The following is a 72089-nucleotide window of genomic DNA, read 5'->3' as shown; positions in this document are numbered from 1 at the left end:
TTCTTAAAACAACGCTTACAATCACATAGATCCAGAACCATTTTTCAAAAACAAAGGTTAATACGCACATACTTGTATATATTAGTGTTTGGAGCTCAAAATGTTTACGGTTTATCGTCACGTTCAGTCCCGTACAGTAAGTTTATGAACATAGTCAACTCACGTAATATGCAACAAATAATTACGGTAGACCTTTTATCAGTTTATCAGCATAACAAGTTCAATGAACTGTATTAGTCTCTAAATCTACCATCCATGTCACGGCCCTTTATAGTCTCCAGCTTGGATTTCTGTCTTCAGACTACATGGTGTTACATAAAACTATGAGGTACGTTTTTTTACTAAATCGGCGAGCAAGAAGCGAAGTACAAGTAGCTAAGAAAGCCTACGGTTATACTTAGTGTTTACTTTTTCTTACAGCTTTATTTTTTACGCGCTGTCAAAATCTGTGGCATCGACCCATAACCTTATGCTTCAAATGACTTCCGGAAACTACAGCCTGTCTCAAAAAAAATTGTGCAAGTGAAAAGCGCCCTCTTTGGCCATTAGAAAATACCGTTATGACATAATGCTTACATCAACGTCAAGGGCGTAGTCTTAGCTGTCAAATGCCGTTTGTTCTGTTCAATTTGCTTGTTTTAATCTCGAGATATGTTTAGTTAAAGACGAAAGGGTAAAATCGCAATTGTGCCACTTTTACTGGGGAAGAGGGCTTTACATGTAAGTCAGTGAGAGAATCAAGTTTATCAAGAGTTCCTTCGTGAAATCAAAAGAATGCATCAATTACACACTGTTTTACTGTTTTATCATGATGCAGGAATGATGATTCCCTTTTTTCACTTAAAAGAGATTAAAAGATAAATAAATATTTCACATTCTGCTGTAAAAATTAAATACATGTGCATGTCAGTGATTTTATCATGGTAAATGCTGTTCTCTTAGTCACTTAAGACATGTTAAAAGACATACAAATATTGCGCACTTATACATGTTATATGTTAATGAACGCGTATTACTTGTTGGGAGAGATATTAGACAAAATATCACGCGTGTTGATGTTGATGCGTCTAATGCATGCGCCCCGAAAGGAGGAGTGCATTAGACGCATCAGCATCAGCAATAATTGATTTACATGTACAGCTCTCTTCCCTAGTAAAAGTGGCACAATTGTGATTTTACCCTTACGTTGTTAACTAAACATATCTCGAAATTGGAACAAGCAAATTGAACAGAACAAACGGCATTTGAGAGCTCAGACTGCGCCTGTGACGTTGATGTAAGCATTATGTCACAACGGTATTCTCTAATTGCCATAGAGGGCGCTTTTTACTTGCACAATTTTTTTTGAGACAGGCTGTATGTTGCACATCTTGTTCATGGACGATGCTGCTAAGTACAAAAAGTTTTAAAGCAAAAGGAAAAACAGCATAATATAATTCGTACATTTGTAAATATATGTAAATCGCTAGATGAATTTCCGGATGTTGTGAAAATCGTTTCCCCATGAATTTGAAATGTTTTCCCCACATGTTAAAATGTTAACAAAATTGCATAACTTTACTGTGGTTAAGTCAATAAGGAAAGAGTTTACAACGTACAATCGTTCCCACGATTTAAAGCCACATTATAACATTTTCAAACAAAATAGATTAGCATTTCTTTGCCATAAAATGTTAGCTTTTACTGTCAGATATATCCCTTTTATTTTTGAGCCGAACAACTACGGCAAAGCAAAGAAAATTGGAATTTACTACCAGCGCACATGTCGCCAATACGTACCACTCCTTCGGCCGTGTTGTGGTACGACCCTTTATATCACTGCCCCGCATGCCGTGCACCGGTACGTACTGTGTGTTATGAACATCGTGTATGCGTTCGATTAATAATTCCATCGTAATAATAAAGCCCCGGTTCCGGCGTTTTATTCAAAATCTCGGATGTTGACAAACAACAGCACCTACAGTCTTGATTTTTGCAGGGTATATTGGTTTAATAAAGTACAATTTGATCGTGTAAAAAAAGGAATTTTAAAAATTCAGTGAGGGCGTCTTCCTCAGCAAATGTTATAATATGGCTTTAAAAAACAAGTTCAGTGACTCCCGTGTGGTTTTTAATGAACGGTACGGATGGAATGTTGTCCAGGTGCAACAGGTGCAGTGGTTGTTTTAAAAATCGGTGGCGAAGCGTCCTAAAACAAAAGCGGGTCAAAATGCAATAATAAAGAAATTCCGTATCCGTATCACCTTTTGACTTTAAAAAAACCCGCATATGGCTTTTTAGCCAAATTAATAATATATAATTAAATAACTAAATAAATGGAATGTTCATATCACGTGACAGTCACCTGTTCATAATAGCAGGTATGCTTGGTATGTTGTCCAGGTGCAGCAGGTGTAATGATTGAGTATCATCACATACCGTAAAGAAACAGGCAGGTGACTTCTCAGTGACACATATCTACGTCAATATTGTTTGCTTTACGTCCAGTATATATTTCGTTCATGTAACTACAATAATAATTTACACGATTAAAGCTATAGACATTCCATCTAACTAAAAAGTGAGTTTTTCTGGTTGACCAGATTTAATTATTAACTAATTTATTGTAAAATATATGTTTGCAAATATTTTTTGCCAAATATTTTGTCAACACTTAAGTAACATTATGTTAGAATATTTGCAGTAAGTTATCAAAAAACGCTTTTGAATGTTTTGAAAACATTTTATACCCTTTATATAACCAGACATATAAACGTTTTCTGGCAACTTTTTCTAATCTTTTGCGAAAATGTTTGCTGGGAGGCCAACGCAGCACGCGCTGAACTTCAAAGCTGGTGCAGCTGACTGGAGGTAGATACATAGACTATACTTGTACGCGATATTGCATTTTTTGCGTATTGTAGTTAACCATTAAAATTGGAAAAAGCTTGGGGAAGTAGCTTGTGAGAAAATTCAACACTGCCAACACGTCAGCTATCATGGTTATTATACAGGTCTTCAGAATCTGGACTTTGTTTCTTTACTTAACGACTTCTTGTAATAATCATTTAAATTTCGTTATTTTAAGTGAAACCTGCCCGTGGAAAATCAACGCTACTAGATAAGTGAGTTATAATATTCAGGTTTTTTTGATAAAGCTATACTTCCATGTAGCTATTGTAAAATCACCCTTTGGAGCAGAAACTTGACTTTTTTGGTAAGATGTGACGTGGTATATCGAAAGGAGACACTTTTGGGCAGGATCGTAATGGAAAAATAGCAAATAATATGCCCGTGGTGTTTTTTTCACAATAAGGTTTGTTGCCAATTTGTGATGTTAATCATGTTAAAAATATTGCCTGATATTACTGGCATCTTGTATTTTGAGACATTTTTCACGGTAATTCCGTGGGAGAAAACGGTGTTAATTATTTAAGATATGTAAAACACTCAAAATTGATAACCTCTTTTTGATACCACGTCACATATATTTGTATAGACTGCTTTGGACTGCATATTTACAGCTAGTGCAGACTGCTCTGCACATAGAAAATGGGACTCCTTGCTTAAGAACTAGCAGGATCATCCCTGGGTGTCTAGAGTGATAATGGGTTTTGCTTTAAAAGTTATGAATGCTTTTGAAGATTACTTTTAATATGTGAACCAGGATGTGGAAAGTCAACATCAGTAGCATTATTATCTTTTTATCCATTAATGCTTTAGGTTTGCTTTAACCAAAACGCTCTGAGGGATGTTTGGTTGAATGTGTCCTGTGTATTGCCCTTTCGTGTTACAAAGTCATTCGGGTATTTTGATATTTTTTTAAGGAGTAGCACAGTGTGTGACCAGGAAGTTAATAATCGTGTTTAAAAGTGTATGAGTCTTTCCGGTATTATTTTGCGATGTTTCAGTGTAATGCAATTGTCTGTATTTTACCTGTAAAAGGGTACATTTAATGCTGGTAATCACCATTCACTCGCAATTATAATCAGGCTTAGTCACGGGTTCATAAGTTTGCACTACTTTTTTACATTTCTTTTTATTGCAGGTTTTCAGAGTGATATACTTCGTGTTCCAAGAACATCTAATGAATAATTTTGTGAACGAAGTTAATGTATAAAGTCAGTATGACACGAAAGGTACATCAATCTTCGGGAATCCAGATAACATAGATTTGAAGGAAAAAAGCACGTTCTACCTGTTCTTACCATAATAAAGCGGTTTTTTTTTAAAGCTGCAGCATAATGTCGACAGTCAATATTCCCAGTAAAATTGTCTGGACATATTTTTCATTCGTATACCTGTGTGCAGGATTATTAAAACAATTAGACAATATTATTAGCCAATTGTGTAAGTTGAGGGAATGGGACGTTATCTATTATTATCGGGTGATAAAAACGAGTATCATTAGTGTTACGATATTTAATCCGTTATTGGCATTGTCCCAGGGATGAAAGCGATAAATGCTGCACAGGAGGGGTTGCCCTTTTTGAAAATCGTGTCAACTATTAAGTTGGTTAAACGGTCAAAAGAAACCTTTCGTTGTGAGTACAAATTGCAAAAGTACATTTGGTTCTCCCATCACATTAAATATACAATTACCAGACGCCTAAGACAGACGGCAAGATGAATTCTGAATTCTGAAGTCTACTTATGTAAGATTGAATAACAGATGTATGGTGTTGCTGCACTCTACACTATACATGTGTATTATGCGAAATTGTATATAGTCTAAACCACATAATGCGAAGTTTTAACGGGAGTGAGATGTAATTCGATTAGTAGCGCCGTACTATAAAATGATAATATTGTAAACTAATAGGCTGTTTTAGAGAGGAGTAATGCACAAAACATTTCAAAACCACGTGAAAGGCCTGGTCCAGAATGCATGGGTTGACCAACAACATGAACAAGGTCATTGTACCAGAGGGTAGATTTATTCCGAACTCATCGACCACTACTGACAATTCACGCTGCACTGCGAATGAATGAAATATGCGCGTGTTTAAGACAGCCGTTGTCTGTGATAATTATATATTTATGTTTTTTTTTTCATTTTTATTCACCTGTACTTGGGCCTGGTGGAAGGGAAAAAAGAACATACAGATATGGTTCACCAGACCCCATCTTAATTACGGTAACCAAGATATATGCAAAGATACAATCAGATTATGACAATGAGATTTAAACAATACTGACCCACCATGACCACAGGACCCAACCAATACCTCTGTTAAAAAAAATAAAAAAGAGCAAATGCTACGCACTACCAAGAGTGATGAAAAAGGCAAGCAGAAAAAGAAGTGGTAGCCCAGCAAAAGCATGAAAACACAAGGTGTTGGGTCCCCCTGCCATGGGTGGGAAGAATCAGCACCATACAACATGCATAATAAGATCAAACAAATAATGTTGGTTATGATTATTATTAATGATTGGTTATTTGGTTGATTTTCTACACAAAAACACAAATCCCACCCAAACACCCCCTCAACAGTCAACGCACCCACCCACACATCCCCCAAACACACAAACATGCAGGACAAGAGACAAAACACAGAAAACTTTCCCATATCACAGTGCAAATAACATGATCCCCCATGGCAAGAAAAAAAAACAATTGAAAAAAGGGGTAACATATATATATAAAACACACAATGATAAATGAAAATTGCATCCCATTAAAAACCAAGATCAAAGGAAAATTTCTTAAAATGATTACCCAGTTTTCCCTTGCTTTCTGCAATTTTATATTCTGTGCCAAATTTAACTTTCACCATGTTCTTGTAAGCTTGAAAACTAGGTTTGACATCCTGACATTTCCATCTATGAATATAATATTTCAAACATAAAACAAGAAAGTTAATGATATTTTTGTGCTCAGATTCGTCAACATCCAAACCAAACATTTTCTGAAAATTTGAGAATCCAAAACACTCGCCGGTTTTACTTTCAATCAAGGCACTCAAGCTATCCCACAAACAAGTAATTTTTTTCACATTCACAAAACAAATGTACCAGGGTGTCATTTACAAAAACAACAAAATGTAGAATCAGTTCTACCAATCTTATGAAGAAATTTATTAGTACAAACAGCTCTATGAAAAACCTTAAAGTAAAATGCTCTCATCTGAGTTTCAATACTGCAAGTAAAGTTGTTATCATGAATTTTATTCCACTTAATATCGACTTCAAGATTCACGGCATCAATCCAAAATAGTTCGGTGTTTACAGGACTGTACTTTGCTTTCAAAATATTGTAAGAGTACTTGGTAATTTTGCCATTTTCAAACAAAGTAGCAACTATTTTATCAACAAAATTCCCCTGAACCGTTTTGGGACTGTAGAACCAATCAATTAAAATACCATTCATAAGAGAGTTGTCTTTTCTTCTGTCCCTAATAGGAGATATCAAATTCCAAACCAATTTCAAACCAATCCTTATATAAAAAGAACTTCTTAGTTTTAAGACGCACCTTTGGGTTCCACCAAATGGAATTTTGAAGATGATAGGTTCTCTTTCACATTATCTCTGAACAAATACCAAACCCTGAGGGATTCAGCTAACTGTGATTTTTTTCGCAAAGCAAGAACACAATTTGGCGCATTTCCATAAAACTGTAGTATCGTTATAAAATACCTGAAGAACCTGTGTCTCTAAAAGTTTCCAAAAGCTATCATAATTGGGGTCTAATAAGTGTTTTGACCAGACTAATTTCTGAGCTTGTGAAAAAGCCTCAACGTCAATCATACGCAACCCTCCATCACTGTAATCATTGAATAAATAATTTATTTTAACCCTGCCATTCCCACCATTCCAAATAAATTAAAAAAACAAAGTGTTCAATCTCTTAAAAAAATGTTTTAGGAATTGTAATACCCAAAACCAAAAATAAGTATAATTATATATTTATATAACAAAATATGATGAAGGTCATTCCAAGATTATCGGAGGTCAAATAGAGGTCAAATTTTATTGTTTAGTAGTTTAGTTTAGTTTAAATCTTTATTAACGTCACACTCTCACATAGAGACCAGCCAATTCTGGCTTATGAGTGACAAAACAATAATATACAATATAAAAATATAGCACATAAATAATACATATAAATAGCACATAATAATACATGTAAATATAGTCAAGGTTTTTAAAAACAATAACATGCATATACATTGTTAAAAAATAAACACAAGGCAATGTTAGCTGAAACCTCATCAAACGCCCATCATGCTTTTAGGCCTAGATCAAAAGAACAAAATAAATGCAAGAAGCCGCAAATGCGCAACATGGCAGAAGCAAGCATGATGTTGACGTGTACATGAGGAGACAGCTAAATAATAATTACACTTTATTTATCCCTTAGTGTACACAATAGATTGACGAAGTGTGAGAATTTCATTTGCAAATTTTGCTACCCTGCAACAATGGTTGCCATCTGACATTACAAAAATAATTTATTGTAATCTGAAAGATTTGAGAAACTTGGGTTAAATTTAACCATGTCATTAAAGAAATTGGATCTGATATCATTATACGTTGAACAAATTATAAAACAATGGAACTCATCTTCAATACAATTCATATTACAAATATTACAAATTCGGTTCTGTACTTGAGTGTTATTATAACGACCCGTTTCAATGGCAATTGGAGCGCATCCACACCTGAAGAGGGCTAAAGCCCGTCTATTACACTTCTTCATAATGGTGTTTACATACTCAGCAGTGCCATAAGTGGCTTTAAAGGTGCGATACGTACGAAGTTTATTGCGAGCATTTGGGTTCTTTCTTCGGTCATTAAAGATTGCCTCTTTCCAACGATTTTCTACAAACAATTTAGCAGCATCGGATATATGATTAACTAAGTTTCGAGTACCGATCTGTTCAGAAATACTCAGAATTAGATCACAATTCAACTTAGAACATAACGATCTTACTTTGTAACACCAGTTCTTAATACCTTCACCTGCTAAATGTTGGGACCATTGAAAAACTTTACTTGGGTAACGATTGCTGTCTAGTTTTGAAAGACGAAACTTTGATCATTCATCATGTTCATACTTATACTATAGGTTATGCTTAGATGTTGACTGATACCTAAAGTTGATATTGCCTATATGGTGATAATTAATCAAATGGTAATTTCAAGGTCATTTAAAGCAAAAATAAAAGTATTGTTAGACTAGAAGAGATTTTAAAAAGGTAGTCTTCATAGGGCAAGTTGTTGCTCAACGTGGATATCCTAGCTATCTTATAGATGTATTTTGAGTCTATAAGTTTGTTTGTTGTACCGTAGTAATTGAATACATGAATACAAAAGCCACCTAAGTCCATGCGAAGTTATTTTGAAAGAAAAACCTGTGTATCATTTTAATTCCTTCAGTTAGATTTACCTGGTCAATATGGTAAGTTTTACGTGCAAATGAGTGGATTAACCTGTATTAGGTATGACGATTAGCATTTCAGGGACTTCGTGGGGTTCATTTTAAATTTTGGACTTAGGTGGTTTTTTGAATCATATACATGCAAAGACAACAATGTTAGAATGAGATTACCACTAGTAAGATAATACAAAATAAAGCACACAGGTATGTATAATGTTGATAAGCATTCTGCCATGTAATATAAACCACACACTTTCCTTTATTAAACCCATTTTTTGTTCAAAAGTCATTCTCCAGCAATGAATGTGTTACAAGTGGACTTTTATACATACTGGATTTCAATCAATGTGTTACAAGACTCAAATCATGGAATTGGGTGATTCTTTCAAACATGCTATTTTTCACATGCCCAATAGACACAGAGGATGAATTTGAGTTGTTCTTTCATGCATATAACAGGCCTATGTATAGCAACAATTTCCCATGCTTAACTCAATTTGGCCAAAGTATGGACTTAGGTGGCTTTTGTATTCATATATTCAATTATAATATTATCACAACAAAGTGGAAACTATCCTTTTTCTGAACCCTGGCAAACAGTTTGAATCAAGGTTAACAAGGATCGGAGCAAATTTAATTTTTGACTTGAAAATTGACCTTCGACACTTTATCATATCTTACTTTTTTAGTGTTGGCCCAAGATTAATTGATTTATTGAGAGGGTTGGTTTTAAAAATTACAAATTCCAAAGAATGTCTCTATTTGTAACAATCTAACTTATAGTGTAAGTTAACTTTTTAAATCAACTTAAAGCAAGCACATGAACATATTATGAGCTGTTTGGTACCTCTAAAGATCATTGATTTATTCAAAGGGCTGATTTCCTGATTGAACATGCCTAAAAGTAGTTTGCCGTAGAGGTTCTCAATTTTATTTCATATAAGATATAACAGGATAGCAAGCCCGTGCACATGGAGTTGTTATCTTTAAAAGTCATTGCCAAGTGTATGGGCAACAGTTTGGGACAATATCCTTACCTGGAAGTCACACGTAAGTATACATGTACTTCTTTTATTTCCGTTGAATAAGTACTGTCAGTGCTCAAATCAATAAACTCTTGAGATTGATTCGATTTAGGGGTTCAAGTACACAGAGTGTATCAATTTAAACCGGGGTGAACTTGCCGAGAGGAAGGTGTACGTTAAAACATTACACTTATTCGCTAAATGCGCTACGCTTAAACGCGAATAAAACATTTTCATACGCGCTGCCGCTGTTTCCCTAAACATAATAAATACACACAAAAACAACATTCACATGGGATATGACGCCTTGTCGCAGCAGCTCTGGACTTGGTGTTGTGCTGAATTACGTGATACCTGCTAAAAGCCTATCCTTAGGCCTGCGTACGGTACCGGACCAAAGATAAAATTATGCTAGCTTAACCGACGAACACGACATTCAGAAACGCGTTCTTAAACATGTTAAAAAACAAAACCGAACCTCGTTCTGTTGGGATCTGGAAAATCTACCGGTATGTCCTGGCTGTACTAATTCCAGGAAAAAAACCTACTCTTAAGCCTACTTACCAGACTAAGAGAAAAATTAGATCAATTTACCAACAAACTCCAAATTAGGAAAAAGCATTCTTAAAAAACAAAATCAAACCTTTTTCTCTTGAAATCTTGACAATTTACAGGTCTGTCCAGGGCGACCGCCAAGAGCGTAAAGTGAATCAAAAGTGATCACTTTCATTCTTCAATGAAACGCCTGAATAACCAATCGATCAATGCGATATTGTTATACAATCGCTGAACAACTTTTGTTCAACAGCTGATAGCTCCGTAAGAAAATACATTTGGAATGCACGACTATGCATTTTATTCCATAGAAAATCTGGTAAAGCGTTCATAAATGTTACATTTTTGTTGTGATACAGGGTCGTTACTTATGCGGTGGATTGATTTCACTATTGCAAGTTGATGAGATTTGTATTTACGTAGAATAAAAAAGGCGGTGGATGTTATAATTGCAAATTATTTTTCTCAATGTCTGATAATACGAAGTCTAAGTTTTAAACTGATAAAATTTCATCATTAAAATTATAATATATACTGAATCATGCTGTAATGAGCACCTTGATGGAATAAGCGAATGTTACCTGTATCTTTAAACAATCCCTGTATTTTGATGTAACAAATTCGCCTTGGCCATAAGCTGTCATAAATCATTCGCATAAAATTATGTGTAAAGTAGGTGAGTTTGGAAATTTAAGGCAACCAACAGAGAGTCTTGTCTGCATGTATGATGTTATGTGGATTACTCAGATCATGTTCTAAATAAGTGAATCATGATGTGAAAAGTCAACATTGGCAGCACCGTGTCTGAATTTATGTCTGTTTTAGAAGCTGTTGTAGGTTAACCATAAAGGAGTATTCTGTATTTCAAGGTCATTCAGGAAATGAAATTATTCTTCAAGGAGCAGTATTATGTGGAACCAGGATATCGATGCTTCAAGAACAATCGTGTTTATACATGTCATGTATTAGGTCTTCCCGGTATTATGTTGCGATATTTGAGTGGTGAAAGTTTGCAACTGTCTGCCTTACCTATAAAGGATGCATTTCATGTTGGTAGTCTACATTTACATTTATATTTGGCATCAAAGCTTTAAACACTTTCTACATGTTCTTAACGCTATGGAAATGTATGTATTGCTGACAAATGTTTTTATTAAGCATCATGATTTCGACAGTCAACATTTCCAGCAGAATTGTCCGGAAATGACTATTTTGCCTTCGCTGTTATGCTGTGTGCAGCATTAATAAATAAATTAAGATTGCCGCTAAAATTAAACTTGTAATTTTGCGTTTGTCAGTGAAAGGATGGTGCGTCTTACTTTTCTATCGGTTCAAATGTTATAAATGAGAATGATATGGTTATAAAAGGTCCAGACATGAGTGAAGTTATACTTTTAAAATCGTGCAGGCATCCGTTTATACGCACTATCCCATTGGAATAAATCTAAAAATCATATCAAATCTGAATTTTTTTAGTTCACATTGGTTAAAATGTACGAATCTTATCTCTGTGAGTACAAATTACAATTTTAAGGACCTATTCCGCAATCACTTCAATTTAGTCGCCTAGTGCATAATGTGAGCTCCGTTAGGCTAACACCTGAACAATGTGTAGTCTGAGCAAGATGAAATATGCATTTTTAAGTAGACTTATATGAGATTGAATGACTAATGCATGATATCACTACATATTTCAGTACAATGTCATGAATAGTTTGTTATAATATGCTAAAATTCATATGGTTTAGACTACATAATGTGAGTAGTAGTTTTATGCTATAGAATGATTATATTGTAAACGTATAGCCGTTTTTAGAGGAATAATGGGTTACGAATTTCAAAACCACGTGTAACATTTATAGGGTACGGAGAATACGATATGAGAGGGTTGACTAAATAAGTTCACTGCTTAAAAGACTGCTACATCATGATGCAGTCATGTCTACAGTAGAATTCATCTCGACCTTTGCAGGACTTAAGAGAGATTTTCTGAGAAATACTGATGCCATGGGAAAAAGGTGGAAGATGGGGGTCAGCAAATTTCAACCATATTTTGGCAATTTAATAAGTTTGGATAAGTGTTCATAATAATCAGTATAAAAAAATCTGCTATGCCCCTCCTGGGAAATATGGGCCCCTAAAATATGCCCCCTAACACGTATTTCCCTGACTTGTAGAATGCCGTTTTATGCCATTTTTGAACAAATTTTTGGCACCTAAGACAAGCATCTATGAAAGTAAATTTTTCTACACATCTTCTTTCATCCTTTGTCTTTATCAAAAATATAAAACAACAAATGTTTATATTGGGATGTTCCATTTATGAACAGGGTGGGGCCCATATTTCACATTTTACAACTTTTGAAAAAAAGTGAAATATCCCTCTACTTTGTGACGTCATTGTAGGAGTTCCTCAATCTTTCTCAAATTGTTCATTACAGGTGAGAACCTCTGTACATAGGTCATTTATATAATGCAATAAAAATCATGGAGACTTTTTTACTTTTCATAGAACACAAACATGGATTTTCCCAATATGTGACACTGGTATAATGATGCTGTATATAACGTCAACATCAAATATAAGATCTTTTTACTGTAGCAGTCCCTTTTCTTGAGCCAATAGTCAGTTATTCCATTGAGGAGTTAAGAACCACATTTAAGAATGCGAATCAAGTACAGGGGTAGGTGTTTCTCTTTTACAGCATATTGGTAAAATCGCCAGTAGATAATGCTCCTTGAATATGAGTCCCTCTCATGTCACAAGCTCGTATTCATACATGTTAGTGGTATTATGATTATTATGAAAATCACAAGCTCCTATTCTGATTCTTAATCATTTCACATGCATCAGTACTTAAGCTATAGGAACTAGGCCTAGTAGGGCCCCATACCCCAAAGTACTAAATCCTAATAACCTGGGGGTGGAACTTAATGCTAGGAGTGGGCTATAAATGGGACTTGTTTTGTTTTGCTTCGGGATAAGGTTTTTTGTATGTTCTATTTAAACTAGGCCTATCTCAACATGAAATTACAAAATGTTAAGCCTGGGTTTCAAAAAAGAATGTGCACAGCAAAAATCCAAAATGGCCACATTTCCCCCCTGAAAATCACATTTTTAGCCATAACTTTGTCATTTTTGGGTCTTTTTACCAGGTTCTGGTGTCTTGTGTATGTTTTTTTTGGTCAATCAATCTATTTATGCAGTTAGAAGTAGTCTCAAATCTTCATGTGTTGAGTTACGACCATTTCTGACCCAATGCACCTTTTTTACCCAAATTTTGAACCAGGCCCATAGACCTCATATTTAAATTACAGAAAAAGCTAGACAACAGGTACAAACTAACATAACACTATAAATTGGAAAAACGAAATAGACACACAACATACGTTACATCAAGTAAAAAATGTAGATTTTTGCACTGCAGACTTTTATACAATTTTGATAGTTTAATGGATTTTATTGTATTTATATTTTTAGCAATTTCTTGCATTACAAAAGTTTGTATTACACTTTATATTACTGATTATATGAGGCTTCTTTAATTGTGAGCTAGGATAATTAAAAGAGAAGGCAGTTTCTATGGCAACGGCCATATATAGGCCTACTAATTTTAAAGCAAATTTCCCCAGTAACATTTGACAAATTCCCTCATTTGAACATGACCTAAACATTTTACCCAGAATAGCCAGTATCAGGGATAATAAATTCTCTTTTCCTGATCTCTTTTTTACACTGTCAGTATGGGAGAGCTCCAACTAAGCCATGTGTATTGACCCTTGACCTTCTACGGTGACAGTGGTATGTTAAAATAAGATGAGGGAAAGAAAATTTGTTATCCCCAATACTAACTATTTGGGAGTAAAATTTTAAGGACATCTCCACAATATGAGGTAAAATTTACAAAAAAAACCATAATATAAATGGCTACTTGTTATGTTGCTACGGAAACTGATATGTGTCACAGGCACAATCTCAAACTGCTGCATGATAGTGTCCTAGATATCATCATCAGTGCCATGTGGTCGCTGCTAACTTTCATCTCCGGTATCAGTACCAACGCGCATCAGGTGATCCACTCGAAGGTTTTGTCCCCCGCGTTTCATCCCCATTATCATCAAGGTAAAACCCAATATACCAACTTTTGTTGCCTCCCTCATCCCAGATGACAGCAACAACATTTTTCTGTGACCGATGACCTTTGAATTTTGGGCAGTTTGACCCCAAATTTTGAGAAATTTGTTGCATTAAAAAAGTTTGTATTACACTTAATGAGTATATTATTGATATATGGATTCTTTAATTTTAAGTTACATGTATTAGGAGATTTCAAAGGGAAGGCAATTGCCATGGCAATGGCCATTTATACTAATATTTAAGCGAATTTCCCCAGTAATCTATGATCTTTGAATTTTGGGCAGTTTTACCCCAAATTGACCCATTTTCTTCATTTTGAGGAATTTGTTGCATTAAAAAAGTTTATATTACACTTTATAAGTATACTATTGATATACATGGATTCTTTAATTTTAAGCTACATGTATTGGAGATTTCAAAGAGAAGGCAGTTGTCATGGCAATGGCCATTTATACTAATATTTAAGCGAATTTCCCCAGTAACATTAAGCAAATTCGATTTCACAAGAAAAGTATAGGCCCTCTCCGAATAACTGCTAACAGAGCCCGTTTTAGTACTAATTTCGATGTTGAAATAGCAGCATCACTTTCTAACATTTGTTAATAAAAGCTGAACCTTACCTGTAAAGATAGACAAAATTGGAGCTTAAGTGAAAATTTAGGCTTTATTTAATACAGCTAAAAATAAAGAAAACTATTGTCATGCGTGGTAGAATTGCCGCTTAAAAATGTTGATTTTTACATGCTTTTCACTATGATGGAGAGGTTATTTGGTGGTCTGCGCCCCCTTAATAGACAGAGGTCACTCAGATGAAAGAGAGCAGTTTACTAGTATATTGACCATCAAAGGATCCTCAATACAAACCCCAAAATCCATATAATGTGTCAGCATTTTTGGTATTTCAAAAATCGAGAATCATAGATACATAAGCGTTTTTATGTTTAACACAATAACACCCCTACTTGATAAATGTAGTGTTCCAATATATTATTGTCTTTGTTGTTAACTACATAGTGATAGAAAATAATTATTGTAGGCCCTACCTGCGTTCCTTGGAAGAAAAAGGTAATATTCATTTGAGGGTGCATAAAGCATGATGCAAAAGGTTATTTTTAAATCAGCACAGACAGAATTTTAGTACTGACCCGGGTACTGAACCCCTTTATAGAATAGTCCTGTTCTATAAGCATTTATCCAACACAATTTAGGCCCCAATTTATTATGTAATAGTTTTGTTGATGTTGTTTACTTCTGATAGGCTCCGTTTTCATCAAATTTCATTTTTAAACTTAGAAAAATCACCGTACCTGAGTTTAGCATGAAAATATCGCAATTTTGCACTTTTCTGAAAAAGAGCATAAAGTAAGATGTGCTCATTTTAAAACGGAAAAAGTCTCCACGTTTTTTATTTGCTCAATTGTTCAACCTATATCTACTTTATCCAACAAGTAAATAACTTTGACAAAAATATTGAGGAACTCTCACAATCATCTTGCAAACTTCGCTTCAAAATCAGTATTTTGCACTTTTCTGAAAAAGAGCATAAAGTAAGATGTGCTCATTTTAAAACGGAAAAAGTCTCCACGATTTTTATTTGCTCAATTGATCAACCTATATCTACTTTATCCAACAAGTAAATAACTTTGACAAAAATATTGAGGAACTCTCACAATCATCTTGCAAACTTTGCTTCAAAATTAGGATTTTTCACATTTACACAATTGCTGAAAAGGCCATTACACCCCTCTCTGAAAATGGAACAACCCAAATGTTGTACAAAGAATTTTTAATTGTTATGTCGAGACAAAATGTGTATTATTACTGTGAAGTATAAATAAAATGTCTGCAGATGCGCGTTATTACGTGGCTCTAATCAAAAGTTAGTGCACATTTAAAAGTTTTTGTGTCTGAGAAGACAATTATGGGGGTCAATTTGAGGGGGGGTCCAGTATCTCCCAGTGGGGGGTCCTCAAAAATTTTAATACCTCCACTGTAAATACTCATGGACACATGTTTGATTGACAAAATATGAACAAAATTTGCTGACCCCCATCTTCCACCTACCATCTGAGTCTATCGGATAAACCCTCTTAACCCCATTAAAAGCTATTAAACCAAGATAACACTCATTGAAACAGCTCAACTGATTAAATCGGATCTTCTCTGGTTGTGCACAAGTGACTGTTTTCATGTGCGATATCGCAATAAAGCTGGTATTCATAGCTTCAGTTGGGTAACCGATTATAAAGGAAACGAAAGGAAACAATGTTATGTGTGGCTTTGTTCACGAAATCAGACAATGGCGTGCTTTTTGTAAACCAGCATTCTTGAAAATGAGCAACATAATGATTTTTGACTTAACACGGTTTGGAAATAATTTCTTCATATTTTTGGTGTTATCTGTCGTTTACATGTCCTTCCTAAAACACAAAAGTACGACCCTCTCCAAACACCTAAATTAGCTAAAAATTTAGGACATGTTACAAAACTATATTGTCTAGAATTTTAGAAGAGTACTTTTAATATTGGCCCGTTATTTTTCACACAGCGACGTTAACTAGGCAATGTACTATTACCTATAACATTAACTAAAACACCAAAGTACGAATATTTCCAAACATCTAAATTAGCTAAAAATTTAGGACATGTTAAAAACTATATTTTCTAGAACTTTAGAAGAGTACTTTTAATATTGGCCGGTTATTTTTCACACAGCGACGTTAACTAGTCATATCCCCATACTGTTAACGTAGGGCTATTTGTAAAGGTCACGCGTCAATGGGAAAGAGCACTGTGTATTGTGTATAGGAAAACGGACAGTAACTGCAGTATGTTAGGAAATATTTACTATAAAGCAATAGGAGGAATACACGTTAATGATGCAATGCACAGCATACTAAAGTATCACGTCAAATACGGAAATTTATTGCTACCGTCTTTAAAAATTACATTTTTGCCGTCAGTGTTATTTTAAATCAATCATGAATATTCAGTGAGACATTATGTATATCAAGAGAATATTTCTAATTTCGTTTACTCGTCTCGATGATAACACATCTAAAGCTGAAAACTCAATCGCTAAGCGACGAGCGATTGGTATTTGACCAATGAAATATAGCGCGCTTTTACCAAAACAACAAAAAGCGCTTATTGGATTAAAACCAATCGCTATCGCTTAGCGATGTATTATACATTTAGCGTTACATTGTTAAGAATAAGCCGTTTGTAGATAATTACTCTTGTCTCCCGAGACCCTATCGAATCATTTTCTTGCAGACGTTGATTTAAACAAAATTGAATGACAGATATAGATGTTTTTAAAAAAAGGTAACGATCGAAATCAAAATGAGCGGCAGAATTATATCCCGTTTCCCTCCTTTTTATCATTGTCAATCTGATAGAAACGTCACTGAAATGAAGTAATAGCAAATTCAATTGATAATGACCTACCTAAGCTTCTTTATGACGAAGATTAATTTTCAAAACGTGCCAATGAATATGAATTTTGAGCGAGACCGTCATATTTTCAAGTAGTGTGTCTTACATGAACAGCACATTTAGTGAAATCCAATTTACACTGATATGTAATACTAACACTTGCCAATTACTGATTCAACGGTATCGACGTAATGTAATAGCAAATTTAGATACAGTTTTAACACTTGGGTTAATTTACTTGTGTGGAAAAGTAAATTAATTTTGGTTACATTCTGATGTAAGTACTCGTACATCTTGGTTGTATTACGTAAAATAACACGTAAATATTTAAAAAATATTATACCGGGAAAGAAATCAATTCTGTTGTTCACCAATGAATTAACTTGCAGTATTTAGTCGTATAATTACTTCCAGCAATGGTAAAATCAATATTTAGAAATGGTTTTTTTGTGCAATCCACTATAACAACTAATGCAATATTGTCTTAAGGTTATATATCACATAAGTAAATGAAGGGCGTCTTCCTAGCTTATGTGCAGCAATAACTTGCAAATTAAGATTGGTATCAATATGTAATATAATATCGATTTATTGAAAGATTTGAATACCAATTAATAAAGAAATAGCAAGTATTAATATGGAATTTGGAGGTAAAAATTACAAAAATCCTTAAATAGAGTGACCGTTGGCATGGAAATGGAAATGAAAAACTGAAAACGCGCGTGTTACAAATTTGCCAAAATGGCAGACAAGATTCTCCAGACCGAAGTCGGTTACGAAACCATGACACAGAGCATTTTTAGACACACTACAGATTATAGACTGCAACCGATGATTTGCAAGTCAATCATGCTTTCTACTAGAGAAACTTTATAATAATAAGGAAGAACGTGTGGCCAGGGTATCAATATTTAATCATACGACTTTAGTTACCGTGTTTACTGACAAATGTAAAACTATACTTACAAAATCGTAAAGGGTAAAGGAAAATGATAAGAACACCCCATCACGACTCAAGTGTTAATAAACCAATACGAATGTCTGCTGCGCAAATGAATACCTATAATTTATTGGACTATGTCCGATAATATTAGTCCTTGCCCTTATTCTTATTTAACTGTAATAGAGGCAATGGAACCATGTTTGTTGTTGATTACGAGAAGTCGCTCATCCAAAGGTCTGATATTTCTTCGTTTGAAAACGGTAGGATCCACAACTTATAACTTCCCCTAGCACTTTTTCAAATAAATAGCCAAAAATATTTTACGACATATATAAAAAGTAAATAAATATAAAATGCCTTTTGTGTATTACACATCTGGACCAATTTATAGCGTCATGCGTCATTACGTTCGGTCAAAAATGGTTACATTAAACCTCTACATTTTTACATAAAAAAATTGTGCAAGTCACATGATGCTTACATCAACGTAAAGGGGATCAGTCTTGGCTTTCAAATACAGTTTGTTTCATTTATTTTAGTCTTGCCAATCCAAAGATCTGCTTCACTAAACACAAATGTATTAAACCCTATTTGTGCCATTTTTTTAATCAAATTAAATAGAATGTTATATCCAAATACCTGTATATTACAGTATAGTTAATAAAAGAACATTCATTTGTAGGATTAGAAATAATTATGTATACGTATACGATATGCAATACGTATTTTGTTGACATGACTTTAATAATTTTACAACAGAGTTTGCAATATTTGTTTGTCTTTTAACATGTCTTGAGTGAAAAAGAGAACAGTTTTTACCACGGATAAAGTCATTGACATGTACATGTATTTAATTTTACAGCAGAATGTGAAATGTTTATATATCTTTTAATCTGTTTCAAGTGGGAAAAGAGAATCATTATACGTGTATCATGATCAAACAGTAAAAACATTTGATTTTACCCCTTCGTTGTTAACTAAACATATCTCGAGATTAAAACAATCAAATTGAGAAGAACAAACGGCATTTGAGAGCTAAGACTGCGCCCTTTTGACATTGATGTAAGCATCATGTCACAACAGTATTTTCTAATTGCCAAAGAGGGCGCTTTGCACTTGCACAATTTCTTGACAGGCTGTATATTTGCTATAATTATTTTCCATTACCTTCTAGCAACAGGTACTATCATCAACTAAACTGAGCTACATGTAAAAGTCTTGGGCCTTATTTTAACCATTAAGAAACATAACCTTAACATTGTTTACTTTTCATAGTTAATCTTTAGATTGTTTACCTTTCATAAATAGGTAATGCCAAGAGATTTGATACAATGAAGTCCAATAGGATGCTTCAATAACCAGAGATGTAAATGGTTTGTTTCTTGTTTTGGTGGTTGAATGAATCGGGAGTATTTGAATACAATTTAAGCCATATTATAACATTTGCTGAGGAGGACGCCCTCAATATTTTTCTAAATTCTGTTGTTTAACACGATTATATTGTACGTTATTAAAACAATATACCCTGCAAAAATCAAGGGTGCCGTAGTTTTGTCAAAATCAAGGATTTTGAATAAAACGTAGGAACTATTATTACGATGGAAATATTAGTCAATGCACACGCGATGTTCATAACACAGACCGTACATTACGTGCGGGACCGAGATCCACATACCGAAGAATCGTACCGTTACAAGACCAAAGGAGTGATACGTATTGGCGACATCGGCGCTGGTAGTGAATTCCGATTTTCTTTGCTTTGCCTTAGTGGTTCGATTCAGAATTAAATGGGGATATATTTGACAGTAAAAGCTAACATTTTATGGCAAAGAAATACTAATCTATTTTGTATGAAAATGTTATAATATGGCTTTAAGGGAATTACAATTTATGAGACTTAACTGATCTTATCCGGGGTATATCATTACTCACCAGTCACATTATTGAATATCAAATTGATTGTGATTATCAAATTCCTCTTTGTCATACGCTGTCATATACCATACACAGAAATATGCAACCAACAGAAATGGGATACATTTTGTGATTTCTGTATACTTAATTGTATATTCAGCCATATATTATTTAATATTGCAACTTTGGGAGAACGAATGAAATTTAAAAACAACCGCTGAAGCGCCAACCGAATACAATAATATTTCATTTATAGTAAATATCAATTTAACTATTAAGCCATTTGATGACGTTCTTAAAACAACGCTTACAATCACATAGATCCAGAACCATTTTTCAAAAACAAAGGTTAATACCCACATACTTGTATATTAGTGTTTGGAGCTCAAAATGTTTACGGTTTATCGTCACGTTCAGTCCCGTACAGTAAGTTTATGAACATAGTCAACTCACGTAATATGCAACAAATAATTACGGTAGACCTTTTATCAGTTTATCAGCATAACAAGTTCAATGAACTGTATTAGTCTCTAAATCTACCATCCATGTCACGGCCCTTTATAGTCTCCAGCTTGGATTTCTGTCTTCAGACTACATGGTGTTACATAAAACTATGAGGTACGTTTTTTTACTAAATCGGCGAGCAAGAAGCGAAGTACAAGTAGCTAAGAAAGCCTACGGTTATACTTAGTGTTTACTTTTTCTTACAGCTTTATTTTTTACGCGCTGTCAAAATCTGTGGCATCGACCCATAACCTTATGCTTCAAATGACTTCCGGAAACTATGTTGCGCATCTTGTTCATGGACGATGCTGCTAAGTACAAAAAGTTTTAAAGCAAAAGGAAAAACAGCATAATATAATTCGTACATTTGTAAATATATGTAAATCGCTAGATGAATTTCCGGATGTTGTGAAAATTGTTTCCCCATGAATTTGAAATGTTTTCCCCACATGTTAAAATGTTAACAAAATTGCATAACTTTACTGTGGTTAAGTCAATAAGGAAAGAGTTTACAACGTACAATCGTTCCCACGATTTAAAGCCATATTATAACATTTTCAAACAAAATAGATTAGCATTTCTTTGCCATAAAATGTTAGCTTTTACTGTCAGATATATCCCTTTTATTTTGAGCCGAACAACTACGGCAAAGCAAAGAAAATTGAATTTACTACCAGCGCACATGTCGCCAATACGTACCACTCCTTCGGCCGTGTTGTGGTACGACCCTTTATATCACTGCCCGCATGCCGTGCACCGGTACGTACTGTGTGTTATGAACATCGTGTATGCGTTCGATGAATAATTCCATCGTAATAATAAAGCCCCGGTTCCGGCGTTTTATTCAAAATCTCGGATGTTGACAAACAACAACACCTAGAGTCTGGATTTTTGCAGGGTATATTGGTTTAATATAGTACAATTTAATCGTGTAAAAAAGGAATTTTAAAAATTCAGTGAGGGCGTCTTCCTCAGCAAATGTTATAATATGGCTTTAAAAAACAAGTTCAGTGACTCCCGTGTGGTTTTTAATGAACGGTACGGATGGAATGTTGTCCAGGTGCAACAGGTGCAGTGGTTGTTTTAAAAATCGGTGGCGAAGCGTCCTAAAACAAAAGCGGGTCAAAATGCAATAATAAAGAAATTCCGTATCCGTATCACCTTTTTGACTTTAAAAAAAACCCGCATATGGCTTTTTAGCCAAATGAATAATATATAATTAAATACCTAAATAAATGGAATGTTCATATCACGTGACAGTCACCTGTTCATAATAGCAGGTATGCTTGGTATGTTGTCCAGGTGCACCAGGTGTAATGATTGAGTATCATCACATACCGTAAAGAACCAGGCAGGCGACTTCTCAGTGACACATATCTACGTCAATATTGTTTGCTTTACCCCCAGTATATATTTCGTTTATGTAACTACAATAATAATTTACACGATTAAAGCTATAGACATTCCATCTAACTAAAAAGTGAGTTTTTCTGGTTGACCAGATTTAATTATTAACTAATTTATTGTAAAATATATGTTTGCAAATATTTTTTGCCAAATATTTTGTCAACACTTAAGTAACATTATGTTAGAATATTTGCAATAAGTTATCAAAAAACGCTTTTGAATGTTTTGAAAACATTTTATACCCTTTATATAACCAGACATATAAACGTTTTCTGGCCTTTTTCTAATCTTTTGCGAATGATGTCGAAAATGTTTGCTGGGAGGCCAACGCAGCACGCGCTGAACTTCAAAGCTGGTGCAGCTGACTGGAGGTAGATACATAGACTATACTTGTACGCGATATTGCATTTTTTGCGTATTGTAATTAACCATTAAAATTGGAAAAAGCTTGGGGAAGTAGCTTGTGAGAAAATTCAACACTGCCAACACGTCAGCTATCACGGTTATTATACAGGTCTTCAGAATCTGGACTTTGTTTCTTTACTTAACGACTTCTTGTAATAATCATTTAAATTTTAAGTGAAACCTGCCCGTGGAAAATCAACGCTACTAGATAAGTGAGTTATAATATTCAGGTTTTTTTGATAAAGCTATACTTCCATGTAGCTATTGTAAAATCACCCTTTGGAGCAGAAACTTGACTTACGAAATCAATGCCAAAAGCACAAACTGGCTTGGCATTGATCATATGGTTTCATAACCGGATATCGGGAAACCTGACTAATAATTCCATGTGTTGTGAAATCAAAGAATATATTAAAATTTTCCTACAAGGAAACGACTTTTTTGGTAAGATGTGACGTGGTATATCAAAGGAGACACTTTTGGGCAGGATCGTAATGGAAAAATAGCAAATAATATGCCCGTGGTGTTTTTTTCACAATAAGGTTTGTTGCAAATTTGTGATGTTAATCACGTTAAAAATATTGCCTGATATTACTGGCATCTTGTATTTTTGAGACATTTTTCACGGTAATTCCGTGGGAGAAAACGGTGTTAATTATTTAAGATATGTAAAACAATCAAAATTGATAACCTCTTTTTGATACCACGTCACATATATTTGTATAGACTGCTTTGGACTGCATATTTACAGCTAGTGCAGACTGCTCTGCACATAGAAAATGGGACTCCTTGCTTAAGAACTAGCAGGATCATCCCTGGGTGTCTAGAGTGATAATGGGTTTTGCTTTAAAAGTTATGAATGCTTTTGAAGATTACTTTTAATATGTGAACCAGGATGTGGAAAGTCAACATCAGTAGCATTATTATCTTTTTATCCATTAATGCTTTAGGTTTGCTTTAACCAAAACGCTCTGAGGGATGTTTGGTTGAATGTGTCCTGTGTATTGCCCTTTCGTGTTACAAAGTCATTCGGGTATTTTGATAATTTTTCAAGGAGTAGCACTGTGTTAGACCAGAAAGTTAATAATCGTGTTTAAAAGTGTATGAGTCTTTCCGGTATTATTTTGCGATGTTTCAGTGCAATGCAATTGTCTGATTTTTACCTGTGAAAGGGTACATTTGATGCTGGTAATCACCATTCACTCGCAATTATAATCAGGCTTAGTCACAGGTTCACTAGTTTGCACTACTTTTTAACATTTCTTTTTATTGCATGTTTTCAGAGTGATATACTTCGTGTTCCAAGAACATCTAATGAATAATTTTGTGAACGAAGTTAATGTATAAAGTCAGTATGACACGAAAGAAACATTAATCTTCGCCAATCCAGGTAACATCGATTTGAAAAACACCTTCTACCTGTGTCGACAGTCATCATTGCCAGTAAAATTGTCTGGACATATTTTTCATTCGTGTAACCTGTGTGCAGGATTATTAAAACAATTTAATATTGTGTGAGTTAAGGGGATGGGATGTCATTTATTATTATCGGGTCATAAAAATGAGTATCATTAGTGTAACGATATTTTATCCGTTATAGGCATTGTCCCAGGGATGAAAGCGAAAAATGCTGTGCAGGAGGGGTTGCCCTTTTTGAAAATCATGTCAACTATTACGTTGGTTAAACGGTCAAAATAAACCTTTCGTTGTGAGTACAAATTGCAAAAGTACATTTTGTTCTCCCATCACATTAAAAATACAATTACCAGACGCCTAAGACAGACGGCAAGATGAATTATGAATTATACTTATGTAAGATTGAATAACAGATGCATGGTGTTGCTGCACTCTACACTATATTGTCATGAAACGTGCATTACACATGTATTATGCGAAATTGTATATAGTCTAAACCACATAATGCAAAGTTTTAACGAGAGCGAGATGTAATTCGATGAGTAGCTTCGTACTATAAAATGATAATATTGTAAACTAATAGGCTGTTTTTGAGAGGAATAATGCACACAAAAATTCAAAACCACGTGAAAGGCCTGGTCAGAATGCATGGGTTGACCAGCAACATGAACAAGGTCATTGTACCAGAGGACAGATTTATTCCGAACTCATCGACCACTACTGACAAATCACGCTGCACAGCAAATGAATGAAATATGCGCGTGTTTAAGACAGCCGTTGTCTGTGATAATTATATATTTATGTTACAAAATAAGATGAAGGTCATTCCAAGGTTACCGGAAGTCAAATAAAGGTCAAATTTGATTGTTTAGTACGAAACTTGGATCATTCATCATGTTCATACAAGTTTGTCCAGGATCATTTCTTCAAGGTAATCAGAGGTAAGAAAGGTTATGCTTTTAGATGTTGACTGATACCTAAAGATGATATTGCCTATGTGGTGACCATTTATCAAATGGTAATTTCAAGGTCATTTAAAGCTCAAATAAGAGTATTGTTGCATTGTTAGACTAAATAAGATTTTAAAGGGGTAGTCCTTACAGGGCAAGTTGTTGCTCAAAGTTGATATCCTAGCAATCTTATAGAAGTATTTTGAGTCAGTTGTACCGTAGTAATTATAATATTATCACAACAAAGTGGAAACTATTCTTTTTCTGACCCCTTGATCCAAGATTAACAAGAATCGGATCAACATTACTTAAAAAAGTAAAATTTCCAAAGAATGCACATGCACATATTATGAGCTGTTTGTTATCTTTAAAGATCATTGGTTTATTCATAAAGGTTGATTTCCTGATTTAACATGCCTAAAAGTAGTTTGCCGTAGAGGTTCTCAATTTTATTTCATGTAAGATAATAACAGGATAGGAAGTCCGTGCACATGCGAGTTGTGCATGGGTAACAGTTGGGAAAATACCCTTACCTGAGTCACACGTACGTATACTCGTACTTCTTTTATTTTCGTTGAATGAGTACCGTTAGTGCTCAAATCAATAAACGCTTGAGATTGATTCGATTTAGGGGTTCAAGTATACAGAGTGTATCAATTTAAAACGGGGTGAACTTGCCGAGAGGAATGTGTAAGTTTAAACATCACACTTGAAATGCACGACTATGCATTTTATCCCATAGGATATCTGTTAAAGCGTTCATAAATGTTATATTTTGATGTGATACAGGGTCGTTACTTATGCGTTGGTTTGATTTAACTATTGCAAGTTGATGAGATTTGTATTTACGTAGAATAAAAAAGGCGGTGGATGTTATAATTGCAAATTATTTTTCTCAATGTCTGATAATACGAAGTCTAAGTTTTAAACTGATAAAATTTCATCATTAAAATTATAATATATACTGAATCATGCTGTAATGAGCACCTTGATGGAATAAGCGAATACTAGATTATGTTTAAACAATCCCTGCATTTTGATGTAACGAATTCGTCTTGGCCATAAGCTGTCATAAATCATTCGCATAAAATTATGTGTAAAGTAGGTGAGTTTGGAAATTTAAGGCAACCAACAGAGAGTCTTGTCTAGATGTATGATGTTATGTGGATTACTCAGATCATGTTCTAAATTAGTGAATCATGATGTGAAAAGTCAACATTGGCAGCACCGTGTCTGCATTTATGTCTGTTTTAGAAGCTTCGATAGGTTAACCATAAAGGAGTATTCTGTATTTCAAGGTCATTCAGGAAATGAAATTATTCTTCAAGGAGCAGTATTATGTGGAACCAGGATATCGATGCTTCAAGAACAATCGTGTTTATACATGTCATGTATTAGATCTTCCCGGTATTATGTTGCGATATTTCAGTGGTGAAAGTTTGCAACTGTCTGTCTTACCTATGGTGAAAGGATACATTTCATGTTGGTAGTCTACATTTACTCGCAGTTTTTTTTTTTTGGTGACAACTCTCTAGTCCGAAGGTTCCTTAGTCCTAAGGCTCCTTAGTCCGAAGGTTCGGTAGTCCAAACACGTAATTTACCATTCGCTAGTCCGAATATCGGGTTCTCCATTCCGAATATAAAATAAGGCTCGCTAAACCCCTAAACCCTAAACCCTAACCCTAACCATAATCCTTATTCTATATTCGGACTAGAGAACCTTCGGACTAGAGAACCTTTGGACTAGCGACCCTTCGTCACGGTTTTATTTGGCATCATAGCTTTAAACACCTTCTATCTGTTCTTAACACTATATGAAAACGTATGTATCGCTGACAAATATTTTTATGAAGCAGCATGATTTCGACAGTCAACATTTCCAGCAGAATTGTCCGGGCATTACTATTATGCCTTCGCTGTTGGGGTGTGTGCACCGGGTGTGTGCAGCATTATTAAGTAAATTAAGATCACCGCTAAAATTAAACTCGCAATTTTGAGTTTGTCATCTTGTCAATGAGACAAAATATACAGCATTGCGCAGGTCAGCAAACAATCACGGCGAGCCTCAGCACTGATGTCAGGCGCAATATTCCGAGTTTATCTCTGGCGTCGACTTTAGGCAATGATTATTACGCATTTTTTTTTCAGTGAATCGGATGGTGCGTCTTACTTTTCTATCGGTTTAAAGGTTATAAATGAGAATGAAATGGTTATAAAAGGTCCAGACATCAGTGAAGTAAGACTTTACGTGCAGACATCCGTTTATACGCGCTGTCCCACTGGAATAAAGCGGCAAATAATGCGCAGAAGGTCTTTTTGAAAATCATATCAAATCTTAATCTGCTGGTTCACAATGCTTAAAAGTCAAGAATCTTATCTTTGTGAGTACAACTTACAATTTAAAGGAACTTTTCCGCAATCACTTCAATTTAGTTGCCTAGTGCACAATGTGAGCTCCGTTAGGCTAACACCTGAACACTGTGTAGTCTGAGCAAGATGAAATATGCATTTTTAAGTATACTTATATGAGATTGAATAACTAACGCATGATATCACTACATTTTTCAGTACAATGTCATGAAAAGTTTGTTATAATATGCTAATAAAATGCATATGGTTTAGACAACATAATGTGAGGTTTAACGTAGTAAGATGTAATTCGAGTAGCAGTTTTATGCTATAGAATGATTATATTGTAAACATATAGCCGTTTTAGAGGAATAATGGGTTACGAATTTCAAAACCACGTGTAACATTTATTGGGTGCGAAGAATACAATATGAGAGGGTTGACTAAATAGGTTCACTGCTTAAAAGACTGCTACATTAGGAAATATTTACTATAAAGCAATAAAGTTAATGATGCAATGCACAGCATATTTTTTAAAGTATCACGTCAAATACGGAAATTTATAGCTACCGTCTTCAAAAATTCATTTTTTGCCGTCAGTGTTATTTTAAATCAATCATGCATATTCAGTAAGACATATGTATATCAAGAGAATATTACAGATTTCGTTTACTCGTCTTGATGATAACACATCTAAAGCTGAATTTATACTCTATCGCTAAGCTGAATTTATACTCTATCGTTAAGCGACGAGCGATTGGTATTTGACCAATGAATTATAGCGCGCTTTTACCAAAACAACAAAAAGTACTCTACCTCATTGGCTTAAAACCAATCGCTATCGCTTAACAATGTATTATAAATTCACCGTTACATTGTTAAGAATAAGACGTTTGTAGATAATTACTCTTGTCTCCCGAGACCCTATCGAATCATTTTCTTGCAGACGTTGATTTAAAAAAATTTGAATGTCAGATATAGATGTTTTTACAAAAGGTAACGATTGAAATCGAAATGAGCGGCAGAATTATATCCCGTTTCCCTTCTTTTTTTATCATTGTCAATCGGATTGAAACGTCACTGAAATGAAGTAATAGCAAATTCAATTGATAATGACCTACTAAGCCTCTTTATGACAAAGATTATTTTTCAAAACCGTGCCAATGAATAAGAATTTTGAGCGAGACCGTCATATTTTCAAGTAGTGTGTCTTACATGAACAGCACATTTAGTGAAATCCAATTTACACTGATATGTAATACTAGCACTTGCCAATTACTGATTCAACGGTATCGACGTAAAGTAATAGCAAATTTAGATACATTTTTAACACTTGGGTTAATTTACTTGTGTGAAAAAGTAAATTAATTTTGGCTATATTCTGATGAAAGTACTCGTACATCATGAATGTATTACGTAGAAAATATTACGCAGATATTAAAAAATATTATACCAGGAAAGAAATCAATTCTGTTGTTCACTAATGAATTAAGGTAATACACTATTTTAAAGTGTTGCGATTTGGTAGTTCACAACATCTTGAGAATGGTAGTAAGCTTTGGCAAAAATTGCATTACTCATTTCCTTGCGAGCGTGTAGAAGAATTCAAATATCACAGAAATACTTTTGTAGGTCCTGTGTTTCTTGAGTTATGTTGTAATGAGGGCTGAAACAACAACACTTTTGTAAAATGTACAACTCATTAACAACAATAAATTAAGCAAGTTTTCAAAGTATATGATTTGTAGAATGAACTTTTACAAAACATCAAAGTGTTATGTTTCAATAATATATTGATTTAGCTGCTTCGACCAACAATACCGCATCTACCCTTAACTTGCAGTAGTTGGTCGTATAATTACTTCCAGCAATGGTAAAATTTAGTGCAATCCACTAGAACAACTAATACAATATTGTCTTAAGGTTATATATCACATAAGTAAATCCTGGCTTATGTGCAGCAATAACTTGCAAATTAAGATTGGTATCAATATGTAACATGATATCGATTTATTGAAAGATTTGAATGCCAATTAATAAAGAAATAGCAAATATAAATATGGAATTTGTAGGTAAAAATGACAAAAATCCTTAAATAGAGTGACCGTTGGCATGGAAATGGAAATGAAAGCGCGGGTTGCAAATTTGCCAACATGGCAGATAAGATTCTCCAGACCGAAGCCGTTACGAAACCATTACATAGAGCACTTTTAGACAGACTTCAGATTACAGACTGCAACCGATGATTTGCAAGTCAATCATGCTTTCCATTAGACATGTTAGAAACACTTTATAATAATAAGGAAGAAAGAAAAGAAAGTGTGACCAGGGTATCAATTTAATCATACGACTTTACCGTGTTTACTGACAAATGTAAAACTAAACTTACAAAATCGTAAAGGGTAATGATAAAAACACCGCATCACGACTCAAGTGTTAATAAACCAATACGAATGTCTGCTGTGCAAATGAATACGCGTAATTTATTCGACTATGTCGGATAATATTAGTCCTTGCCCTTATTTCTCACACCACTCTTCGCCATACATACATTCTCCCAGCCACATTTCCCTAACATAATATGAAATTTAAAAAAAAAAGAAATTTATTTTGTCAGAGGCGACGGCGAGGTTCGAACCCACGCTGCACTGAGCCGCTATAATGTACTCCTATACAGTATTGTACTTATATTTTCTTGAAAACCCTCTCACTCGGTTATTTTAAAACGGTAACCACGCTTCCCTAGAATGTACAATAAATTAGCATTAAAATGTATCTTATTCTAACAGCAAGCGTTTCTAAAAGGCAGTATGGCGAAATGTGGTGTACTTATTTCTATTGTTACTGTAATAAAGGCAATGGAACCATGTTTGTTGTTGATTACGAGAAGTCGCTCATCCAAAGGTCTGATATTTCTTCGTTTGAAAGTGACAGGATCCACAACTTATAACTTCCCCTAGCATTTTTTAAATAGATAGCCAAATAGATATATAAACGGTAAAATGTCTCTGTTGTTTTTTACATCTGAACCAATTTATAGCGTCATACGTCATTATGGCGTTCAGTCAAAAATGGCTACACATACCTCCTTACATTTCGTAAAACACTTTTTCCCTTTATATCAAAGAGTGTCAGGGGATCCTACATATATTTGCTTCCATTTTTCATTACATTCTAGCAACAGGTACTATCGTCAACTGAGCTACATGTAAAAGTATCCATGCTTGTTAGGCCTTGTGGTAACCAATAACAAACATAACATTTACATTTACATTGTTTACTTTTCATATTAATCTTTACATTGTTAACTTTTCATAGATAATTAATACCACAAGAGATTTGATACAATGAAGTTCAATAGGATGCTTCAATACCCAGATTCTAATAACCAGGTTGTTTTGGTGGTTTTTTGGCCGTCAATGCAATGTGCGAGCAGTGTGGTGTCATGTTCACTCACACAGCTGTGCTAACCGCAAGTCAACACAGTGGCGTGGTGGGAAGTGCTTAAATCATCCTCTGGTATTGAATATTGCAAATTGGGAGAACGAAGGAAATTTAAAAACAACCTCTGAAGCGCCAACCGAATACAATGTCATTTATAGTAAATATCAATTTAATTATTGAGCCATTTGATGACGTTCTTAAAACAACGCTTACAATCACATAGATCCAGAACCATTTTTTAAAAACAATGGTTAAGACGCATAGAGCTCAAAATGTTTACGGTTTATCGTCACGTTCAGTCCCGTACAGCAAGTTTATGAACATAGTCAACTCACGTATTGATATGCAACAAATAATTATTGTAGACCTTTTATCAGTTTTATCAGCATAACAAGTTCAATGAACTGTATTTAGTCTCTAAATATACCATCCATGTCATGGCCCTTTATCGTCTCCAGCTTGGATTTCAGTCTTCTGACTACATCAGTACATGGTGTTATATAAAACTACAAGGTTCATTTCTTTACTACATCGGCGAGCAAGGAGCGAAGCAGCTAAGAAAGCCTACGGTTATACTTAGTGTTTACTTTTTCTTACAGCTTTATTTCTTACGCACTGTCAAAATCTGTGGCATCGACCCATAACCTTATGCTTCAAATGACTTCCTGAAACTATGTTGCACATCTTGTTTATAGACGATGCTGATAAGAGCAAAAATAGTTTCAAAGCAAAAGGAAAAACAGCATAATATACATATAACGTACATTTGTAAATATATGTAAATCGCTAGATGAATTTCCGGATCATGTGAAAATCGTTTCCTCATGAATTTGAAATGTTTTATATATACCTATGAATCAAACATATATCAAGTATTATGTGTCTGTTGCTGTTGCTGTTGCTGTTGCTTAGTTTAATAATTACTCCCCACATGTTAAAATGTTAACAAATTTGCATATGGTAACTTTACTGTGGATAAGTCAATAAAGAAATAGTTTACAACATACAATCGGACCCACGATTTAAAGAAAAAGTTCAGTGACTCCCGTATTGTCTTTAATGATTTCAAGTGGGTTAAAATTGGCAATTGGCAGGGGCGAGAATTTGATAAGAAAGAAGCACTAAGTAGAGGTTGACATTTTGGTGTTTAATTTAATTGAAACTTAATCATTTGATATTCACTTGGTATGGATGGAATGTTGTCCAGGTGCAACAGGTGCAGTGATTGTTTTATTCAAAACACAAAGAAGCCCAACTCACATAAAAAAAAGTATACAATATCGTCAGTTTTTCAAAACTCAACAAACATCGTCAAATTTTCATTTCCCTATTACAAAGTATATTTACGATTACTTTTATATGCATGTATTATTTAAATCAAATAATGTACACCAGAGATGTGAGAAACTAAAGAGCCTAGCTTAACAAAACAGTTCAATATTTAATTCCTCCATCCATACTTTTACTCATATCATGTCCTTTTGAATCGTTTTCAGCTTGGACAGCTATCCAAAGACGACACAGTATTACATTCAAAGATTACGATCGTTTCTTTGTTTCACAGGGAGCAAGATAGTAAAGAAAGCCTAAGGTTATACTTACTGGGTTCTTTTCTTACAAATCTATTTTAGAATTTCTGTTGCATTCACCCCCTTTAACTACCCCCATGATTCAATTGGCAAATGAGACGATGTTGTATAATGAATAATATATAATAATATAATATTTTTTTACAAATGGGCCCCTAGATGACCTTTGACCTCGGTTGACATCACATCAGTATCATCACATACCGTAAAGAAACAAACAGGCAGGTGACTTCCCAGTGACACATATCTACGTCAATATTGTTCATTAATATTTATATCAGGCTTTTGAGCGATACAATAAAACTGTATATTGTACAATATTTTCAAAATACCCGGATACAATACAATATTTTTTGAATATTGTACGCGTATCGCCTACGCGTCGCGCGTTACCATGGTGACGACACCAACACGCGTCATGATACAACAGCACAACAATACACTACAGACATCGTAACGGCTCACATGAGATTTCGTACTGTATAAACAAGTGAAGTCACAAACTTACATATAGATATATAATTATTCCGAAATTGTCTTTGGAGAGTAAAGAGCAGGTCAAAAGGTAAGCTTACATTACAATACACATTGGGTAAACCCGGTGGCTAGGTAATTAAGCTTAAATTTTCATTTTACCGCATAGCAAAAGCCTGATATAAATAATAATAATAATATTGAATGGCTTATTTTCGTGTGATACAAGAATATATTGCACTCGATAGAAATATTGCACTCGTCTTCGACTCGTGCAATATTTTTCTATCTCGTGCAATGTATTCTTGTATCACACTCAAAGCCATTCAATATTATCTAATTATGGCTTTAACTGGAATTTACCTGGGCGTGCACTGAAATGACTGTTAGTAAATCGGGTTAATAAAAGATCTTCTAAACAAACGGATATTAAATATCATCAATATGTTCCACTATGTACATCATTGCTCGAAGTAAGTTAAGAGTTAAGTAATACCGTCCTATTAATGGTTCAAATTCCAAGACATACACAACCATGACAACATATTTAAACGTAGACTAGAAGAGTGAACTTACTGTTACTTGTTGAGTCTTTCTGGAGTGGGATAAATGCGTCACTTGTTAATCAAGAAATTGTACAAAATAATGCACTTGTATATTTCTGTACAATTTCACTCCCAACAAGTGATACGCATTTATTAACGTATTATTATAACAGATATCGTATTAAAAATCTGTTGGTATTGAATTACCAATTAAAGCTAGTAAATAGTTCAGGAAAATAGGTTATGAGAGATTTCAAAAATACCAACACGTCAGTTTACATGACTTGAGTCTGTTTCTTTACCTACGGACGTCTCTACACGCAAGAAACAGTATTATCTTAAGGGGAAGCTCTTATGCGGTAAATCAACACTTGCAGAAAATTGAGTTCCTATATCCACGGTTTGTCCCAAGCCTATTGATAAAGCTACACTGCCATATATTTGTTCTAAAATCATCCACTGGGGTAGAAGCTTGACTTGAGAAATCAACGCCAGTAGCATGGGCTGGCTTTGAACTTATCGGTATATCTTCGACAATAACTCCATATTTACTGTTAGCAGAGAACTCTTCTTGGTATTCGATCGTTCAAAGAAGAAATATGTGGGAAGTGTTTGATATGGACAGATAATGTATAAATCAAACTTGTCTCTGAGCGTTTGAATGAACGGTTTCTAAAGTTAAAAAGAAGAAACAAAAAGCACCTTGAACTCATTCTTACCGCAATGAAGCTCCTGCGTTGCATATGAATACTTTTAAGGAAGTAGCTTAATGTAGACAATATCTCAGTTATTGTACTGGTAAGTTTAAAACAATTGTCGGTTCAATGATTCTGGGTAAACATGGGTCCACCCGCCCAGTTGCGTAATAAAACGTCCACAATCAGTTTATGCCGTGTCAGTTGGATGGAAGCAGGGAATGCTGGGTAGGATGGATTGCCCTATTTGAAAATCATATCAAAATTAATCAAGACATCTAAAATGGTAAGAATCTTATCTCTATGAATACAAATGGCAATTTAAAGGAATATTTCAAATATGTTTTGTACCCTGCCTATTGATAAACCTACACTGCCATATAATTGAGGTAGAAGATTGACTTTAGAGACAAAAACTGGCTTGGCAGTAAACTTGTGATCAAACCTAGATATCGAGAAAAGTCCAAGTTTTATCAAATTAGAGTAAAGACATCTTTCTACCGGGAAAAAGTCGATTCTAAAAGCAAGAATAAATGCGATAAAGTAATTTTTGGATAATATTTTTGCATTGCTTTTTAAAATTTTCTTACAAAGATATCATCTATAGAGTTGCTTGATAAGAAGACATCTTTGGATCAGAATAATGTCTACATTTTTGTTATTAAAATCAGAATGATCAAAATCTATAGAATTAGCATATAATGAGTACCGTGGTGTGGAAGGCTGACTCGGAGAATCATACTACTTTTTCACTGTTATGTTGCGAATCTTCGTGGTCTAAATTACATTAGCCTTTAGCAATCCTGGAACCATGGCATTTAACATATGTGGCGGGAGCAGACGAAGAGGGGGGAATGGTGTGTACACCCCCTAAATTGTTGCAAGGGGGTCCCTACAAATTATAACAACAGAAAAACAATGCAATAATTGTCCTATACATTTGCAATTTAGTACCAAAACACGATGTATTGGGCCCAAATAGGGTATAATTGCAAAATTATCCGAGCTTCGTGCGCACTGGCCACCGAAATAGCAAAACACACCTTTGGGGTTAAAATAGTCTGAAATTGAATTAAAAAGTCCCAGTAAAACCTTGAACAAAATATGCTCGTGACCCCTTAAAATTTAATGCTTCCGCCGCCATTGGCATTTAACAACATCTTCTACCTGTTCTTACCTCTACGAGCGTTTGTGCTGCAGACAAATATTTTGAAGGAAACACCAAGATGAAGAAAGTCAACACTGCCAGCAAAATTGTCTGAACTTTAATATTTTAGGTCATAGTCTGGGTGCAGGATTATTAAAACAATTAGACAATTATTATTAGGCAGTTTTTGTGAGTGACGTGGATGCATGGGACGTCATACATTATTATTATTGGGTCAAATGTCATAAGAGCGAGAAATATTACGTAGGAGGGCTTCCTCTTTTTGAAAATTATATCACATTTTAAATATGTTATTCGACTAAAAGTATTAGATATTAAAGGTAAAAGCTTTTAAAGACGGGAATAATTTACAATGAATAACGATTAGGGCTAAAGATGATGTGACCAACAATGTTATTGTACTATATAAATTAAACATAAATGCACGCCATATAATATTAGATTATGCTTATTCTTGGACAAACATAGATGATACAAATAACGATATTCTATTGTCATGGCATAATGACATTATCATGATTATTAAAAAGACCGACGACTTTCATCTTTGAAAGTAAATATTACAAGCTCAATTTAATAGTCAATGTCTGCGCGAATATCCTTTGATTGGGTCTCATGAGACTATAATTATCTACAAATGTCTTATTCTTAGTGTTATCATTGAGATGACTAAACGAAGTCCGGACAATGTTCTCTTGATTTCTTACAAATTAGCGTGATTTCTTATCAGATATACAAAAGGTATTGATCTAAATGAATGATGGCTTCGTGTCCGTTTTGTATCGGATTAAAATGTCTTGAATTGACTTCAGCAATGCTACAATGCAATAGCCGGTATGTAATAAAAGTTGACATTTGCCCAAAATGTCAGTGATTTAGCCACAGACAGACCCCGGGCTTTATGTTTCTTAATGTCTAAAACAGACATAATTTACCATGTTTTTGTTCTCTGCCGTTTTAAACACATTCTTTCATTACAAGTTTAAAGACCTGCTTTTTGCCAGATTTTTGCACTGTCCGTAGTCTATTTCAATTTTAAACTTAATGCTTTTTTTATTTTATGCTTATGCTGTTATGTAATCAAAAACTTTGTTTCATTTATACATGTATGGTTTGATAAGTACAGCCTTTATGTGATTATAAATAAATGACACACAAAATAATATACACTATATATGGATCAAAGGTCACCTTTCATTACATACTGACTGATCCTCGTATAGCAAATTAGATTGACAAAATGAACTACCCAGTATCTTTATGCCGATGCTAAAATTTCTTAACGCGCCAATTAGTATGAATTTTGAGTGAGACCGTCATAATTTGAAGTAGTATGTGTTACATTCTAGAACTCATTTCGTGAAATCCAATTTATGCTCATTATGTAACACGAGTACTTGCCAATTACCACTTCAACGGCATCGACGTAATGTAATAGCAAATTTAGATACAGTTTTAAGGGCTGGGGTAGCGACGTTGGTCAGGGTAGCCCCTGTCGAAAAGTAAAGATGCCCTACACTCATTATCATGTGTGATAACTACCATGGGTCAGTACATGCCATGTATACTCTTTTTTTACTAACTTTTATATCTGGTCAGATTTTTGGGGCAAATTAGTGAAAAGCGGTTTTTGCACATTTTTCATTAAAGAGAAATGTCAGAAACAATCGCTGTTGGACAGTTGTTATACATACATACACACACAATTTCAGTATGGTTTTAGCACCTGCGAGTTTTCCATTTAAATATTACAGTTGAATTTGTCTTCCCATTTTAGCGTTTTCTGTCGGTTTTATGTATGTACTCGCATTAAGAATCATTTTTCACAATGGCATGCTCAAAATTTTGTTTTGACCGTCGGCATTTCGTGCAAACAATATGCACATTACAACCGAATTTTATTCAAGTCACTCTCCGTGTATATTTTGGTTGCTACCGAAGTTTGCAAGTGATAAAAACAACTGGTACAAGAGACAACTTGGACTTATTTAGTTCTCCGTAAATCTTCTTCGTAAATTATTGGGTGACAAATGTCGGTTTCTGGGGTCCATTTGGTAATTCACATTTTCTTACTCACCGTGCTGCACCTATGAAACTTGACGCACATTTCTGCTTCTTTAGCATACTGCCACAACGTCCCATTTTGGAACTAATCTTCATTGAAAATTACCAAACATTTCTTTTGAATTCCCACGATTTTGGCAAACCATCCATTTTAAATCCATTGTTGCCAAAAAATACATCGAAAAGTTGCCCAATCCTTTCTATAAATATTGGCGCGGAGAGAGTTTGGGCTGCTTTGGGCTACTAATCTAATCCTACAGCAACCCTGCACGGCAAATTAGATCAGCTGACATGTACCTGACCGGTCAGGTGCATATCAGCTGATCCAATTTGCAATTTAGTCTCGTAGTCTCATATACACTGTTTTTACCCGTACAAATCAACTGAAGAAAAAGCGCATTGTAAAATCGAATGTCTCTGTGAAATTTATATACTGTAACGAGGTGGGATCAGCTGTTGGTTTGTTTACTTCTGCTCCGATCAGATATCAGATGAGATGTTCGTTCAGTGAAAATTATAACTATGCAGTATGTCATCATGATGACTGATGTGAAGTGACATGATATTTTACGTTTTAGTATAAACCACGCCACGGCGCGGCATGCATGTTGTTATATTGTAAGCTTTCTAAAATTAGTAAACTGCAAGTTCCTGGTTTTGTTCAGACATGGCATGACTCATTTCACATGCCCTGTAGTTGGATATTACATGAGTGTCAACATTTTGCAACAAACAAGGCTTCACAGTTAAAGCCATATATAACATTTTCATACAAAATAGATTAGCATTTCTTTGCCATAAAATGTTACTTTTACTGTCAGATATATCCCTTTTATTTTTGATCCGAACAACTCACGACAAAGCAAAGAAAAAATTGAAATTTACTACCAGCGCATCTGTCGCCAATACGTACCACTCGTTCGGTCATGTTATGGTACAACCCTTTGGGTAGATCACCGTCCTGCATGCCGTGTACGTACTGTGTGTCATGAACATCGTGTATGCGTACGACTAATAATTCCATCGTAATAATAAAAAACGCCGGTTCCATCGTTTTATTCAAAATCTTGGATTTTTGACAAAACTACACAGCACCTAGAGTCTTGATTTTTGCAGAGTATATTGGTTTAAGGGGGTACACCCCTGCCAAATTTTGTGCCTATTTTTGTATTTTTCTCAAAAATTATAGCGCATTGGTGACAAGTAAGATACGTATATTATAGGGGCAAGGACTACAACTACTGCACTGGAAATTTTATTTCAGCACAGACAATAGTTGTGGAGTTACAGTCAAAAATGAGGGAAAACCAATATTTGATCAATAAATCAATAACTACTTACTTTGAGTTGCTGAATTTTCAGTACAGTAGTTGTAGTCCTTGCCCCTATAATATACATATCTTACTTGTCACCAATGTGCTATAATTTTTGAGAAAAATGCAAAAATAGGCACAAAATTGGCCAGGGTGTAGTACCCCTTAATAAAGTACAATATAATCGTGTAAAAATGAATTTTAAAAAATCAGCGAGGGCGTCATCCTCAGTAAATGTTATAATATAATATGTCTTTAAAGGAGGATTTCGTGATCCTAGCATCCTCTTTTTATGACATTTTTCAGTATATATCCACGAAAAAAGCTTATTCCCAAAATTTCAGTTGATTCCGATTTATTTGCGAGTTATGCATGATTATGTGAATTACACTGCTCCATAGGCCACTGTTGTAATTTCGTTCTGGTATACCAGATGGAAATTCAAATTTGACGATATTTTTGCTAAACGAATTAATCTGCAAGAAATTTTTGGTACATAAACATTATGTAGCCAGATGTTTCCAGTGGTATAAAAATTTCAACTTTTTGGAAACAAGTGGGGATGAGGCTGTGGATCACGAAATGCCCTTAAACAATTAGATACACCATCTGCATTGGTCATCCACCATTCATGTCCGCAATATATAGCTCAATATAGGACCCATGGATGTGGGACGGGGATCTCAGCATGTTGTCATTGGCAACTCCATGTCTGAGCCATGCGCACTTCAATTCGGCCTACCACAGCGATCGGTGTTGGGGCCGCAGTGGTTTATGATCTTTGCTCATCCAATTGCTGACATAGTCAGAAGGCACTATCTGCAATTTTATCTTTACACAGATGACACTCAAGATTTATTTTGCCTATAAACCATGTGATTCTTCTAAAAGTATTTCTCAATTTTAAGCTGGCATTGAGGAAATCAGACTGTGGATGTGTGAAAACTTTCTTAAACTTAATGACACCAAAATCAAATTTCTCATTATCAGCTCAAAGTCAAAGCATCAGAAATCTAAATTTCCATCATTAATAATAATGTCATCGGTGATTCACAAATTCCACCTTCTTGTGATGCGCAATCTGGGTGCTGGGATGAGGGTGTCATCTTTGACTCTGACATGTCTCATAAATTGCAAGTTTTGTCGTCTCTCAAAGCTGATTATTACAAGACACTGAAGCCAATGCTTGAATAGCCCATGGGATACCAGTACCACTAGCCAAGCCAGAATGAAACAAATCCTATCATAGTACTTTCGCTCCAACAAGGAAACCTCTTCACAAATGTGCTATGTACAAGTAGACATGGGATACCATTCCTGGTGCACCTGTACAAAATTGGTGGTGTGTATTTCACTAAACTTTTAACACTTTGACGAAGGCTTCATCAATCATTCACAACTTTATACGAATGCCTTTTTACTAGATGTAAAATTACAAAGGGTGAATGGTCCCTGTAGAAAATTCTTATTTATAGGCACTGCTTATTGCTTTTAGACACTCAAATATTGGGCACACTGAATTGGGCATACTAGTATTTAAATCATATACCGTATTCATTCCAATAAGCGCCCAGGGCGCTTAACAAAGTCATTTTGGGTGGGCGCTTATTTTTTACCTGGTTTACCTAATTTTTCGTAAGGGGTGTTCATTAGAGACAAATTTATGTATGTTATAAAAGGGTCCTGAGACGTTCTAGTAGCTTTTCTGATGTAGAAAATGTATTGCAAGTTTACACAGGACTTGTAGTCCTCCAGCTATTTCACCGTATCGACGTCTATCTGTCACTTCAACACTGATGGTACCCTTTAGCAAATTGGAAATTTCCTGGGTGGGCGCTTATTGGGGCACGGGCGCTTATTGGAACGAATACGGTACATGTATTCAGATACTCTCACCTCCATAGTTTTATTTTCAAGTAAGAGAGTTAATTCCAAGTGCCCAATAATAATCTCATGAATGTTCACATGCAGATTTTTAAAGGTCTGCAGCTGCTACGTGTATCTGCAAATATAATTTGGTAATTTGAAATGTTTGAGCATGAGTTTTGTTTGCCTAGTAAGAGTGGGATTAAAAGTAAAAAATTATCTAAACAAAATGTCTGAAATTATTGTATTGCTGTATGTGCTATCTTCTTTTCATATATATCCACTCCTAAGAAAACACATGCACATGCTGCAGAAATGACACTCCTTTATATTGTTTGATGGGAATTCATACTATCAAACAGTTATAATTGACAATCCAGATGAACCTAATACAACACTACTCCTTTATATTATTGGGATTGCCTTTTAACCCATACTACTCTATTTGTCTCAATATTTGAGTGCAAATTGTGAGTGCAAACACCACTCTGACCTCCTTAAATGTATTGTTTGAGTTCATTTTATCACGTCAATGAATTAACATCATTGTTATCAGACGTGTAGCTGTAGGTTATAGGAACAGTGGGGGCACAGCCTTTGCAATGCAACCGGCATTGAAAAGTGTGGGAGGGGATACCAATTTTCACCCCAAGAAATTTGCCTTTCTAACCAGGATATGAGTTACAAACATGCAGCAACATGCATTTAACACAGGCAAAAACTGGGTGTGTATTTTCAAATTTAGGTGTGTAAACAGTCTTCCTACATGGCTGGCTGCATAGTGCATACATGTAAGCCCTTGATTTGATGTAACATTTATATAGCAATAGTCCTTCACCACAATAGGTACACACAAAATTGTGATTTTTTTTTGGACTTAAAATAATTTTGACTCTGGACACTCGTGTACCGACGATCTGTGATGTACGTACTGATGGTCCATGATTACCCAGCAAACACAAAAACGTTTTAAAAACGTTTTAAATAAGTTATATTTTGGCTTTTGCAGGCCCGTACGCAGGATTTTTTTTGGGGGGTGCTGATTTTGAAAAAGTGGACTTTTTTTCCAAGGGGGGGCGATTTGGTGAAAAGTGGACTTTTTCCCAAAAATTTGGACCTTTTTTGACCAAAAAAAACATAAAAACCTCATTTTTTTACTCGCTACGCTCGCAAATTCTTACATTTTGGGACTTTTTGTATACTTTTGGAAATTTGGGGAGGTGCGGTCGCACCCCCCCCCTGCGTACGGGCCTGGGCTTTTGGTTTAGGTAAAAACGTTTGTCTAACATTAAAATGTCGGGTTATATAAAGGTCATGATAACGTTTTAAAACGCTTTGTATGAAAACACACTACAACAATATTTTTAAATGTTTTCAAAAAATGTTATAGTAAACTATTTTTGCAAACATTTTTGCCAAATATTGTGTCAATACTTAAATAACATTATGTTAAAATGTTTGAACCCAGCAAACACAGAAATGTTCTTAAAATGTTTTTTCAAAACCTTGTAATAACATTTAAATATCGGGTTATATAAAGGTCATGAAAACGTTTTTAAAACGTTATTGAAAATATTTTGGGCAAACATTTTTCGCAAAATATTTTTTCAACCACAAAATAACATTCTGTTTAGAATGTTTTGTGTCAAGTTTTCAAGAATCTTTTTGGAATGTTATTAAAACGTTTTTATACCCTTTATATAACCCGACATTTAAACGTTTTCTGTAAAACATTTTTGTTTAATGAGCAGTAGATTATCAAAAAATGTTTTTTAAGGTTATGAAAACGTTTTATACTCTTAATATACCCTCTATATAACCCGACATTTAAACGTTTTCTGACAACCTTTTATAACCTTTTGCGAATGATGTCGAAAACGTTTTGTGTTTGCTGGGTAGGGGAGGAGCACTGGAATTGTTACAATGGACCGTATGGAACAGAATAGTTACTGGTTATACAATAAATATTGATTGATCTATATTAGGAAACAGTGAATTCCATTACCCCCAAGTTTCACTGTAGAATGCAGGCATACACTTTTCCCTTGGACCTCAGTTGTGGGAAATCTACCTAGGCCCAAACTCTCCAGACCACCTTGGGGCAATAGTTTGTACAATTTCTATCATGAGCAACTAATAAATTGTATTTGTACTATAATCAGGCCTAGAAACAATGGGGAATTCAGGAATCGCATTCCTAAGGAATTTGGTAATCTAGAGGGAAATTGTGCTGTTTTTTTGATAAAAAAAATACATAAATAATGGTGGTAAATCCTGATATTTTGGAGGGAAATAATTTTTTTCCAGGCCTGTGTATAATGCCGCTAACCTCTTGGTCATTTGGGTGCATAGCATAAATGGGAATAATACAATGAAGACACTTGATCACAACCTTGTACTTATCATAATCTTTTAATATAATTCATCACCATTTGTAATAAATATACATTTGTTGAACATGATTACTGATATTATTAAAATTACTGACATTATTTCTGTACATATCATATCCTTATGAACATGGCAGAGTGCCAAATGACAGTTCATCATAATATAAATTGTCCCCTTTAACAGGTGAATTACAATTGAAACAGACTCCTGTAAGGCAAGAAAAAAATTATGGGCCCGAACGACCCAGATTTTGCATTTTGGGAGGTTATTTTTTTATTTGGGGGCCAAAATTTATTGATTTTCACTGACAATTTTTGAAAAGTATTCAGAACATTTTCAAAATATCTTTGCCAAAAAAATAGAACAAATTAATTCTTGCCAAATGTTCCAAGCTTTTGGTGATATTTGGGTCATTTTAGTCTCTTGGAAAAGCAGTGCTAGACACTGAATGTGTATTGTATAAAGAAAGCTTTAAAAAATATAATTAATTAATTAATTAACAAAAATAAAAATCCTGACCAACCCTATCATACTTGAGAAGTCCATCCACCAGTAAAACATGTGGTTTTTTTTTCATCCCTAATGGTTACATGTTTGTAATGTACATATCCCATGAGTAGGGGTTCTCAGATAATGCTTGGTACACATGCCCTTTCCAGAAACCTATTCAAGATTATAAGACAGTTTGATTCTGATAACCCTTAGGAGTCATCGCGGGACTAGCATGGATACCAAAACAAAATCCAATTCGCCAGCAAAGTGGTTACATTTTTGGTAACTGGATCACACATCTTTTGGAATTGGTGGTACATGCCATAGACTTTGTGTTTTGATAATTTCGATCGTGGTGCAGAACTCAAAAGCGTGATCCAGTTGGCATAGTGATAATCGGATTACACATCACTTCGCTTGACACCATTTTGAAGAGACTGTGTTTCCTTTAATATCAGGAAAAATATCATTTTATGTCTCAGAGCTTGCACAGATCTAGAAATCAAGTGAAGAGTGCTATTTATCCCTCCCCCAATTCAAACTAATCAGAATAAGTTACATGAATTCTTATAATGCGCAACATAGTTTCGGTAATTGAAAGTGTCATTTTAGAAGTTCACAACACATATTCCAACAAATGCTTCAAACATTTTGACCTACGTTTTTGTGAAAAGAAATGCGCACTGCAAGATGAATATGTGTGGCAGCTTTGAGACATACTTCTTTTAAGCCTTAATTTACATCACATGTAGGTAATTTACTCTACTTCAAAAGGGATATTTGAAGGCTACAAAACATAAAAGTTTGATCTTAAAAGTGGATGGTCTATGGAAACTGAACATCCCTTGGTGAACAAGACTCATATTCAATAAGGAGTCTTGTCAAGAACCACTGCAGTCCCACCCAAACCTTTTCTAGCTGACAGCCTAATGTTAATAACCCCAATAGAAACTCTCTCTGATTAATACCCAGGGGCCACTAAAGTTCCACAGTGTACACATCCATTACCAAAGATTTTCAAAACATATCCTTTAAAAACAGGATTTGTCCTTTTGAGCAAAATACACCCCTTAACAGGAATTTAACTCGGTTGCGCAACAAATTTTCTCCCTAAACCAGATAGTACCTGAAAGATACCCTTAGGAGTATTTGTTCGTAAAGATACCACCCTTACAGGTTTATGATAAAATAAACCCTAGTACATGTTTTTGTTTATAATTTTCTAATATGTATGTTAGGGTTATGTTCCTTATACAAAACATGCAGTGGAAACTCGCTTTGTGAATAGCGGGATCATTAAAATACGGGATTTGCGTTCATTATCTGAAAAGGACCCTTAATTCGCATCTTTCTGGGCACTCATGTGTATATTTGGAAACTGCAGTTGCTCCTGTGAATTAATATAAGAAGCTTAAGGGGTACTACACCCTGCCCAATTTTGTGCCTATTTTTGCATTTTTCTCAAAAATATAGCGCATTGGTGACAAGTAAGATATGTATATTATAGGGGCAAGGACTACAACTACTGCACTGGAAATGTTATTTCAGCACAAACAACAGTTGTGGAGTTACAGTCAAAAATGAGGGAGCCCCAATATTTGATCAATAAATCAATAACTACATGCCTTGAGTTGCTGAATTTTCAGTGTAGTAGTTGTAGTCCTTGCCCCTATAATATACATATCTTACTTGTCACCAATGTCCTATAATTTTTGAGAAAAATGCAAAAATAGGCACAAAATTTGCTAGGGGTGTAGTACCCCTTAAGAGCTAAAACTGTTTGTATTATTTCTTCTTTAAACTGGGACACAATTACATGTAATCAGTTAAATACCACAATAAAAATACTGTAAAATACATGTATGGGCTTAATTCTCACTGATACTAGTACCAAAATCTCCAATCTGAATGAAGAAAAAGAGGGCCTTTAAACTGATTACAGACACATTATCTCAATTATCAGTTATCGCTTGCTTGTTCATGTACGTAATATGAAAAACTATCAACATTTGGTTTAAATTGGGTTTGCAGAGGCCAAAGGCTGTGAATGTGATACATACCCATACACCTGTGACCATTGCTATATTGTTTCATACTGCATAGGAACAAACAAGGGATACTCATTTTTATAGTAGATAGCTGTACTGATCATCATTGATAAAATATGCCAACATTACAAAACAGCAAAGTTGGAATTAAACTTACTGTCAATCAAACTCAGAAACAGTTTATGATTTGTCATCATATGGTTTAGTGTTTCACTTTCACACATATAAGTTCATCTTCAAAGTTAGGTTTTAGTAACAAGAAACTTCTTTTGCTAGGGTGAAGTGTCTGTGATTCCATTTCTCCAGGCACCAGATGAATCAACCTCACTTTGGTGTGTTTTTAAACCTATCACAGGCTGTGGTGAGTTTAATGATCGTCACATGCAAAAATATTAATTTCTGACTTTTATTATAAATACATGTTTGTTGAAGCTCCTAAAATAAAATGGTTAATTCAAACCATGCAATACACACAAAATGCCCTTGTCAGCATGCTAAACGCACAGAGGAGCATGCACTGTGCTGAGTGTGTTACACTATGCAGTACGCTCTGTGCAATACAAAAATACACTCATTAATATGGCAATTACTTGACTATCAACAATAGCATTGATATAACTACTAATGATAATACAGATACTAATGCCTACAAAAGGGATATATAGAGGCCCTGCATGAAATTATCGATTGGCTCCAAACAAAGGATTTGAGCCGGTGTCCTTCACCGTAGTTATGGCGGAGTGCAGTCCATTCAGTCAAATGTTGTCATCAACCTATTTGATCGTAGTCATGGTAGTGCAGGGTGAGACGAACTGTCACGGTAGATTGCAATCATGCTTTTGTTGAATGCATTTGAGGAGTCCGCCATATTTACGGGATGATACGTCACATGCAAGCCCTCTATACAAGGTATAACAAAAAAAGTTTACCATTAACTTTTGGTTGTAAAGTTGACCAGGTGTGTAACCAGATATATGTGGCTGCTAAGGGGCTGTTATTTTCTTCGGGCAGGGAGGGGTCATGATTATGTTGGTGACCACAGTCAATTTTTATGAACCCCCTCCATCGTGGGCTGAACATTTTGTGGCACCCCCCTCCCCAATTTTTGGCAGAATATTTTTATGACCGCCCTTCTGCACGCATACCAGAAACAAATTTTCCCAAAAAAGTCAAGAAAATGTGTGCTTGATGGAAAGGTGAGCACAGTACGGAAACATTTGTCATTGTAACTAAAGATGGTGCAAAATGTGTGGTGGAGAGTGTAAATATGCATGTAGGGCAGTCCGGCACCCAAAATGTTTATAGTCACATGCCCTTACACTCGGTTTCAGAGAAGAATGGCAGCTTGCTCAGATTGATGCGAGCACCCCGTTAATGAGGGACATATAATGCAGAGCTTTGTTTGTGCCAACCAACGTTTTGATGCGTAATCGGCCAATCAGATTACCGCATCTGTTGTTATGATTGTCAGACAATTGAATCAGCCAATCAGAACCCTACTTCCCTGATTACACTGTGCACACTCTCAAAATGTAAACAAGTGCTGTTCTTCTTTCACAGAAACTGTAGTAATTTTATAACCTCTCTATTTTTGGTATCTCCCTATTTTTGGTATAAAAAAAATTTGACCCTCACTATTCTTTGGTATACAATTTTTATGACCCCAAGTATATTCATGAACCTTTCTTAAGAAAATGACAGCCCATGAATTCACAAAACAGTTGTCTTTAATGTAAAGGTCATTCAGCATGTTTAAGCCAACCTGAAGCATTCAACCTTGTTCACCTCAACTACTTATATTGTCATTATTGGAGGTCAAGCTTCACCTCAGCTTACTTTCACCCTTTGCTCACAAATGTAAAGTCATCTTTCACTTTATAAACCATGCATCAAAAAGGTTTTCCATTGTCTCACTATTCATGCGTTCAATTTGTCACCATCATCAGTTCACGATGATGCCTGATGAAAGCAAAAGCCAAGTTTAACCTTGATCATATGAATGCTTTTAATAGTTCAAGCTGCTCCTAGTAGCTCATTTGACAAATCCAAACTTAATCATTGTAAAGCAGTATCCAAGAAGAAGAAGAAGAAAGTGGTGAAGCTTGGTGTGGCTTGAGGAAAGTAGTTCAAAGTTTTGTAGGATAGCAACCCCTGTAAATTTATTCCTTATTTTTAAGATGCCGGCTTTTGTAACAGTATCCACATCCAGTTGTGAAGCAAGTGTGAAGTGTGTGTGCTGTGGACAGAACAAAAATACAATTATTATTGACATATACATATACCTGTGTGGAATTCCTAAAACACTATTTCCAAATCAATGTGTTATCTTTAAATTGTCAACAAGAAATCAAGGGCTCAGCAACACAACATCTTAACTCAAAATACTAGTTTGAGTGTACTGTGTAAATACAAACCATGATGTAGATATGATTTTGTGTCCATTAAAAGTAGGCACTGACAGCTTAATTTTCATATCAAAATCTCATTTTCACCACAAATGGAGTTAAGATACTGTGGCGCTTTAATTGGGGGGTGCGCCACCACAGCCCCACCTTTCCCTGGTTCCGGAGCAACTGATTTTGCTTCTAGTTATTTGTATTAACTGCAATCCACAAAATTACCAAGTGTTAATTATGGTATTTACCTATATAATTCCATGTTTTACCCCTGTCCGTATGTACACCATGCTTGCACTCATCGTGAACTTGGGATGTAATATTTTGCACACAAGAGAAAAAAGCCATATCCCAGTAAGGGCCAAAATTTATCTCAGTTTTGATAAGCAACTATGGCAATCAGAGACATGCACAGTGGCGTAGCTAGGGGGCAGGGGTGACACATGCCCTGGGCGCCAGGTTTTGAAATGATGATAGATTAAAAAAGATGTGGATGAAAATATAACTCAACATAAACCAAATAAAATACCGGTACCTGTTATTATGTTTGTTTTTGTAGTGTATCTATTGAGGTACAAGCTGTGAAAAGTTTGTATCCTTGCCCTGGGCACCACAACCCCATAGCTACGCCACTGGACATGCAACATAAAAAGAAATATATACTGGAATAACTGTTCTTACCTACAATGGCTTTCTGGTGTGTGCCATTCATGGTCTTGTTTGATCACATCTAAATTCTAAACCTGTTCTGCACCACTGTAAAAATCATCCATTCTACATAGTTCTGCAAACTATTTATGTCTTTTCCATATCCAGTATACTCGGAAACACATTGAACACTGCCATGCCTGGAGTAAACTCTGCCATCTGGAAGTAGTAAAACAGTAAAACAATTTGGTATAATTATAACACTTACTGGCAAAGTTCAGTGGGCTATCATTTTCTTCGGAAGGGGGGACTCAAATATACGGGGGGTCAAACATTTTAGCCTTTTTAGGGGGGTAAGGTGTATTGGTAGTGGGGGGTCATAAAATTTTGTTGCCGAGATAGAGGGGGTCGCAATTGTATTGATGCCGACTTTTTGTAAATGTGGGGCCCCCTTTCCGAAGAAAATGACAGGCCCCTAAAAGATTGAATGGAAGTTTAAAATGTTCCTCAAATTTATTTAGCTGCCAAGGTCACACAAGTAGCCCACTGTATTCACCATAATTAGTTCCCCTCCCCTAATAACCACACCTAAATAAACTTTTGAATGACAACTGTACAACTAAATCAATCAAATGTCTGAATAAAATCACCTTCTAAACAGTGGTGGCACTAGGGGGGACATGTGGCACTTTCCCCAAAAATATTTTTCCCTCCACTTTTAACTCCAATATTACAAACATTACCACTTTTTGTGGTAATTTTGTGCAAACTTTGTTGATTTTGATTTAATAGTGATTTGATTTGGATGAATTGTATATTTTAGAGCAAATTGCCTAGTTTGAATATTCTAATAGTTGAAGTGCAATTTTAACAACATTTTTATGCGATCGCCCGTCGTGATCGGTTGTGTTTACTTCTGAACGTCCATTGCTTTACACTGTGTCATGCTTCATCAATTACTAATTAGTAGATTTTGATTGCCTTGAGTAACTTGCAATGGATCACTATTATCACAATGGTAATTTTTTCCCAGGATTTCATTTGGCTGTTCCATCCCCAAGGTTCTAATTCTCTAAAGGTTCATCCCTCAGAATCTTGAATTTTTTTTAAGAGGGATCCTCCTTTTCTCAAGCACTGTTGGAAAAGACCGAAAACTACTAACAATTTTATATTTTCCTCCCCCCCCATCAGTTCATGAAAATGTTATTCTCTCAGTCGATGTTGTTCCATCCAGTGCTCTACCCCATTTCTCAGTCTGTCAAATGGGACACCTTGTGAAATCCCTGTTAGTTTGTACAGGGCCTTTCAGTTCAAGTCAATTTTCTCCATGGAAAAAGCTCCAATTTGCTTAATTCCTTTTGTAAATATTAGGAATTTATTCCCCTGATATTAGAAATCAAACTGTTTGAATTGTTTTACCAAGAGGTACTAGTTATTTTGTGACATGTTTTGTGACTCCCCCCATTTGAGTACAACATAGTTATCCATGTCCAACTTAGTTTTGTCAGCACAGACTGTTATCATACTGACATTTTTTTTATAGAATACTTAGTCTTCACTAAATCACTAGTTGGACTATAAGCAGTCATGAAACACGTAGCGGAAGAGCATTGGGGAAATTGCTGCATGCTGTACGGTAATTATTAATAATTAATTTATATTATTGTAATAATGTTATCATTATAAATAGGGGTAGGTTAAACAGCCTTTTAAAGAGGGTGATGTTTCATATTTCTTAGGGAACAGGCTTATTTGATGCAGTATGATCTCCTGAACATTTTGACACCATTTTCATCCAAATCGGCCAAAAAATGAGTTGGTGCCGGCCAAAACAAGTATTTGGACAGGGGGGTCTGTGGGGGGTCTGAAAATCAATATTTTCAACAATAATCATTATTATATGCCTAATTCTGTTAAATTTGATGCTGATTTGTATGTATTTTGCTTTCTAATCAATAGGGGAAATCACAAAACATGCCATAATTTATTAAATAAATACGGTACCTCTTGATCAAACAATTAACGTTTGATTTCTTGTAGGGGATTTCTTATCAGAGAAAGCAAATTGGTATTTTCTGTGCTGAGAAAATTGACTTGAACTCGCGGGCAAATTTTTATGACCCCCCTATCGCGGGTCAAAATTTTTTATGACCCCCCACCTTCCAAGTACACAGACTCAAGAAAAATTATTTGTTGCTGGAACTATGACACAGAGAAAGTGTGCGGAGCGTGTTAAAACTGTTATCGCAAGCGTAAAGAGGGCGCGCGGAGCGCGTAAAAATTTGCATAGATTGTACGCACATTTTGATTACGGTACAAAGTCATAGAATGCGCACACAGCGCGCAAAATTTTTGAGTCACCAGCCCTTAATAATTCTATAACCCCCCTATTTTGAGTGTTAAAAAAATTATAACCCCCCCTATAGTTTTGGTCTGAAAATTCTATGACCCCCTGTATTTTTGGGACCCCCCTACCGAAGAAAATGCCAGCCCCCTAATTTGAATGACTTACATTGTATCCTTGACTTTTAAGCAATTTATAAATAATTTTCATTTTTGTACACTTACGCTGGGATCATTGAATGGGTCTTTAACAAGATTTCCCCCCTCCTTGTTCAACAAAAAAATGTTGTGTTCCCCCCCCCATCCCCCAAAAATTTTTGGTACCCCCTCAAAATGCCCATCCCCCTGTCGTAACAAAATAACGATCGCTCTCTATAAGTAGGTATCAGAGGCAAAACTTAGTTAACACATTTGCTTGTCAGCCAAATTCGCCTAGACCGGGGCCCAAACACAATAGATATTTACTTAGAAATGTAAAAGAACAGCAAGGTCAAGGAAACCTACATAAATATGTTGTCTATACTTCACTTGACCCAAATATATGATTTTTTTATGGTGATGAGACACTCGCACATGTAATTTCCACATAGGAAAGCTGCTATCATCATGAGACTAAGATCTCGAAACACCACCGAAATGCTGTTTTGTTAGCTGAATCTTTGACAATATGTAACTTTGCTACGGAAAGTAATATGACAAAAAGGTTTCAGTTTTGGCTTTCTTTATATACTCAATCAATGGCTTTAATTTGATATATAAAATGATGCAGTTTGATGGCAAATTTGAATTCATCTTTCATACCTACTACATCATTACATGTATAATTAGTATGCTATTTATACATGTACTATAAGCGCCAGGTGAATTCAAATTTGCCATCAAAGTGCATCATTTTATATATCAAATTAAAGCCCTTTTGAGTAAAGAAAGCCAATTAACACTGAAAACCTTTTTGTCATAGCACTTTCCGTAGCAAAGTTACATCTAGTCAAAGTCAAAGATTGACTTTCATCAAAAAGATTCTGCTAGCCAAATTCCCCAAAACAGCATTACGGGGTGTTTCTAGATCTTAGTCTCATGACGATAGCAGCTTTTAATGGAACTGCTATCAAAATCCCTCTGAAATTCCATGTGCGAGTCTCTCATCACCAAAAAAAAAAATCATATATTTGGGTCAAGTGAAGTATAGACAACATATTTATGAAGGTTTCCTTGAGCAAGCGGTTCTTTTAAATTTCAATGTAAATTTGTATTGCCGGTTTAGGCCATTTTGACTGACTAGCAAATGTGTTAACTGAGGTTTCCCTAGACTCGCTGAGTCTCATGGACGCCGTTCCTATGTCCATCAGACTCGTATTTCCCATTTTGGATGTCAATGGGAAATACACACTTAACGATTTGCGCCGGTTAGAAACTTGAAAAAAAATCTTTAACATTTTACCAATGTATATAAAAGTGTAACCAACCTTATTGTGCTTGCTAATTTAAGACTCGGTTGAAACAAAATTAAGGATCGAATGCATTTTAGTGTCCAAAAAAAGCAAAATTATCGTCAAAGTTCTGCCGAAATCGGCACCCTTGCGAAGGGTTCAGAATTCGAATCGGGAACGAAAATATCTGATCTTTGCGATCAAAAACACAAAATTACAACTTTAAACATACTATTGGCAAAAGACATTATTACCAAACAATATAGAATAGAAAATTTGACATCATTTTCTCAAAATATTGAAGAAATTTGCTCACTAGACATCGAAAAAGTACGCAATCCAATTCCCGTTCAAATGCGTGAGAAACTGAAAGTGCATAATCCCGACTAGGTTTCCCTGTCATACCTAGAGACTCATGCTAGTATAAGCTTAACTGAAAACACGTCACACTTTGATATTTGTAGAAGTACTTACTTCAAAAGGCTATATAGGCGTAGCTGCTAAAGACGCCTCTTTCTTTCTCCATGATCGAAAAGTAATATTGGTGGATGAATTTCACTAGAATTAGACAGAATAGCCGATGATGCTTTACGGGTATCAGTACAGCCAGTACAGCCCGGTGCTGCGTGCAAAACAACATACCTTTGCAAAATATGATATTTTGCATATGCAAAATTACATACTTTCCAAAAGTATGTAGTTTTGCATATGCAAAACTACATACTTCGGCAAAATATGTAGTTTTGCATATGCAAAATATCATACTTTACGGTCACTATGAAAAAATACAAGTTTTGCTGGGAAACCGCGTGCAGTTCGTGTTTGTGAATAAGGGCGCATGTCACAATGATTGGTAACTTATATTTTAAAAGGCAAAATATAGCGGACTGTGTATGTAACAAATGAATTAGCAATATCTGTATCTGTCTCCACAATCCTAAAGTATTAGGCTACATACGTATAATATAAATTATTCTTTGAAAGTAGAGAATATTAGAACAGTGACCGGATGGATCCATTCTGCCCCTAAAGCGGCCGATACCGAACAACACATAGGGCCTACACGGCCTTGACATGCGGTTGTCTAAATTCTGAGGATTTGCATGCTCATGCTGGTCAGGTAGAAGATAAATAACAGAGTGTCCTTCAGCTTCTCCGTGTTTGGTCAGACCTACCGTATAGGCGTAGGCTGCATGGGGTGTATCCTGCATAACTTAGTGTTCTTGTTCAAACCTGAGACTAGTATACCTCAGGTTCAAACACATGTTTCACACTTAAGTGTACGCTGCATGACTGTATGTTTCTGTTTTCAGGAATGATTATCCTAATGTCTAATAAATAATGAGGGACATTACTTTGGTGGTATGCACCCTTACAACACACATCGCGCGGTGTTTCTTTATGCAAAATAAAAGTTATGCAAAACATCATACTTTGTTAGTATGTAGATATGAATGCTATACCGGTACAGCTGAATTTTTGCTCATATAGTCTCTGCATCAGCGGCAAGCAGATAGAGGGAGCGTAACCAAACTGGTTGCAGAGGAGACTATGTATAGAAAGCCAATGCTGCCATAAATATCGTTTTTAATTGAAAGAGATGAAATTCCCCTCAAATTCGCATTTCAAAAAGGAAATTTATAATTTTATCTTGCTGACCTGATAGTTTATGATCCATTTAAACAAAATAAGGCAAAACATTTTTTTGGAAAAAATTTTGGAGGGGTCTTGGGCCTAGCCCATTCTACCTCCCTTAACACTTAGGTTAATTTACTAGTGTGAAAAAAGTAAATTAATTTTGGTTACATCTTATTGAAGTACTGTTACCATCTCGATTGTATCGTAAGTATTACGTAAAAAAAACTTTATAGTGGGATAGAAATCAATTGATGTATTGTTCACTAATGAGCACATTTCGTAGCAATCAGTCGTAACGTAGAATTACTTCCAGCAAAACATATTTCTAAAAGGCCCAAATTATAAAACCTCATTTCCCTGGGAGAGACCATAGCCAGACGGTAACCTTTAAATTTTAACCTTGAAGGCGTGGATAATCTTGCACAGTGGCGTAGCCAGTGGGGGGCCAGGGGGGCCGGTGCCCCCCCCCCCCTCCCCGCCATGGCCGTCGGTTCATGTAAGGCTGTCGGTAGACGGAAGGCGTTGTTGAAAAAAAATTGGGTTAACAATATATTATTTTTCACACAGGGTGACAGGAAAAGGGGGGGGGGGATTTGTAAAGAAAATGATGACAAATTGTGAATTACACATAAAAATGTTAGTACCGCCTATTATCCTTTTGTTTTGTTTTATTTTTGTTTTATTTTTTTTTTTTGCTCTTCACTTTTTCAAACCATGCAAAAAAAATTTCGGTCAACAAATCACAACTTCCGTCGGTAAAAAATATTTCCGTCGGTGCATTTACAAGTTGTGCCCCCTCGGTTCCAAAATCCTGGCTACGCCACTGATCTTGCAAATATGGGGTAACTTTCCCATGGGCTATCCAATTTGTCATGAATTAGTAGGACTACAATCTATTGGTCGATTTATACCCTGATTCCACATCTGTTGTTCGTAGCTGTGGCTTTAGGCAACGTTATATATCGCAATAGTAAACAGAGGGCGTCATAATGGCTAATGTACAATGAGAAATAATACGTTGTAAATCAAGATTGCTATCATTATGTACATGGTATCGATTTATTGAAAGATAAAGTACCAATTGCAATTATAAATTATACGATTATTTGTATACCCTTTACCATTTCTTTACACACTCGAGGTTTTTTTAATGAGATGTCAGTGTTATTGCCATCATGGGAAACATCACTGACAAATTGTATTGTGCTCTTCCACATTTTATCCTGTACAAGAGCATGGAGCATGTTGTGCGCTTGTATGCTTACAAATCAACCAATGTGCGGTTTTGCAAAGTACCGGAAGAAGAAGAAAAGAAATACGATGAAATTGCAGTACATTTCATTGATCAAAATAAATTCAACATTGCCAGTGGGTATGGTGTTTTGGGGTATCAAATGACCATAGTTTTAGAATGTCTAAATATAGCGTACTCACCTACAACTCTACTTGATCGTGTACTTCCAATGGGAATTTAAAAGCATCTGCAAAGGAATTAGAAACCGCACCTTTGATTTACATGGCAATTCTCATTTCTACGACAATCTGCTAGCAAAAAGGTATTCTTTAGTGAGATTATATGTGACTGTACAGCACGAATGAGCCGTAAATGTCCTAAATTGTATTCTGAGTTTTAGTGTAAATGTGCACGAAGGTCATATCCGTATTCATCGGTACCTCAAGTTGCTTCGACAAGTATCTCATTTAGATAGTCAAACACCTTTTAAACCAATAAATAATCCAATTGTTGAAGAGGATAATCTACCTTAATTAATAATAGCTCTGGTCTTTGTTATGACTGTTTGAAATTTATTACCAGCAATGTGGAAAAAGAGACACATGTAGAAACAAAAAAGGTACCATTTTGTTGAAGGAGCGAAGTTTAACAAACCATGACCCCGCTTTTGGAAATCGTTTGAAGTCAAATTATATACCATTTTAATGCTTTATAATATATATTTTTTAAACACGAAATAAAACAAAATTGACCGGGCGCGGGGGAGGAATTTACGGCTCATTCGTCGTGTACGGTCACATATTTTAATCCTTAATATGCCAAGCCTTAAGGGATCTGGAATGAGCGTTTTGAGCGTTTCGACAGTATTTTTTGTGGGACATGAGAGCACATCAGACATATCGAATTGCATTTTGAATACGCAGAATGTCTTTCTGATACCAAATAATTTTCATTTTTGAAATTCACGATATAATACAAATTTTATGACAAATTATTAAAATTTGATATTTTTCACATTTTGATATATAACAGTCCTCGAAGTAAATTTTTGTGTGTGTGTTTTGGGAAAAAAATCCATATCGTCAATACGAGAGGTCAAAATTTACAATTGATCGTTGGCTTTTCATCCCACCTACATTCACTTCAAGTATAAATCATCAGATTTATAAAGTTTACTTCGAGTAATGTTAAATATCAAAAATATCAATTTTTAATGATTTGCTATAAAATGTGTATAACATTGCGAATTTCAAAAAATCAAAATTATTTGATATCAGAAGGACATTCTTCGTATTCAGAATGCAATTCGATATGTCTGATGTGCTCTAATGTCCCACTGTCCCACAATAAATACTGTCCAAACGTTCATACCCCACCCCTTAAGGGAACAGAAAAAACTTACTACATATTAGTACAATGATTGTAAAGGATAAAGAAAATGAGAATAATGCCACATCAGGACTTATGCATTATCTGATACGACTTTACAATAATAGTCCTCACTCTGATTTCCATTTTACTGGACTAAAAACCAATGAAACCGTTTTAATTGATAACGATTTGGCCACTCATCCAAAATTCTTCTTTTGAAAACAATCATTTTCTTTTTCTAATCGTAGATGCTATGCTTGACAAGCAAATCAATTATCAAGTATGATTTTATGAACTTATTGCACTTAATTTATAACCAAAGTACACATAATTAGAGGCTTTTGGTTGTTTGCATATAATTAATTATGCTTCGCAAGACATTTTATACAATGAGTAATGCTTAATTTTTGGTCCCAGGCTCTCAGCATTAGGTTTTTTGTTACGTAATACTTACGATGCACTCAAGATGATAATAGTACTTCAATCGGATATCATAACCAATTTAATTTGCTCTTTTCACACAAGTAAATTAACCTGAGTGTTTACACTGTATCTCAAATTGCTATTGCATTGTATCGATGCCGTTGAAGTGGTAATTGACAAGTGCTAGTATTACATATCAGCATAAATTACATTTCACTAAATGAGCTGTAGATATCAGACATATTGCTTAAAAATATGACGGGCTTCAAATTTGTAAAATTTATCTTCGTCATTAAGAACTTAAATTTGTCTTTTTCTTCAATTAAGTTTGTTATAACATTGCCGATGTCAATCCATTTCTTTATTCAAATGACGTTTCAATCCGATTAACAATGATACAAAAAGGAGCAAAAACGGACACTATTCTGTCTTGTTCATTTCGATAACTTCCTTTCGTATACCTGATAAGAAATCACGCCAATTTCCCGTATCAAAAGAATACAGATTTTCATCCCGATTATGACACATATTACAATGTTAAAGAGTATGACATTTGTAGATAATTAAACGTGGCTCAAAAGATGTTATTGAATCATATCCTCGCGTAAGTTTAATTTTTAATCGAACATGTAATCTTTAATTTGGTTTTTGTTGAGAGATAGATATTATCAGAGATATATATTCAGGTTGAAATATCACATTCCATGACAATAGAACCTTGTTAATCCTTTATAACACGTGTTTGCCTTAGAATATATATAATTTAAAGATTGTAGCAATTTAGCGTGGTCTGTATTAAATAATTAACGTTTATTCTCCCATTAGCTTCATATTTCCAATTTCCCACTTTAAGTAGTCTCGTGTACTGTGTTTGGTAAACTCATCGTATATTTTCCCCACACCGGGGTTTTGAAATCCACTTCTCACTCACCCTAAAAAGTGATATAACGTGATTTTGAAATTCACAACCCATTATTCCTCTAAAAACGCCTATAGGTTTACAATATAATCATTCTATAGCATAAAACCACTACTCGAATTACATTTCACTGTCGTTAAACCTCATATTATATAGTTTAAACCAGATACATTTCGCACTTTTCATGGCAAAAATATAAATATAAAGTGCAGGAACACCATGCTTCAGATATTCCATACTACATAATGTATGTAGGTATAGGCTTCAGCGTTCATATATATTTCAATTTCCCCAATTTGATATGATTTTTGATAAAAGTAGTGTTCTCAAGCTTCTAAAGCTTGATAATACGTAATGTATATTGTTACGAGTCATAAATGACCCAAGGCCAAACACCTTTGCACTTCGGAATGCGCAACAAAACACACTGTTTGTTTGAGTTTCACTAATCCCCGCGATCAACACTAGATCTCTTAAAAGAGATCTAGTGTTGATCGCGGGATTAGTGAACGTCATTTATCGTTTGTTGCATAAAGCAAGATTTCCAAAGGTTTCCCTGAGTTTCATTTGTTGTATCGTGCTCTCTGTCGTTGCTATGCCTGTTGACGTTTGTAAACTGTTGACGTTTGTAAATACGAGGCGCTTGAATTGAATACTTTCACGGAAAATACCATATTTGTCAAGTAGGACTTCATAATCGCATGTACCAAATATACTAAAAGAAGTAATGAGAATTCTGCTAGCATTTGTGACAAATTTCATATATACAAGTTGAAAGACAAATTTATAATCTCTTATAAAATGCTTAGTAAAACCATTTCGGTTGATGGATGCTAAATGCAGGAAGCCATGTCCTTGGCGCAAGTATTTTGACAGAAAACATATACACATGAATTTGGTGTACATACTTTTTCGTTAAAAAGTGAGATAATTTGCTAGTTCAGATTGACAAAATATCAAATGAAAATATACGTTTCCGAGCTTGTGAAATCACGTCGAATTGTCTGCATTGACAAGATTCATTAAGGTATATGTTGTGCTCAGAAGTTCGAAATAATTACCATAATTCATTCTTTGGAGTTTTCAACACAACAATGCAAAATTATTTGAAAATCGCCCCACGGGAAATTTATGAAATCGCGTCGCATAGATTATAAAGCTATAGAGTTTGGCTATTGATATATACCATCAAATTTGTACCTGTTATCAATATGTAAAAACTTCACAGCAAACATGACAGACTCCTCCCATTTCTGCGCATTTAAAACAAATTCCTCAATCTTTAACAAACATAGAATCTTTAATGAAAAGTATAGCATGATTGTGTTACCGCCATTAAAATGACCCATGCCAAAACCATTTGCTTCTGAGTTCACACAACATTAACACGAAACAGGTATACACACTGCTTAATATATCGAACATCTTAATTATTTAAATAATAATTGCCGTATGTCTGTCAATCAAATCACAATACAAGATCATATAAGAGTTAAACTTAAAATTACTACAAAGATTTCCTTTTGCTAAGTTTACTTATCTAAGCCTGGAGATCTTGATCGGCTGACGTTTTGCGCTAGTGCTTTTTCAAATGATCTTTTATGTTGACCGTAAGCTCCTCTTTCACACAATGACCTCAAATTAGATGGTTATTATTGTCTAAACAATGATCCGCACATAAACATAAATACTTTAATATACTTTATGAAATGTATGATGATTTCTTCTTGTTGTTGACTAATGGTCTGAACGACTGATTTATAGTCTGATTCAAACTTGTCCTGCGTAGTCCACTGTTCAGCGAAGTCCACTGTTGACTTGAATAACATATATCCTTTGCGTACAAATCCACACACAGATGACAGTTTCTAAAATGGTGCTGCTCTCACCAATCACTTACTTTCTCCAGGAAACAGGCTTGTTTTTCCACACTCTATTGCCATATGTGTTATTTCATAAACCAGAATTATTCACCTTCTGGAAAGAGAAGAGCACATTACAAAACCTGTACACCTTATGTGCATCTTATTATATCAACCATGGACCACCGGTTCTGATGGGGGGGGGGGGCAAAATTTTCCTATTGGATTTTCTAACATTTCAGATCAATGGATGTAAGCCCCCCCCCCCACGTTACCCTATGACGCTACGCAATTGCATAATGCTGCAATACAATTATGACATTGAGTCATGTGGGAACTCCCAAGTAATTATTGAATCAAAATGATCGAAGACCAAGAATAATTTGTCAAAGTAAAATGCTATAAAAATATCGGTGGTAACAATATGATGCTTATTGAAGCATGACTACATAATATTCCGCTGTATTCGTATCCAAAGATGTCCTCTTGTCCGGCTATTCCATGGAGGATACCGTTTAGGAAACCTGAAAATATGATGATTCCCGAAAGATTCTCAGCTGGCTTTCATCATAATTATTACTTTTAATAATTAAAAAAAAAATTTACACCAAGTCACTTCCTAGTATAAAGATGTCTTTGTGTTACAATACATAGCCAGTTAAGACCATTCAATACTGTTTAACTCAAGATTCTATCCCAATGGGTGAATTTAATAACAGTGTATTTTGATCATTATGCATAGATATTCGAACTCAATGTCTGGTAGTGTTGCTTTACCCCTACAGAATCGCCTTAAAATAATGCTCTTAATGGTTAGTACTGTACATAGAGACTTCCGCAAGTAAAGAAAAAGACCCACAGACTGAGGACATAACAGACATGTTGGTAGTGTTGACTTTTTTCACAAGCTACTTTCCAGAACTATTTACGAAATGACTAAAACGCATTCAAAAGCGATACCGGTTATAAGTAGATTTTATAATTAAAACTTAAAAAGGTAGAATAAGCTTAATACAATATATCTTTAATCTTACTGTTAATTATCATACATATGTTTTTGTTTTTGTATGTATATATATGTATAATTGAATAAAAGTCAGCCGAATATTTATATTCCTACTCGACACCTACTCAACAAGTAACAGTGAACACACTATTCTAATCTTCCTGTGTGTGTCCTGGAATGTGATCTATTGAAATGACAATATAACATTACTCTCAACTAACCACGGGGCAATCATGGCGTGTAACACGTTTGATGATATTTAATATCCGTTAATTCAGAAGATCTTTTTCGCACAACCATTTAAAATGTAACTGACATTCCAGCACACGTCCAGGTGACAACTGTTAATACTAGCCTTGCAGACTTGCAGGCACATTTGTTTAAAGGAAGGCGCCTTGTGTCTGTTGAAGACTTGATGTATGTAAAACGACAATCCTATTTTAAAACTTAGTTAAAACAATCAATAGTCCTCTTAAAACCAATCCATCTAGTCATCATTTAAATAATACCACGTTTTCAAAAACTGTGATAATTATAACCAATTTAAATTGTGGGATAGGCTTTTACGACGGGAATTCATAACAATTAGTGGGTTTTTAGCGGGTTCGCCGTCGGACAAGTTTAGAACTGTCAAGCTTTCGCCAGGAGTAGCTCTGACTTTTTCTGGACAAAGTACCTAAGAATGAGACATGTAGACCGCCCCTTGCCTACTGATGGCTCTGAAAAGAGCCGTTCACTGAAGACTGCCCCTTGTCAACAGAGAACAAACAGATCTCGCCTATCTGCTGATTTTAAAGGTTTGGTGGCTCCTCTAGCAAACCTTTGGGACCAGTGCTCCTCTGGGTAGCGAACCTTGGGACTAGTGGATGTAGACCACCTCAACCATACCAGTTATTATGAACAGGTAAATGTCACGTGATGAGACAATTTGTCAACCTTTCAACATGTTCAAAATAAATGTTTCCAAAAGTAAGCAGTTGCAAAATGTGTTTTCATTTAAGTCCCTTTAAATATATTTTGCTGATAGGAGCATAATTACATGGAACTCAATATCGACTACACATGCAGTCGATTTTTGGCATGGGGTTACAAAGTGGGATCGATACTATAGATTATGAGTCAAGTATAGTGTCAAGAAAGGTAAAACTAGTAAGCATAACTTAGGGCTGAGTGCCCTGCCTCGAATACTTTGATAATGAACTAAATTGATACTGTACAGTGTTTTTGATAGTGACGATTCTTAAAACAAGGACCTTATTGTTTTAGATTGAATATAACTAGAAATGCTCAAGTTAGAATAACGTTGCTCCCCCAAACCCATGAAATTGACATTATAGTAAATTATGATTAGGTTTAGGGTTTGTTGTTAAGGTTAGGATTAATGTTAGTGCTAGGATTAGAGTTAATCTGGACAATTTCTAGAAAATGTCTTAGGCGATGTAATTCAAACAGATATGTTTATTGAAAAACGTGACCGTTTATCAAACAATGACATACGCAAAACGGATCGTGTTAGTTATAAAGTATACTTTAAGAACACTAATTTCAAAACCCTTGGGCGGTGATTTTCAAGATGTCCTGATTCGCAAGTGCATATTGCGGATTACATAAATATATTATGATGTTTTCCTTGAAACATACTAATTTGCTCAGGGGAAGAATCATTTAAAGTAAAACATCGCCTCCGCAGTCAATTGAAGCATAAGGTTATAAAAGGGGGTCGATGCCACAGATTTTGATAGTGAGTCGAAAATAAAGTTGTGAGAAATGGGAGCCAGTAAGTATAACCGTAGGCTTTTTTTCACTCTCTTGCTCCCTGTGAAACAAAGAAATGATCGTAATCTTTGAATGCTATACCGTGTCGTCTCTGGAAAGAAGTTCATGCTGGAAACATTTCAACAGGGCATGATATGGAGGATGGATTGTTTGGAAAAACGGACGATATTGTGTGTATGTTTGGAGTTTGTGTTTTAGAAGATCGTGGGTGTATAGGCTTATATGGTGTGGTTCTGGAGAGTTGGTGCCAGTGTACATAATTGATCATTATTTTTTTATTCTTGCCATTGCAATAAACTACGGTTTACTACGGGGTTGTTAATGTTACATCATAATTATATCTGCCATTTTTACAACTACGATATAAATGATAAGACAATCTCTGCACCTGTTGCATCTGGACAACATTTTATCATGAACAGGTGAAAGTCACGTGATAGGATGTTTCAATTAAATTAGACGCAAAAATTGCAACCTGTACTAAGTGCTTCCAAAATTAAATTGATGTATTCCTAAAATATTAACAAAAAACAGTTTGTAGAGGTTGTGTCATGCACTTTTCCGGTGAGCAGCAACTAACATTAAAGAGGTTTACGAATGAGATCGATATTATGGGGGGATTATGAGTCAAGTATAGTGATAAGAAAATTGAAACCATTAAGCAAATTATGATCATCAGAGACTTACTGTTTTTTAATAGCAAGTAAAGAGGAGTTTACTTGCTTTTAGATTCAAATAATGGTCACTGAACTGTTTGGTTATGTTTGTGGTCGATCGTACGTTGAAAAATTAGGATTAGAGTTGGGATTATGTTTAAGTGCATATGGTTAGGGCTTAGTTTATCGGTTATGGTTAGAATTAGACCCTCCCTCGGGTCCATGGAGAACGACTGGTAATGTAAATTATATAACATTAAATAAACCCGATACATGGACCCTCCCAATCTGTATACAATTTCCCTTCCACTTCCCAGCATTTTGTGGGAATTCACTTTCACCGATACTGGGTCAGACGAGTTTTCTATATATCTCACTGTGGTCTTACTGTCTTGCCGTTTGTGTAAGCGGCTACTTAGCCTGACCGATCAATGTAGATCTCAGCAAGCAAGGCGATATTTGAAGTGGTTTTCATTGATAGTCTATTGATCATAACCAACGCGCGCGCAAAATGACAATAGAACTGGGTCATGCATGTTATGTGTCTACCATATTTGAATTGAGAATGGGGCGGAGCTATCATAATTGACGCCACAGTCACGTTACATAGCTTGATAATTATATGGAAGTAACTTTTCTATTCAAAATGTAACAGTGGAGGATTAGGAGAGCTATTATAAAAATAATAAACAAGTTGGTCTGTAGATTAATTGAGTTTTCGTCGATACACAGTGCTCCAGGAGCGCTATAACTCTGTTGCTGGCAGTTAGGGCTTAGTTGTGTCATGGTATTAATCTGTGGAGTGAAGGGCAAGGTGGTTTTAGCTCTAAGTATTTACCCAGAGATGGAACCGAGACTGTGGGACAGTCTAGGTTAAAATGAGAGTTTGGGTAAGGGTTAGGGAAAGAAGTAGGGTTTATAACGACCCTTATCGACCGTAACCGTGAACGATTAGGTGTAGTCGTTGTTTCAGTAACACCAGTCAAGTGGCAGATTATTAAATCAAAAGTATTTTTGCGTTTGTTATAAATGACATTATTCAGACGCTCTTCAGAGGTTCTTTTTACAATTTGAATTCGTGCTAACAAAGTGGCAATATTAATTATAGCAGTTAAAGCTAAGAAAATCACAATATTTCAGCGAAATATATTTAGCATTCAATTATATCGTCGGAGGTAATGATCTACCGTGGATATCTCACTAGTTCCATTAATTGTCTTGAAATGTTCCTGCTTTATTTACTCACCAGAATCAAGAAAGAATCGATTTATACATGTTAGTATAGTATGGTTATCGAAGAATTATTCTGGACTTCATTTAATAAAATCTCAAATGGGCATAATGAGTTATAATGTAAACAATAAAAAGCCTCTAATTATGTTTGCTTTTTGGTTACGATCACCACTACTTTTAGTGCAATTCAAGGTTTACCACAAGTCATAAAAGGCATGAATACTTTTACATGTAGCTCTTAATATTTATTGAAGATTGTACCTATCATTAGGAGTAATAGTGAGGCAGGTTAATAAAATTAAGGGGACTGTTTGTCAAAATCGGATCATGTTTTAAATATAAACAGTGTAGAGACCAAATTGTGACATTTGACCTTTGTTCCTATAACTCGAAAACGGTACATTCCAGATGGGTCAAACTATACTTTTACTATCCTTAGGACCTCAGGAATACATCGGTGCGGTTTTTACTAAAATATAAATACTTTTATTTTTGTGAAACTAAATAACCTTTGACCTATTCAATGGTTTTCCAGAAGTTGGTAATTTTGGAGCCTATTTAAAACTTGATTCCTACGATATTATTATGAAGCCACAAGCCCAATTTGGTGCTTTTGTCAACTGTGTCCTTATTTTGATGAAATTTGTCGTTAGCCTGCCACTACAAAGCAAGAAGGCAGCAAATGTCGTATTTTCGGGTGAGTGACTTCTCTTAACCAATAAACAAGATTCCATTATTTTTTATTTCAGTAAAAATGGAAATTACTGTTCGACATAGTCCAATAAACTACGGATACTCGTTTGTGTAGATGACATTCGTAATAAATTAGCACGTGAGTCGTGATGCGCTGTTTTCTTCACTTTCACTTACCCTTTACCATATTGTAAATGTTTTTATATTTTGTCAGTTTTGTGGTAGGATTAAATTGATAGCAGGATTGTCCTACCAGTTCATCAGCTGATGTCTGTAATTCCACTGCAGTTCAGACTCTTATCAATTCTATTGGATACAATCTGATGGTTTACCGTTGCCTTGTAAACTATTAAAATGACGGGTGTTTGGTTAGAAAATTAAAGGATGTATATTATACACCGTTTATACATTCTAAAACTATTAAAAATGCTTAAATAAGAAGCATCAGTAGACAAAAAGTTGTTCAAAAGTTAAACCAAGTGCTGGATATGGTTATATTGAAATTTTCTTGTCGGGTCGGGATCCGTCGTCTCGTTTCGAATAGTTGGATTATGTGGACCAGAGGAATGGGTAGCGCTTTCTGAAGGTATAAAGAATGCGGTATCTTTCTACACATTGACATCAAACCAATCTTGATTTACCGATCTTGATTTAAGTTATTGCTGTTCAGTGTTAATAAAGCATTATGACGCACTATATTTGAAGAGCTTGTTTCCAAACCATGTTAAGTCCACAAATACATGTTTCTGGTTTACCTGTGCGATATTGCAATGAGTTGTGATAGTGATTTCAGTTGGATGCACCATTACAAAGAAAACAATGGATGGATGCACAGTAACAATACTGTGCGAGGCCTTTGGTTCCCAAATGATAACAATAGTCTGCATATTGTTAAGCAGCATTGTTGTGGTAAATAACGGCTTGTTGATGGCACAACTCATTGTTGCTAATGTCAAATTGTCAAAGTAATTGGGATTGTATCACATAAGTAAATGAAAAACATATGGTTGTGGACTTGACATGGTTTGGAAACAAGCTCTACATTTATTAATGTGATATACCTTTCTCAAACGTTCAAGACAATATGTGGCCCATTATATCAAAATGTCGGTCGCAACACATAGTGGCGTACGTGCAGGACAAAATACGTTTTTCAAGAAAAACCGGTTTGAAGGATGTAATGGTACTAATAACGCAATCGATACTCCTCCATTTTTATCTCTCAGTGACCCGATTCCATTTGAAATTAAAGTTTAAGGCTTAAACTATAAATTGTATCTTTAATAGTTAAAAAGGAATAACTATTATGGGATATAACTAGCTGTTACGCCACTGTGTGAAACGGAAAATTTTGATAAACCACGCCACTATGTGTTGCGACCGACGAAAAGAACCGATAAGCGTCCTTTTGACAAAGCAGCGATTTGAACATGTCCTAAATTCCTAGTTTCAAAATGATCTATTATTTGTGAAAAGATATCACATAAAATGCAACTTTTATTCTTATTATTTTCATTATTTTGCAATGTCGACTTTATTGTTCCTCTTTACTTGAAGTGATGGGGCACATAATGTTATTACTTACTCTACTGGATTGTACAAAGAAAAAAAACACTAAATATTGATTTCACCATTGCTGGAAGTAATTGCTACAAATTAACTCCTTAGTGAATATCACATCGATTGATTTCTTTCCCAGTACACATTTTTTGTTACGTAATACTTACGACACACTCAAGATGTAAGAGTACTTCAATCAGCATGTAACAAAAATTAATTAACTTTCTTCACACAAGTAAATTAACCCAAGTGTTAAAAAGGTATCTAAATTTGCTATTACATTACGTCGATGCCGTTGAAGCAGTAATTGGCATGTGCTAGTATTACATATCAGTATAAATTGGATTTCACTAAATGTGCTGTTCATGTAAGACACACTACTTGAAAATATGACGGTCTTAGTCAAAATTCATATTAATCTTGAAAATTTATCAAGAAGCTTGTAAGGTAATTTTTCAATTGCAGTTGCTACAACATTGTCGATGTCAATCCGTTTCTTCATTCCAATGACGTTTCAATCCGATTGACAATGATACGAAAATGCATGCAAAACGTACACGTTTCTGTCTCGCTCATTTCGATCATTACGCTCTCTGAAATTAAAGATTACAAGCTCTCGCGAATATGATTCGAAAGCGTCTCAGGAGATACAAGTAATTATCTACAAACGTCCTATTTTTAGAAATATAATATGTTATCGTCGAGACAAGTAATCGAATTCTTTGTAATATTCTCTTGATAGGAGAAATTAGTGTGATTTTTTATCAGGTATACAATAATATTACATTCCATGACAATAGATTCTCGTTAGACTCTTTTCATATCATGATCGCTTTACTGAATATGAATATGCATGATTGATTTCAAGCAACAGTCACTAGCAAATAATGATTATTTAAAGCTTATAGCAATAAATCTTCGGATTTGACATATATAGTACATTTCCCATATAGCTTGATATTGCCTGCTTTCTAGATGTTGCAGTCGCTTATACAATAAACTTGTTTGATCAACACATCAAAATATGAAGAGCTTTGTTTCAAAACCCCTTACATCCACTTGCACATTTTTGAGAACACATCAAAAAATCATCAAAATAATCACTGATATATGGGGGTTTGCAACAAAAGCAGTTTTTGGCGGGATGCTTGGGTAGGATGGGAATCCTGCCAAAAACTGCTTTTGTTAAAAACACCTTATATCAGTGATTATTTTGATGATTTTTTGATGTGTTCTCAATATTAGGCAAGTGGATGTAAGGGGTTTTGAAACAAAGCTCTTCATATACGTATTGTCCCATCCCTAAGAAGTATTACACATGGTTCGAAATTCATCACCCATTATTCCCCTAACAAACGGCTATAAGTTTACAATATAATGATATAATTATTATTATCATGGAGCTACTACTCGAATTACATCTTACATATAAAACATACATTTTCGCATAATGTAACACACTTTTCATGACATTGTAATGGAAATTACAGTATCATCATACATCAGTTATTCAATCTTACATAAGTAGACTTCAAAATTCATATTCTATCTTGCATGTTTTGCCCAGACTACATGGCGTTAACCTAACAAAGATCATATTTATGCATTAAACTTGGAGAATAAACGCTATGAATTTTTGTTTTTACTATCCTCTACCGTGTGATAGACGGCAAAAATAAAAAGCAAAAATTAAGTTACCGGTGTGAAAACTTCACTTATTCTAAAATGAACGAAACTTGTCTCCTCGCGTGTTGGGAGATTGACCTGGATTGGTAAGTCCTGGGCAGCGTGTGGAAACAGTTGTTGTTGTTGTTAAGCAAAAGGCTGAAATATTCCATTAAAGCTGCAAGCAGGTCTTTGTCCTTTGTTGGTGTAGAACAGTCACTTTTCTTCACCTTGATACCGGATCTCCGGATTCGTAGATCATTTGCCATGTTGTAATAAAGTCACCCACCAAGTCGTCAGTCTGACATCGTCCATCTGCTTAGTCCATACATCTATTTTTAACGACTCATTCAGACTGGTACATGTGTATTGATCTTCATTCATCTTTTTCGACTTCGAAACCATTATCTTCTTTTAGAACTCCCCGTCTTTATCTGTCTCGATTTGTCAGTCAGCTCGGCATGCCGCATGGTCTACGATTCCCACTACCTTCTTTGGCACTTCTGCAACAGTATTTACAAAAACTTTAATGTGAAGGCAGAAAAATTTCCTTTAAATTGCAATTTCTACTCACAAAGATAACCATTGTGAAATATAAGATATTAATTCGATATGATATTAAAAAGTATTTTCTGCTTTCATTACCTGGCACAATGCATATAAACGGATCACTTATGAAAAACCAATACGTACTTAAACATATTTACATATACTAGTGCAAAGTAGTAAACCCTGATCATTCTGAATGTAATAATATAATGGAACCTAACTAAAAGCAACAAAAAACGACCTTTTATATCAAATTTTTATCTTGTAGAAAAATGTCTTTGTTTTAGTTTTACAACAAGTCCGGTTTCGCGATATCCGGGTATGAAGTCACAAGTTCTAAGCCAAACCAGTCTGAGCTGCGGCGTTGATTTCTTAAGTCAAGCTTCTACCCCAATGGGTGATTTTACAACAAATATATAGCGGAGTAGCTTTATCAATAGGCATGGTACAAAACGTGGCTACGTGTTCGTAGTGTTGATATAGGTAGGTTTCAAATTCACATTTCACTTTACTTAGACTTCACGACGTTTATCTAACAAAGGAATGGAAGCAAGAAATACTGCGTAGGATGGATTGCCCCTTTTTAAAAATCATATCAAAATTAAATCACGGGGTTGGCAAGAATAGTATCTTTATGAGTAAAACTTTAAAAGAGATTTTTCTGCCATCACATTGAAAAACATAGTTAACAGGCGTATAATTTGAAGTTTGTTAGATAAACGTCGTGAGGTCTAATCAAAGTGAAAAGTGAATTTGAAAAACTACATCGATTGTGAATGTTTTGTTACTGCCTGGGTGGACCCATGTTCACCAAGAACCGTTGAAACGATAGTTTGTCTACTTACTTCTTGTTAACATCAAACTACTTCCTCAAACTTACTTGTGTGCAACAAGGTAGGCTTTAAAATTAATATTTCATTTTGCTTAAACTTCAAGGTGTTTATCTAACAAAAACTTCAAAATAGGTAGCTGGCAACTGTATTTTCTAATGTGATGGTAAAAAAGGTTCCTTCAACACTCTCACAGGGGTGGTTCTACCGGTACTGTGATAACCGACGACTTACTCAACGAAATACTATAACTTTATCTTGCATTTTTTTACTATAGAATTATTATTCTTGCCAAGTCGTGATTGCATTTTGATATGATTTATTTAAAGCACGATCCATCCCACTCAGTATTTCATGCTTCCACTCCTTTGGCATTGTGCATAAACTGATGCCTCCTCGATTCTGAAAGGTTTGTTATGCTGCTACCTGCATGGACCAATATTCACCAAGAACCTTTGAACCGACAGTTCCTTTACTTACGGGTACCCCGGGACAGGTACAATATCTGAAGTATGTCTACATCAAGCTGCTTCTTATAACTATTTTTGAGCAACGCAGACGCTTCATTACGGTAAGAATTGGTACTTTTTGCTTCTCTATTTTAACTTTGGAAACCCTAAGATCTTCCAAAATCCCAGAAACAATTATTTATGATAAAGTATTAACATTCCATTCAAAATGATCAAATATGAAGAAGAACTCGCAACTAACAGTACATATGCAGTGGTTGTTTAAAATGCCGGTAAACAGTTCAAAGCTAGTCTGTATACTACTAGCGTTCATTTATCAAGTCAAGCTTCTACCCCAATAAATGATTTTAGAACAAATATATAGCAGCGTAGCTTTAGGTACAAAACGTAGACATAGGAATTCAAGTGTCTGGTAGTGTTGATTTACCACATACAGCTTCCCCTTAAAATGATGTTCTTAATGTCAGTGAAGAAAAAGACGTGATAAATTGCGTGTTAGTAGTGTTAACTTTTCTCACAAGCTACTTCCCAGAACTACTACCAGCTTTGATGGTTAATTCAACAAATCTTCCTATATCTTTGTACAGGAGCCAGGCGTTGTTAATCGGTCATGAATCCACAGTCCAGAAGCGTATACGCGAACGCAAGGTTACATGCCTGGAACTTTTGCGTAAACAATATGTTGGACGTAGCAGCTAAACATTACCGCTTTTATTGCTGATATCAACAGAGAAGTAATACCGATCTTCTTGTAAGGTTGAGTGGTTATTACAAACGGATATTCAGATGAAAGAATCATGTAAATCAGACGATCTTTAGCTTGTTGTTGAAAGGGATTAACAGCTGTTCTCGCGAAGTAAACCACGCTGACGACGCGGGCGCATCGTTGTGAATAGGTGATGAGCAACGTAAAACATAAGTGAATCCCTAATTACAATATGCACCAAAATTTCACAAATAAAATGAAGTTAATTCAAATTGTGAACAACTCTTACTACTTGCGGTCACCCATCTTTCGCAGTCACCGTCTTTCGCGGTACTAATATTTTATTTAATATTAGGTTTATTGTCATTTAGAATTACAATTGAGAAGGTCAGGTGCAATTTCAGTGTTTCAGTTATTTTTTTTAAAGTTATCTGTGAGTTACTCCTGATGATTGAGTGACTGACCCAATATCAGACATACCCTCTCCCAGAGTCTGTACAGTCCCTTAAATAAAGAACTGTAGGCCTTCAAGACATCCAAATGCTTAGCTTTACCTTGCATCTGATTTGCTGAAATGTTACCCTATTTTTTTCTTAACCATTTTTTTTCTTATGGGACAAGGAATTGTTGAAAGTTGCGGGCAAAATCTTCAAAGGCTACCCAATTGAGCTACCAAATCGCAAGTTTGGTAACCCTAATTAATTTGGCTGATTTTCGAGACTTCAAAATAATATTGTTAAATTGGTGTTTTTTCAACACAAAAGCATCAAACACTTAAACTAATTCAATGTTGACAATATGATCCCCATAAAGGAAATTCACCATTTGAACACTGAATACATGCCAATGTTGACAAATTATAAACAATGCATGTTAATTATCTGTGAGCTACTCCTGTGTAATGGAGTGATCCAATATCAGACAAAAATCATAGGATCTGCGGGTGTTATGTTAAACAGGAAGCCAATTTTAATGATAGTTGGTGATGAATTAGTCCACAGGGACCTTTCGCATCACAAAAATTCGTTTTTATCCTTACAATTTGGCCAAACTGCCAAATGTACAATAGATAATTGACACACATCAAATCACTCCACAACAACATTATTTTGATGTCAATGCTATTAATAGGGTGGTCACATGAAAATTTCAAACCCACCCCTGGAATTACTTTTTCTGTCAGGATTG

At 35.1% G+C, this 72089-nt stretch overlaps 1 long non-coding RNA gene across 1 annotated transcript; it reads right to left on the bottom strand.

The window, feature by feature from the left end:
* Positions 1 to 46887: 46887 nt before the first annotated feature.
* LOC140157319 (uncharacterized) lies at positions 46888 to 52924 on the bottom strand. Its single transcript, XR_011859667.1, has 3 exons — positions 52785 to 52924; positions 48571 to 48756; positions 46888 to 47729 (listed from the first exon to the last, which is right to left on the bottom strand). It is a non-coding gene; the product is annotated as an uncharacterized lncRNA (long non-coding RNA).
* Between the last annotated feature and the right edge of the window lie 19165 nt (positions 52925 to 72089).

This window comes from Amphiura filiformis, chromosome 7 (genome assembly GCF_039555335.1).
Source record: "Amphiura filiformis chromosome 7, Afil_fr2py, whole genome shotgun sequence".
Classification (NCBI taxonomy): domain Eukaryota; kingdom Metazoa; phylum Echinodermata; class Ophiuroidea; order Amphilepidida; family Amphiuridae; genus Amphiura; species Amphiura filiformis.
This window is presented reverse-complemented; position numbering and strand designations above follow the sequence as displayed.